Source organism: Ambystoma mexicanum, chromosome 6q (genome assembly GCF_040938575.1).
Source record: "Ambystoma mexicanum isolate Mex_15411 chromosome 6q, UKY_AmexF1_1, whole genome shotgun sequence".
NCBI classification, from domain to species: domain Eukaryota; kingdom Metazoa; phylum Chordata; class Amphibia; order Caudata; family Ambystomatidae; genus Ambystoma; species Ambystoma mexicanum.
Genome location: NC_090937.1, coordinates 246,237,201 through 246,309,289, shown reverse-complemented (window position 1 = coordinate 246,309,289; position 72,089 = coordinate 246,237,201).

The window sequence follows — 72,089 nt, the reverse complement described above, 5'->3', positions numbered from 1 at the left end:
TAAACAAATATTAAAAAATGTGGAAATCAAGGAAAAAGCCAAATATGGAAGACTGGCTGTTAGATGTCCTTACTTTGTCTGGCTATGAGAAAGTGATGTTGATGAAACAGAAGTGAGAGGAGCATTATCTTCGAACATGGGGTTCTTTTAATGAATTATATAGTTGATACTCATTAACCATATTATTTATTCTCTATATGACGTAATTGGGGGATTGTTGTTTTTTCTACGTAGTGTTTGGTGTTGTGTTTGTTGATGTTGTATTGTCTGTTGTAGTCGGTTTTTAGAATTTTATGGTGGGATAGAGATTTGTAGTAGTTTATTAAGGACTTGCTTTTATGTTTCTCAATATGATTATATTTGATTGTTTGATTCATTTATGCATCTTGTAATCTGAGTGCAAATCCCTGAATTTATGGATATGTTGATGTCACCTTTCTTTGTATGGCTTATTCTAAAATTATAAATAAAATGATCCCAAAAAAAAAGAAACTGTGAATAATCTCACCCGGTGGTATAGTTCAATTTAGAAGGTGAAGGTGTGAATAACATCATCCTATGGTATAATTAACTTTAGAAACTGAGAATAATATCATCCTGGCCTACAACCGAATCAGAAAGTGTCCCTAAATGTGGCATAGGTAAATTAGAAATTGCAATCCCCAATCCCTGTCATGAACAGGGTTCAACGGGTTACCCGCACTTGTTGCCGAAGGGTAGAAATTGTAAATAACATCATCCTTGGTATAACTGAACTCAAAAAGAGTGGATAATCAATCTCACCCTGTGGCATAGTTGAACTTAGAAGGTGTGAACAATCACACCGTGATATAGTTGAACTTGGAATGTGTCCCTAACTGTGGTATATTTGAACCTAGAAAGTGTGAATAATATCATCCTCTGGTATAGTTGAATGTGGAAAGTGTTAACAAAAGCATCCAACTATAGCTTAGCTCAAACTTAGCCACAGCATGAGACCACCCAGCCCACCATGGTCCACCGAAAGAGTCACACTCATGCCTGCCTCCCTTCCCCCTGCCCTACCTCCCTTCCCTCCACCCTACCTCCCTTGACCACCTTCTCAAACCATCCCGCCCTCCAGCACATCCTCATGCGACTCCCAATCCAACCCCCAAGACAGGAAAACCAACCCATCCCAAACAAGCCAAACCACCACCACATTTTCAGCCCACTCGCTGTCCACCATGCCCCCAACCCAACCGCTATCCAAACACCAAGCCAGAGGAGCATGAGGGCGAGCCAACCATCCTAAAACCCCTACTCCTCCCATGCCCTCAAAACGACCCACTATCATCATGCCAGCACCCCCAGCCCCTGCAACCAACAGCCCGCCTAGCCTCCCAGGCACACCCAGCCCCACCCCCTCCCCCTTCCTCTCATCAACTCCTCTAAACATCCTACCTCGACCCCACTCCTTCCCCTCTCTAAAAACTGCACGCCTCGCCCTGGCAAGAACAGTAGCCGCATCCCTTTCACCCTCCGACCCCCGTACCCTGTCTCACACTCCAACTGCAACAAAAACCCTGAAAAGAAAACATACCTGGTCTCCCTCAATCTCTCATTACTCCTCGCCACTCCTGTCTCGACCCACCTCCTCAATCTCCCATTCCCGATCACCACCACCCTCCCCGCCTTTCTCACCCAGCCTTAAACCCCTCTCCCTTAACTTCTCACCAAACACACCTAGAAGTCCTAACCCCCTAGACCCCACCTTCGAATCGCTTGACCCAATTCCAACCAAACTCACACACCCATCCAACCCCACCCCCCGATATCCCTCGGACCCACTCCCCCACCCCTCCCAACCTCCACCTCTGCAACCTCCACAGCATCCTCCTGTACTGAAATAAGATGCATCCTTTCTAATGCCCGATCTGTAGCCAGAAACAGACACAGCATCTTTGACCTACTCACCTCAGACAAACCAGACCTAGTCTTTATCACAGAAACTTGGTTCTCTGACGGTTTTGCCCCTATCGCCAATGAAGCCTTCGCCACAGACTACTCCCTCATCCCACTTAACTGACCCTCTAGAGGAGGAGGAGTAGCAATTGCCTTCAAGTCACACTTCTTCGCCTCAATCACCGACAACCAGCCAACCTTCCTGTTAGGAAAGATTTCATATTGTAGGTAATTTTCCTTCCATGTGGCAACCCCCAAACTTTACGCTGTTGTTTTACACCCTGATCTAGACTTTGCCAGAGAAGCACAGCCTTCCGCTGCACTCCTCTGGGCTTTCGCTCCATTCTTACGGGAAACTGACATGCCCTTAAGACAGTCAGTACCGGGAAACATTGTTTTCCGTAGTTCTTTTCTCATGTTGCAGCTTTCGCGCAACATGGTACAAGAGGGCACTGTAAGCTAAATTACTGCACTCTTGGGTCTCCAGTCATTCTACAGGCCCTAGAAACTCTCGAGGGATTTATAACGAACTGTGCAAGTATGTCACGGATGGGACTGGTGGCAGCGATCGTTTCTTTGTGTTTTGAACTCGCTTTTGCCCTGTTAACCGCGCTTTTCAGGTTTGGCCAAAATGGGTGGCCTGGCTTCCAAAATGGCCAGACCACGAGGTTCTTTGTCCTGTCTGCTGACCGTCTTACCCCTTCACCTTCCCCAGGTCGAGCCGACCCGGGGCCATCCTTATTTGGGCATGTACTTTCCTGCGAAACACAGATGCTTTCACGGGCTTCTACAGGCCCGTTGTGAGCCTCCAGGATGTGGGCTGGGATGTCTGGTCCCAATACACATCCTGGGTGCCAGAGAGTCTAGGGTGTCTTAAATGCATGGGACCACCGTGGTCCATGATAGGTCCACGTATGGTGTGAGTGTTTTGTGAGCAGATCTCCCATTGGGCCCTCTCCGTTTTGGCGCGAAGGGAACCCTGGATAAGAGGAGGCTGGAAACACCACTACCATGTCGATCTCCTGAGTTCTCACGAACAAAGGATACAGGAGCCAAGTATCCTGGAACCAAGAAGCTGAGTCGAGGAATCGCTGGTGACCCGCTGAAGGTTTGGCACCCTGCACTGCTGTCGTCCTGTGAGACCCCTCTGCCTCTGATCGTACGAGAAGGCCTGTACTGGCGCTTTGACCCTTTAGAATAGTGGGAACAACTATTCTCGGCACCTTCACCAACTCCAGTACGTAAGCCTTCGAAAGCGTCCCTGGGCCATCCAGCGGACTGACCAGCCTACACAGGAGCCTTGCTCTGTTACCGCCGTCTGGCTGCTGCTGAAATCCGAGCCCTCAACACTCTCACACGCTCCGTACACTTGGCGTTCCCAGGTCTGAAGTGAGAAGTGTACATTGGGCCTAGAATACAAGTGGCTGGCGAGTTGCCCTGCTGAGGTAATCATCTGTGCGTGTTCGCTGTGTCTGGGACACCCTCGACCCGGACTTCTGCTGCCACAGAATCTACGCGGTGCCGAGACGTCCCTCTGATCGCATCTGAACCTGCCAGCGAAGAAACTAACTCGGAGAAGCCTGGGTCTGCCTGCATCGGGGACCGGTGAATAGTCAATACCCTGAACCAGTCTCCCTCCTGCAGTAGCCTGTGGCTTTCCCCCGCTGTTGAAAAGCAGCACCCCTTTCTCCATACTCACGCCCTGCTTCTGCCCACAAGTGGAGGCTGCGCTTGAGTAGCAGAGGTCGGTTCGCCATCGTTTGTTCACCTCTCTGATCTGCCTGATTTCCCCGAAGAGACACTCCTTGGCCCGTTGGCACCCGCGTGTGCAGGTACTTTTGAGCACAAGGCTACACTCTTCGTAGGGCTCGGACTTCGTTCTAGTTAGGTGGTCTCTGATGTCGAACTGGGCCTAACGATTACTTGCGCTGCCTGTTTTCCTCCCCATCTAGGTGTTCTGCATATTACGTGCTCCGAACTCGTTAGACCCCTCGGTCTTGTATATATATTGTATTGGTTGTGATGTGTTGGTTTACTTGAGTTTTATCGGGATTCTTTACTATGGTCGATGTTACAAAGGCCTTGTAATAAATGTGTCTATATTTTTAATATAACACCTGCCTGGAGTAATTTGTAAGCGTCCTTGCTTTGTGTGCTCATTGCGGGCTTTCAGTCACCCTCACCCCTCTTGAGACCTAGTCTTGACCGCCGCCATTGCTACCCTGATTGGTCTGGCTTGTCCAGAGGTTACCCTGTTCCAAGAAACTAGGCTGGCCTTCTGAACCTCTGCCCCTCCAGGACAGAGTTCAGAAATCCATCTTAACAAATTGGTGTACAGCGGTGGGATACGACTGAAGGTATCCAGTGTTGCGCATGAGCGAAGGCATTTCAAGTTATTCCTACCAGGACGCGTAGTGAATTGTCGTAGTATAACTTTTAAAAGGCCATAGGCCTATCTAACAGTATGGAAACAAATACCTTGTTAACTTTAAATGCTTCTAAATCTGAAACATTGAAAAAGATGTGTGCTGAGAGAGGTGTCTCCTCTCAAGGCACCAAATTGGATATGATCCAAAGAATCATGGCGTGGCAAGAAGCTCAGCTTGACGCTATAGCTTCCGAGGACATTGCAGAAGGAGGTGGGGTTGCTCTCACTGGTAGAACTGACAGTTCTGCCGCTGCACTGGTCCACCGCGACCATGAGGACATGGAGGATGAAACGTCCAATGTTTCCTCTGCCAGTGTCGATGGGGAGGATATGCTTGAATTCAAGAAGCAAGAGCTGCTGTTTAGGCACAAGGAGCTTGAGTTCAATATGGCCAAACTCCAGGAAGAGCTTGAGTTCAATAGGGCCAAGCTAAAAATCGAACAGGCAGAAAAATAGAAAGACAGGGATCACCAGTTGGAACTGGCCAAGCTTCAAGTTGCAAATGGATCCAAAGGTCCTGGACATGGGTCTGGCGCCTCCTCTCATCCAAGGTTCCCAAAAGATCTGCCCAGTGTGTATGAGGAAAAGAATGACATTATGGACTGGCTGAATACATTTGAGTATGCATGTGAAGTTCAACAAGTTGACAATGCTGATAAAATTGCCTAGTTACTCAGCAGACTGCCCCATTCTGGCTGCAGTGCCATTATGGAAATGTCGAAGGCTGAGCGAGCAGATTTTGCAATGTTGAAGCAAACTCTCATTTTAAAGTTTGGAAAGAATCCTGCCCAATATTTAAAATGATTCTGAGAGCATAAGAAAAAAGAAGGTGGTACTTGGGTATCTTATGTAACCGAATCCTTAAAATACTTGACTGGCTGGGTCGAAGGTTATAAGGTTTCTACCTTTGAAGGTATGATAAGTCTTGTCATGCTGGAACATATTTTTGCATCTTCTTCCCCTGAGCTTAAGCAGCATTTGGCAAATTCAAAGGAGATAGATCCTAAGAAGCTTGCCATTGCAGCAGATTTATGGGTGTCACATCGAGTGTCCAATAAGGTCAAAACTCATCCTGTTAAGCAGGAGGAAGGGAAAAAGTCCAAAGATAAGGAGGGTGGAGAATCTGATAAATCTTCTTCTCAAAAGGGCCACGAAAAGAAAAATAAGGGTAAGACACAAGAGAACTCACAGGGTAGTGGAGGTCAGCCTCCGAAACAGAACTCTGGTAATAGTAAGCCTCCCTATGTAAACAGACCCAATGGATCTTGTTTTGCTTGTGGAGCAACTGACCATGTGAAGGGGGATCCCCGGTGTAAGGTTAAACCTTTGGGGGTCCACTCCGCTAATCTGGCCTTCTCCTCCTACGAGGAAGAAGAGATTACAGGAGCATCCTTCTCCTCAGACTCCTGCCCCAGTGGGATAGAAGCTGAGGTAGTTTTAGTTTCCCTGGGTTCCTGGGAGCCGAAAGTCGCAGAGGCTTATGCTAGGATTCCAGATAACACCAAGCACTACTTTAAAGACAGCATGCTGATCAATGGAGTCGATACTCCAGCTCTTAGGGATAGTGGGTGCAGTCAAACTGTAGTGGATTCTACCTTGGTAGACTCAGAGGAAGTTGCCAGAGCTACTGTGATGCCCACTAAATTGGCTGACGGCCCACCTCGCATGTTTCCAGTAATACCTGTAAATCTTACTCTCAATGGTACAACAGTCAGGATTCCAGTGAGCATTCAGAGGAACGTCCCAGGAAAGGTCTTGTTGGGCAACAATCTCAGAGCTTTAGGGCTTATGGGAGACACTGCCGACAGACCCTGCACACGGTCTCAAACCAGGGCAGCATTGGCCAAGACCAATGCACTGCCCCAGCCAAAGGGGAAACCCAAGGCTAAAGAAGTAAGCAAACCAAAATGAGGGAAAGAAAATATTCCCCCGAACTCACCTACCACTGCGGTGGAGGAAGTTGGTCAATCACCCGGACCTGACGAGGAGGCGGCGATACCTGAAGTATTTGACCCCAATGACCATCCTGAACTAAATGACTTGTTAGTAGAAGGTGGTCCGGACAGGGAAGAGTTCAGTAAAGGCTAACGTGAGTGCCCATCTCTGGAAGGCCTAAGGAGACAGGCCTGCTCCCAGCTTGAGGGTGAACCTCCTGGGAAGCATCGGATTTATTGGGAAGGTGGACTCCTGTATAGTGAGCCCACAGAGTCTACAGAAGGAGACCATAGGAGGTTGGTGGTTCCCCTTGCTGTAAGACCCTTGCTCCTGCAGTTGGCGCATGAAGTGCCCTTTGCTGGTCACCTTGGTATTAAGAGGACCAACCAAAGTTTATCCATGCACTTCTACTGGCCCAAGATGGGGGTGCAAGTAGAAAGTAACTGCAGGAGTTGTGCCTCCTGCCAGTTATCTGGTAAGAGTGGCTCAACAATCCAAGCTCCATTGGTACCACTCCCAGTTATGGGAATACCATTCGAAAGGGTAGGGATCGACATTGTTGGTCCCCTTGGCCCGCAGACATCCTCAGGCAATAGGTTTATCCTGGTGCTGGTCGACCATGCTACCAGATATCCTGAGGCCATCCCATTGAAAACTGTAACTGCCAAGTCAGTTGCAAAAGCGTTACTTGGCATCTTTACTAGGGTTGGCTTCTCTAAAGAAGTTGTGTCTGACAGAGGCAGCAACTTTATGTCAAAATATATGCAGGCTATGTGGAAGGAATGTGGGGTCACCTACAAGTTCTCTTCCGCATACCACCCCCAGACCAATGGTCTGGTGGAACAGTTCAAAAGAACTTTAAAGAGTATGATTGGGGCTCTGGAAGAACCTCAAAGAAGAAAATGGGATCTTCTTTTACCATGCTTACTGTTTTCCTACCGAGAGGTACCACAGGAGGGTGTTGGCTTCAGCCCCTTCGAACTTCTGTTTGGTCACCCTGTGCGGGGACCCTTAGCCATAGTCAAGGAGGGATGGGAGATGCCCACTCCCCCTATTACTACCAACGTAGTAGACTATGTGTTAGGGCTCAGAAAACGGATGGTACTCCTGATGGGTCTGGCTAGTGACAAGTTGAAGGCAGGACAAGCGCTGGCGAAACGTTGGTATGACCAGAAAGCTTCCCTCATCAACTTTACACCTGGTCAGCAAGTCCTGATCATGAATCCCATAAGGCCTAGAGCTTTACAGGACAAATGGTCAGGCCCTTACACAGTGGTGGAGCCCCTGGGTGAGGTCAACTATTTAGTGGACCTTGGAAGGCCTGGACAGGCTCCAAAAGTGTTCCACGTAAATAGGCTGAAGGCTTTCGTCCCAAGAGTCGAAATCGCAGCACTGCTACTGGCTTCAGATGTTGAGGAAGAGGAGTCTGAACCTCTCCCCGACCTATTCCAAAGCGGTCCTTCAGATAGCTCCTTTGAGGGTGTCCGAGTGGCCCCTCACCTGACTTCTGATCAGCAGGCTGAGGTGAAAAGTTTGCTTAGGCGATTTGCCCCCCTGTTTTCACAGTCCCCTGGTTTGACACCTTGGTGCAAACATAACATAGACACAGGAGACAGCGTTCCTACCAAAAGTAGAGGATACAGGATGTCAGACAAAATACGGTCTTACATTAAGACAGAGGTCAACAAAATGTTAGATCTTGGGGTGATTGAACCCTCTAGTAGTCCTTGGTCCAGCCCTGTGGTTTTGGTTCTAAAAGCAGGCACTTGTGAATAGAGGTTCTGCGTGGATTACAGGGCTCTGAATGCTGTCACCAAGACAGATGCACACCCCTTGCCTCGAACAGATGAGCTGGTGGACACCTAGGGTGCCTCCAAGTACCTCAGCACGTTTGACCTCACTGCAGGCTATTGGCAAATAGCCTTAGCAGAACATGCCAAGGAGAAGACAGCGTTCTCAACTCCAGGCGATCTTTACCAGTTCAGGGTAATGCCGTTTGGGTTGAAGAATGCACCTGCCACTTTTCAGAGGCTTGTGAATCATGTGTTAAACGGGTTGGATGAATTCTGTCTTGCATATCTGTATTATAAAGCAGTTTTCAGCGCCACCTGGGAAGACCATGTGAAACACCTCAGAATTATGCTACAGGCTCTTCAGAAAGCACACTTGACCATAAAGGCTAGTAAATGCCAGATTGGACAAGGCACCGTGGTTTACCTTGGACATGAAGTAGGTGGAGGGAAGATACAGCCACTACCCAGTAAAGTACAAGCAGTACAAGACTGGCCCACCCCCACTATACAGACCCAAGTGAGAGCCTTCTTAGGACTCACGGGGTATAACCGCAACTTCATGGCAGACTATGGTACCATAGCTGCCCCTCTGACTGCTCTCACCAATCCGAAGAAACTCAAGAAGGTAACTTGGACCGACGAGTGTGAGAAGGCTTTCAACGGCTTAAAAGACTCCTTGTGCCAGGCCCCTGTCCTCAGGGCCTCTGATTGTCAAAGACCTTTTATTGTGCAGACAGACGCCTCTGACACCGGGGATAGAAGCTGTACTATCACAAGTAGATGAGAAGGGTAAGGAACACCCTATTGGTTTCATTAGTCGCCAGCTTAAGGACAGAGAGCTCAGATGGTCCACAGTAGAGAAATAATGCTTCTCTGTTGTGTGGGCCCTACGGAAGCTGAGGCCCTACCTCTATGGGACCCACTTCACTGTGCAAACTGACCATAAGCCCTTAAAGTGGCTTATGAACATGAAGGGAAAGAATCCAAAGTTGCTTAGGTGGTCCATAAGTCTACAAGGCTTTGATTTCACTATTGAGCATAGGCCAGGTGCCCAACATAGCAATGCTGATGGGTTGTCCAGAATGTTTAACAGACCTGAACAAGAGACTCATCCAGGGGTGGATTAGTTCCCCCTGTCCTTAGTCTGGGAGGGGCGAGTGTTAGGAAAGATTTCATATTTTAGGTAATTTTCCTTCCATGTGGCAACCCCCAAACTTTTTGCTGTTGTTTTACACCCTGATCTAGACTTTGCCAGAGAAGCGCAGCCTTCCGCCGCACTCCTCTGGACTTTCGCTCCATTCTTACGGGGAAACTGACATGCCCTTAAAACAGTCAGTACCGGGAAACGTTATTTTCCGTAGTTCTTTTCTCAGGTTGCAGCTTTCGCGCAACATGGCACAAGAGGGCACTGTAAGCTAAATTACTGCACTCTTGGGTCTCTAGTCATTCTACAGGCCCTAGAAGCTCTTGATGGATTTATAACGAACTGTGCAAGTATGTCACGAATGGGACTGGTGGCAGCGATCGTTTCTTTGTGTTTTGAACTCGAGGAATCGCTGGTGACCCGCTGAAGGTTTGGCACCCTGCACTGCTGTCGTCCTGTGAGACTCCTCTGCCTCTGATCGTACGAGAAGGCCTGTACTGGCGCTTCGACCCTTTAGAATAGTGGGAACAACTATTCTCTGTACCTTCACCAACTCCTATACGTAAGCCTTCGGAGCCTTCCCTGGGCCATCCAGCGGACTGACCAGCCTACACAGGAACTTTGCTCTGTTACCGCCGTCTGGCTGCTGCTGAAATCCGAGCCCTCGACACTCTCACATGCTTCGTACACTTGGCGTTCCCAGGTCTGAAGTGAGAAGTGTACATTGGGCCTGGAATACAAGCGGCTGCCGAGTTGCCCTGATGAGGTAACCATCTATGCGTTTTCGATGCGTCTGGGACACCCTCGACCCGGACTTCTGCTGCCGCGGAATCTACACGGCACTGAGACGTCCCTCTGATCGCATCTGAACCTGCCAGTGAAGAAACTAACTTGGAGAAGCCTGGGTCTGCCTGCATCGGGGACCGGTGAGTAGTCAATACCCTGAACCGGTCTCCCTTCTGCAGAAGCCTGTGGCTTTCTCCCGCTGTTGAAAAGCAGCACCCCTTTCTCTGTACTCGCGCCCTGCTTCTGCCCACAAGTGGAGGCTGCACTTGAGTATCGGAGGTCGGTTCGCCATTGTTTGTTCACCTCTCTGAACTGCCTGATTTCCCCAAAGAGACACTCCTTGGCCCGTTGGCACCCGCGTGTGCAGGTACTTTTGAGCACAAGGCTCCACCCTTCGTAGGGCTTGGACTTCCTTCTAGTTAGGTGGTCTCTGATGTCGAACTTGGCCTAACGATTACTTGCACTGCCTGTTTTCCTCCCCATCTAGGTGGTCTGCATATTACGTGCTCCTAACTCGTTAGACTCCTTGGTCATGTATATATATTGTATTGGTTGTGATGTGTTGGTTTACTCGAGTTTTATCGTGATTCTTTACTATGGTCGATGTTACTAAGGCCTTGTAATAAATGTGTCTATATTTTTAATATAACACCTGCCTGGAGTAATTTGTAAGCGTCCTTGCTTTGTGTGCTCATTGCGGGCTTTCATTCACCCTCACCCCTCTTGAGACATAGTCTTGACCGCCGCCATTGCTACCCTGATTGGTCTGGCTTGTCCAGAGGTTACCCTGTTCCAAGAAACTAGGCTGGCCTTCTGAACCTCTGCCCCTCCAGGACAGAGTTCAGAAATCCATCTTAACTCCCTTCCTGCAAATCGCTTATTGTCAAACTATCCCTCCCCCCAACGTTCTCCCACAGCTTCCTAATCATCTACAGGCCTCCTGGCTACGACAGACAATTCTCAAACAACCTCTGCGATTCGATAGCCACCATCCAATTAAACCATCCCACCATCACTCTACTAGGAGATTTCAATATCTGGCTCGACATCCCGACCAACCCTATGACCCACTCTTTGGTCGACTGCCTAGGTGCGATTAACCTCTGTACCCACATAAACGGGCCAACTCACTGCAAAGGACACACTCTTGATGCCATCTTCAGCTCCCGTGACCAGATACATCTAAACCCCCCTATCATCTGGTCCGACCATTTAATTGTCCCTTTCAACATTCGCTCACCCGCCCCCCTCCACGTATCCAAACCAGAACCTCTGAATCTACGCAAATGCTGGAAGAAACTAAAAATCCTTCTGGACATAGCCCACGCGCTCTTTCAGTCTCCCCCCCACCCCCACACACAATGTACCCTTAACCCCCGACACCTTTGACGCATGGCTCAATACCTAATTAATGCCGCTCACGCCCACCTGCCAATCAGCCACTCGCCATGGCCCTTTTCCTAGATAGTTTACACCTGAACTCAAGACTGCAAAAAAACTATACAAATCCCTCGAATGCAAATGGCGGAAAGATAAAACCACACTGAGCAGATCCACCTTAGCCCGACACCACCGCCACTACAAAGCCAAAATCCGGAAAGCAAAAAAAGCCCATTACAACTCTCGAATCCTCAACAGTGGAAACCCCAGCAAAGAACTCCACAAAATCATCTCTGAATTCACCAAACCATCATGTACCACCACTCAAACAACCCCTTCTCAATCACTCTGCGACTCACTCTTTCTCCACTTCTACACCACTGCTTTCGAAAGAACAAAGTCCCTAATCAACAAACTGGCCCTCCTGCACCCACCACACAATCCACCCACCCCACCCGCCAATCCTCCACCTGCAACTGCAACCCAACCGACTTTCAACTCGTTCACACTGATATCAACTGACCAATTTATCAAACTTCTCTCCATCCGGAAACCATCCAGCTGCCCGCTAGACCCCTGCCCAGCCTCAACCCTCAAGGAAATATTTGCATCTACCTGCGCAGGAGAACACACGAGAACCATAATAAACGAGTCCCTCGCCTCGGGAATTTTTCCTGACGCGTTCAAAACTGCTCATGTCAAACCCCTCCTAAAAAAAATGGGACTCGACCCCAAAAACTATCACCCCATGTCAAACACCAGGTTCCTTGCTAAACTAATTGACTGAACCGCGTACTCCCAACTAAACACCTTTGTCGAAGCCAACAATCTCCTAAACCCCACTCGATCAGGTTTCAGACCTCGACATGGAACCAAAACCACCCTGACCTCAGTCTGGGATGACCTTAAAAACACAGCAGACTCTGCAGGATGTGCTGCACTAATCCTTCTTGACCTATCTGCCGCTCCTGACACAATCAACCACTCTATCCTCCTCGACCCCCTCCACTCCCTAGGAATCTGTGGAACTGCTCTCAAATGGATAGCATCCTTCCTTAACAATAGGAAACAGATAACCCTCCTCGTCTCCTTTACTGCCGCAGACCGACCAGTCAACACCGGAGTTCCGCAAGGAGCGTGCCTATCAGCCCTCCTGTTCAACCTCTACATGTCCACCCTCCCACGAATAATCAGCTTGCACAATATCCCGTGCTACGCCGACGACACCCAACTAATCCTAAAACTCCTTAACGCAAAACCCAGCTGCCAACCCGACCTCGCTGCCTGCCTCCTTGACATTGACTACTGGATGACCACAAACCATCTCCTTTTAAACCCCTCCAAAACCGAAATCATGGTGTGTGGCAACACCAAACTTCTTCCGCACACTCTACCCTGGCCACCTGCCATGGGCAATTCCCCGACAACCTCAACCTCAGTAAAAAACTTTGGATGCACGCTCGACTCTGACCTAACCCTCTTGCACCAAGTCAACAATGTCTCTAAATCCTGCCACTACCACCTCAAAATTCTTAAGCCCATTTTCAATAACCTCTTCTTTCCCAACAGACTCACTGCAGACCAATCAACTGTAATGTCAATACTAGACTATGCTAACTCCCTCTACCTCGGAATCCATGCGTACCATCTGACTAAACTACAAAGAGCATAAAATGCTGGAGCCAAACTGCTACTAGCTCTTGGCTCAAGGGATCACACCTCCCCAGCTCTCAAAACTCTGCACTGGCTCCCGGTTGGCCAAAGGGTGACCTTCAAAACCTTATGCATCTTGCACTGAGCAATGCATAAAACCGGACCTCAATATCTACAGGACAAACTTAGACCCTACCATCCACCACGTACTCTAAGATCAAGCTCTGCCCGCCTCCTAGTGATACCAAAAACCAACTCAGTTAGGCTAGGTGGATCATCATTCTCAGCTCTGGCCCCCACTCTATGGAACTCACTTCCACCCCACATCCGACTCACAGACGACATCATGTCTTTCCGCAAATCATTGTAAATGTGGCTCTTCCCCTAAAAATCGACTCTTAACACAAACAGTTTAATCAACAACAATAGACAGTAACCCAAGGTTGCCGAATCAAAAAAGCATCGAGACCCGATCGTGAAAAATGGAAAACTAAAACTGCCAGTGTAAATTAAAACGGATAAACTAAACAGAATGGAATGAAGTGGATGAAAGAAATGAAATGGATGAAACGAATAAAACAGATGCAATAGGTGAAAGAGATGCAGTGGATGAAATGGATGAAATGGATGTAGTGGATGACACGGATGAAGCAGATGAATCAAATGCAGTAGGTGTAACGGATGAAGCGGATGGAAGGGATGAAGCTGGATGGAAGGGGTGAAGTGGCTGGAATGGGTGAAGTGGCTGGAATGGGTGAAGTGGCTGGAACGGATGGAGGGGATGGAACAGATGGAGGGGATGGAACAGATGGACGGGGTGGAACGGATGGAATAGAAGAAACGGATAAAGTGGATGAAGCAGATGATGTGATGGAACAGATGAAGTGGATGGAACTGATGAAGTGGCTGGAACTGATGAAGTGAATGAAACCGATGAAGTGAATGAAAAGGGTGAAATAGATGAAACAGATGAAGTGGATGGAATAGATGAAGTGGAACGGATGAAGTGGATGGAACTGACGAAGTGGATGGAACGGACAAAGTGGATGGAGCGGACAAAGCGGGTGGAACGGAAGAAAGGGTGGAACGGATGAAGTGGGTGGAACGCATGAAGCAGGCGGAATGGATGAAGCAGACGGAACAGATGAAGTGGACGGAATGGGTGAAATGGACAGAATGGATGAAATGGACAGAAGGAATGAAGTGGACGGAAGGGATGAAGTGGATGGAAGGGATGAAATGGATGGAAGGGATAAAGTGGATGGAAGGGATGAAGTGGGTGGAAGGGATGAAGTGGATGGAAGGGATGAAGTGGATGGAAGGGATGGAAATGATGGAAGGGATGGAATGGATGAAAGGAGATGGAAGGCGAGATGGAAGGAGAGATGGAAGGAGAGATGGAAGGAGATGGAAGGAATGGATGAAGCTGATGGAACGAACAAGTCAAATGAATAGAACAAATGCAATGGATATAACGGATACAGTAGACAGTACAGTTGGAGTTGATGAAACAATTGAGGCAGAGGGAAAAGATGGAGTGGATAAATTTGATGGAGTAGATGGAACAGACGAAATGGGTGGAACAGGTAGATTGGACGAAACAGGTAGAGTGGACGAAACAGGTAGAGTGGCCGGAACAGGTGGAGTGGACGGAACAGATGGAGTGGACAGAACAGATGGAGTGGATGGAACAGAAGGAGTGGATGGAACCGAAGGAGTGGATGGAACTGAAAGAGAGGATGGAACTGAAGGAGAGGATGGAACAGAAGGAGTGGATGGAACAGAAGGAGCGGATGGAACAGATGAAATGGATGGAACGGGCGAAGTGAATGGAACGGACGAAGTGGATGGAACGGACAAAGTGGATGGAACAGACGAATTGGATGGAACGGACGAAGCGGGTGGAATGGATGAAGCGGGTGGAACGGACGAAGCGGGTGGAACGGATGAAACTGGTGGAACGGATGAAGTGGGTGGAACGCATGAAGCGGGTGGAACAGATGAAGCGGACGGAACGGATGAAATGGACAGAATGGATGAAATGGATGGAAGGGATGAAGTGGACTGAAGGGATGAAGTGGACGGAAGGGATGAAGTGGATGGAAGGGATGAGGTGGACGGAAGGGATGGAAGGAATGGAAGGGATGGAACGGATGAAAGGAGATGGAAGAAGATTGAAGGAGATGAAGGAGAGATGGAAGGAGAGATGGAACGAGATGGAAGGAATGGATGAAGTGGATGGAACGAACAAGTCAAATGAATTGAACGGATGCAATGTATATAACGGATACAGTAGACAGTACAGGTGGAGTTTATGAAACAATTGAGGTGGAGGGAAAAGATGGAGTCGATCGATTTGATGGAGTAGATGGACAGACGAAATGGGTGGAACAGGTAGATTGGACGAAACAGGTAGAGTGGATGTAACAAGTAGAGTGGCCGGAATAGGTGGAGTGGACGGAACAGATGGAGATAATAGAACAGATGGAGTGGATGGAACAGAAGGAGTGGATGGAACCGAAGGAGTGAATGGAAATGAAAGGGAGGATGGAACTGAAGGAGAGGATGGAACAGAAGGAGTGGATGGAACAGAAGGAGGGGATGGAATGGATGAAGTGGATGGAACGGACAAAGTGAACGGAACAGACAAAGTGGATGGAACGGACGTAGTGGATGGAACGGACGAAGCGGGTGAAACGGATGAAGCGAGTGGAACACATGAAGCAGGTGGAATGCATGAAGTGGACAGAATGGATGAAGCGGACGGAGCAGATGAAATGGACAGAATGGATGAAATGGACGGAAGGGATGAAGTGGACGGAAGGGATGAAGTGGCTGGAAGGGATGAAATGGACGGAAGGGATGGAGTGGATGGAAGGGATGAAGTGGGTGGAAGGGATGAAGTGGATGGAAGGGATGGAACAGAAGGAAGGAGATGGAAGGAGATGGAAGGAGATGGAAGTAAAGATGGAAGGTGAGATGGAAGAAGAGATGGAAGAAGATGGAAGGAATGGATGAAGTGGATGGAACAAACAAGTCAAATGAATAGAACGGATGCAATGGATATAACGGTTACAGAAGACAGTACAGTTGGAGTTGATGAAACAATTGAGGCGGAGGGAAAAGATGGAGTGGATCAATTTGATGGAGTAGATGGAACAGACGAAATGGGTAGAACAGGTAGATTGGACGAAACAAGTAGAGTGGACGAAACAGGTAGAGTGGCCGGAACAGGTGGAGTGGATGGAACAGATGGAGTGGACGGAACAGATGGAGGGAATGGAACAGATGGAGTCGATGGAACAGAAGGAGTGGATGGAACTGAAGGAGTGGATGGAACTGAAAGAGAGGTTGGAACTGAAGGAGAGGATGGAACAGAAGGAGTGGATGGAACAGAAGGAGTGGATGGAATGGATGAAGTGGATAGAATGGACAAAGTGAACGGAACGGACAAAGTGGATGGAACATACTAAGTGGATGGAACGTGCAAATTGGATGGAACGGACGAATTGGATGGAACGGACGAAGTGGATGGAACGGATGAAGCGGGTGGAACGCATGAAGCGGGTGGAACGGATGAAGCGGACGGAACGGATGAAGCGGACAGAACGGATGAAGCAGACGGAGCAGGTGAAATGGACAGAATGGATGAAATGGACGGAAGGGATGAAGTGGATGGAAGGGATGAAGTGGATGGAAGGGATGAGGTGGACGGAAGGGATGAAGTGGATGGAAAGGATGAAGTGGGTGGAATTTATGAAGTGGATGGAAGGGATGAAGTGGATGGAAGAGATGGAAGGGATGGAAGCAGATGGAAGGAGATGGAGAGATGGAAGGAGAGATGGAACGAGATGGAAGGAATGGATGAAGTGGATGGAACGAACAAGTCAAATGAATAGAACGGAACACATGGAGTGGATGGAACAGATGGAGTAGATGGAACAGAAGGAGTGGATGGAACTGAAAGAGAGGATGCAACTGAAGGAGAGGATGGAACAGAAGGAGTGGATGGAACAGAAGGAGTGTATGGAATAAAAGGGATGGATGGAAAAAAAGGAATGGATGGAACAGAACGAGCTGAACAAAAAGTTCGAATGGATAGAACGGATGTAGCAGATGGAACGAATGGAGCAAATTGGAGTGGGTGGAACAGATGTAGTAGATTGAGTAGATGGGTCAGGTGAAGTAGATAGATGGAACAGATGGAATGGATGGAACGGATGGAGTGGATGGAACGGATGAAGCGGGTGTAACGGGTGAAGCGGGTGGAACGCATGAAGCGGGTGGAACGGATGAAGCGGATGGAATGGATGAAGCGGACGGAACGGATGAAGCAGACGGAGCGGATGAAATGGACAGAATGGATGAAATGGACGGAAGGGATGAAGTGGACGGAAGTGATGAAGTGGACGGAAGGGATGAAGTGGATGGAAGGGATGAGGTGGACGGAAGGGATGAAGTGGACAGAAGGGATGAAGTGGATGGAAGGGATGAAGTGGGTGGAAGTAATGAAGTGGATGGAAGGGATGAAGTGGATGGAAGGGATGGAAGCAGATGGAAGGAGATGGAAGGAGATGGAAGGAGAGATGGAAGGAGAGATGGAAGGAGATGGAAGGAATGGATGAAGTGGATAGAACAAACAAGTCAAATGAATAGAATGGATGCAATGGATATCACAGATACAGTAGACAGTACAGTTGGAGTTGATGAAACAATTGAGGTGGAGGGAAAAGATGGAGTGGATCGATCTAATGGAGTAGATGGAACATACGGAATGGGTGGACCAGTTAGATTGTACGAAACAGGTAGAGTGGACAAAACAGGTAAAGTGGACGGAACAGGTGGAGTGGACGGAACAGATGGAGTGGATGGAACAGATGGAGTGTATGGAACAAATGGGATGGATGGAAAAGAAGGAATGGATGGAACAGAACGAGCTGAACAAAAAGTTGGAATGGATAGAACGGATGGAGCAGATGGAACGAATGGAGCAAATTGGAGTAGATTGAGTAGATGGATCAGGTGAAGTAGATAGAACAGATGGAGTGGATGGAACAGATGGAGTGGATGGAACAGATGGAGTGGATGGAAAGGATGGAGTGGATGGAAAGGATAGAGTGGATGAAACAGATCGAGTGAGTGGAACGGAGGGAATGGGTGGAACGGATGGAGTAGATGGAACAGTTGGAGTGGATGGAACGGATGGAGCGGATGCAGCGGACGGAGCGAATGGAGCCGATGGAGCTGATGAATTGGATGGATCGGATGGAGTGGATGGAGTGGATAGAGTAGGTAGAACCGATGCAGTACATGGAAAAGATGGACTACACGGAACGGACAGAAGAGATGGAGTGGATGGAACGGACGGAGTGGATGGAACCGCCTATTGAAAACCACCATAACACACTACCAAGCTTACTCTCTCCTATACACCACCACTCAACTAGAACACAGCGATACTATGACACATTCGGTACAGCTGTTCTCATACTAGCACCCGCCGCTTACTCCTCAACCTCCTAATTAAACACAGCTAGCTGAGCACACACCGCTAGCCTAAGCGTCTCCTCAGGCCTAATGCAGCCAGAAATCAATCTGGGTGTCAACCCTCCAGAATGAACACATATTCCTGACCTCCCAAACACCCCACCTACCTCTAAGAAGCAGATATCATGCAAGTGCCTCACCAGCTGCACACAAATCTGGTGCACCCACGCCCCTTATGACTCTCTCTTTCTCAACTGACTTGAACTACGGTTCCCGAGGGTGTTCAACCTACCAGCGCTTTGAGATCATACCAATGATACATAAGGCGCTATATAAATGCAAAGTAACATAACATAACGGTACATTGTCTGGTTACTAAGTCTGTTTTCTCCCAGAGCGAGCTGTCTGTGTAGCAGTGTTTGTGAAGGGAAGGGGCCGGGAATTACAGTCTGGTAGGATGGGTCAAAGGGATTATAGGGGGCTACTGTGTCTCGCCGCAAGGTTTCCCACTCCCCAAGGTTCCCTCACCCAGGTGATCCTCCAGCGCTGGTCCACCTCAGGAACTGGATCCAAAAGCGATGGCCGTGTCCTGGCCACCTGGATGACAGATCCCCAGAGACACCTTCTGGTTTCTCACAATATGCAGATAGAAGCAATTACAGTAAATGAGACAAACTGGCAGGCTATAGGAGAATGTTGTCATCAAAGTATAAAAAGTGTTTCATTTATGCCAAAACAAAGCATCTGTTTATCCATATTGAGACCTGTGGGAACTTTATTATAGAGTCTAATGATCCGGCGGCTCTCAGACTGTCTCAATTGAAGTTCCATATTATCACTTCTAATATGAGAATCACTTTGTTAAATGAAAAATAGCATGAATCCTGCCACTAGTGCCATGTATGTATGCATGTAGGTTAGGTAATGTATTTAGTGAAAACATAGCTAGAAAGCAGCGGGGCACTGTTCAATAAAGGGAGGTGACCATTGTGTGGATGGGTGGGATTCATCTTGTCACTTTATGCTCCCTTTCAAAGTAGCTACATGCTAGGTAGAATTCTTGTGTTTTGCCTCTCGCATGTTCTAAAAGTCACGTTTTCCAAATCCTGACTGTTGACCCCATATATTGTATATGGCAAAGGCAGCCTATTACTTACATAGGCCACATAATAGTAATAGCATTCATTTTTTCCAAGGTAGGGCGTCTGAACGATTTTTTTTTATGTGTGGAGCAAAATCCCAAACTCCACAATGACCACCGGTAAAAAAAAAAAAAAAACGCTGGTGGCATGGAGATACAAGTTGTAACAGAGGATGTTTCTCCCGACATATGTGAATGGTAACTGAAACATAACTGCTGTCATGTAGAGGACATTGATCGACAAACATTCCAGACTAGGGAATGGGTAACAAAGATTTTTTATTAATAAATGTATAAAGGTTTGCCAAAAACAAACAAGTAGGGTTTTTACTAAACTAAAAGGTATCAGGATGTGTATTCTCCATGGTGGGGGAGTGCTCTGGGAAAACCAAATAAAAAGAAAATCCCCCTGGGGAGTTCCCCCTGGGAAGTAAAGTATTCAAACATGTGTTCTGCCAGAGTTCAGTGAATCTGGGGGCGGATGTCTCCTAGCACATTTTTTTTATTTTGTATTTTACATTAATACCACGCACATGACAGACCAAACCGTATAGTGGCGCAGTTGGAACAACATATTCATGTAAAGCAGAACCAAGCCCAAAAGGAGAGGCAAACAAAAACTCAGGTGTAGAAAAAGGTATACAGTCTTTCCATTGAAAAAAAATCCATAGACTCCTTTTCCATCGAAATTGGATTGAAATACCTTTCCATCGAAATGAATACTCATTGAATTTTTTTCATTTAATTTCAATGGAAAAGCATTATAATAAATAAGCAATAAATAAAACAAGGGTTTTGGGGTGTTTGGGTGGGGACCCCGTAATTAAAAAATAAACACGACACAAGTTAGAGGGAGCTGTCCAGTGCTGGAATACATTATAACTGTATTGGAGCATTTTCATCACTGGACAGCTCCCTCTGACTTGTGTAGTATTAGTGACTGTGGACTTTTATTTTATAGGTCTGACCCCCCCATTAAGAAATAAAATAAAAGTGTCAAGTACACTCACTGACACTACACAAGTTAGAGGGAGCTGTCCAGTGCTGGATTAGATTGCTACTTTTTGTACTCGATTTCAGTAGTGGACAGTTCCCTGAAACGTTATGTTTCAGTGACTTTCCATGTAACACATGTAAAGGGTTTATATAACGAAACCCTATTCGATTAAAGGGTTTTGATGCATAAACACTTTACACTTTATGTATGGCAATTCGATGAAACATCTTTCAATAAAAAAGATTAAATGGAACAAATCATTGATAGAACATTTTTGATAGAAAGGCATATAACCGTAGAAAAACCCTATCTAAACAGAAATGTCTTCAGTACCCTATGGAACTGATATAGTGATTTGAGGGTCTTGATTGGACCAAAGACAGCAAATCTTCTGTCTCCCCTTGTTGTATACACTGAGTGAGGGATAAACAGAAGATGACAAGATCGCAGATCTCTTATAGGTTGGTATGGTTGGATCATTTCCCTCAGATATTCTGGAACAAGACCATTCACAGATTTAAAAATAAGGCAAGCTACCTTAAATCTGATGCAATCTTCTACTGCTAGCCAGTGTGAAGCATGGCGGAATTGTGAAACATGGGGGCGGTTCTACCTAACTTAAAGATCATCCTAATTGCTGCATGTTGTGCTTTTTGGAGTCTTTGAATGTGTATGGATGAATACCAAGCAACTGGCTGTTGCAGTAATCCAAGTGTGCATTAGTCAAAGCACCCACCACCGAAGCATGATCCTCCTCGGAATGTAATGGAGTACTTGGCATAGGAGTCTCAAAACGTAGTGCATCGCCTGAACCTTTGCTCCAACCTGACCTTCGCTACCAAGGTCATCCTGCCAGACACAGCCAAAGTTCTTAACCCTAGAGACGAATTTTTGATTCGTTCCTAGGAGGGTCAGAATAGGCAGTCTCTTAGCAGCAGTTAAAAGGTGTCTTGGTCCAAACATTGCAAGTTCAGTTTTGGCCTGTGTTTAGTTGAAGCTGATTATTGGACATCCAACCACCCACTTCATCCAGACACTGCCCCAATCTACTGAATACTTCATCAAAATTAACAATCCTGATGAAGATCTGAGTGTCGTCAGCGTAGGATTGTAAATTCATCCCATGTCGTCTCAAGATCTCCAACAGAGTACTCTTGTACAAATTAAACAATAAAGGTGAGAGGGATGATCCCTGGGGACTCCACAGTTCAACCTGATGGAATCCGAAAGGAACTCACCCAATCTCACCTGCTGATGACAATCTATCAAGAATGATCTGAACCAACCAATAGCATAATCAGAAACCGTTGCTACCACTTGTTATCGATCTAAAAGAATGTGATGATTCACTGTATCAAAGGCCACGGAGAGGTCCAGCATCACCAAAAGGGAGAGCTCGCCTCGGTCCGCGGCCCCCAGTAAATCATCCTGTACGGATAGAAGGGCAGTCTCGGTTCCAAATCTAAAACCCAATTGGAACAAGTCCAATAACGATTCGCACACTACAAATTCCTGCAGCTGGCCAGTGATCACCTTTTCAAGGAATTTTGTGGGCCAAGGGAGACCTGCAATTGGTCGATAATTCTGAAGTATCACTGAATCCAGAGTAGGTATTTTCAATAGGGGTGTAACTATAGAGTGTTTTAAATTATGAGGTACTACCCCATGCATCAAAGATGTATTAATAAAACTAGTCAGGAGTCATGTCCGATGATAAATGTTTTGCTGCATAGAGTCATTGGTAGGTTTAAGAGCCTGCAACAATCGTTGTACATCATTTTCTGTTACTTTATGAAAGTCAAAAATGGGCAGTGGACTCTGCTTCTGTGGATCAGTTGAATTCACTGAGGAGTGATTAGTTAACGATCCAGATGAAATTCTGACTAAGGCCTGAGTTTTAGTAGCAATATTGGCCTTAATATGTTCGATTTTGTTTATAAAAAAAAGAGTTCAAGAGATTAGCCTGCACAGAGGAGGATTCAACTGATGTAACTTTACAACTGGGTTTGAAAAATTTAGAAACAATGGAGAACAATTCCCTAGGTAGATTACTAGCGGCCTTTAACTTTTTGGCAAGAAAATCTTTCTTAGCTTGAAAAATGGCCAGTTTATAATCAATAAGCAAACTCTTGGCCCTGTTTGTAGTCTCCAGTGTTTGTTTCTCTTGCCATTTTCGGCCGGTCCGGTTTACTAGCTTACGCAGAGAGATAAGACTCTGTGTGAACCATGGTTTAGAAACCGTCGTCTTTTTAGATTTTAGAGGGGCCATCTTGGCGCAATTACCATCCACGGTTAAGACTCCTGCTGCTAGAAATTCTTCACTAGAGAGCAATGGGTTAATAGAGGCAAGGGCCTCTTTGATTTCCTCACTGATAATTCTATCCAGATCCTTAATTTTCCGAGAATGGACAACTGGTCTATCCTTAAGATTAGCCTTATCCCCTTTAGGCAGAGTCAAAGAAAGAAACTGCACAAAGTGGTCAGATCAATGAATTGGCATGGTTTCCTTCAGGAAGGTATAGGTACCGCTAGCTATAATTACATCAAGGCAGTGCCCTTTTATATGAGAAGATTGTATCCCTATGGGGTTTAGACCATGAGTATACAAGAGTTGCCATAACTCTTTAGAGTCTGGTTTCACAGGATCATCTAGCCAGATATTCCAATCACCCATTAGCATGAAGAGCAAGTGGCAGTCAGGAACTCCAATATGGCAGATGTGGCTCCTGAGGCTGTGGTGCAGCTGATACTAGAGACCAAGAGGCCCAAAAAAAGTGATTCCCATGTTCCCTATATCAAACCAGGACATCTGAGTTCTGGCAACACATAGAGAATCCGGAAGACAGGGTCGGGGTTTGTCAAGCAGAAGGAAGTCCACTCATGTGGAGGGACGAGCCAATCCCAAGTCCCACACCAGGGTTGTAAGCTATTATCAGAGGTAGAGTCCAGCAGCCAATACCCATCCTGCTTACCTCACCTGAGTCCCATTACACCAGAGTGAAGCAGGAAGGAGGGGTCAAAGGCTTATACAAACCAAAAGGTTCCGCCAGTAGCTGGTGGAGTCAAAAAGAACAGCTCATTTAGAGCTTGTCGGAGTGGGGAAGAGAAGAAGCTGGAAAGGCTTAGTAGGCTGAGAAGAGAAAGATCAAGGAGGTTGGAGGGGATTGTCCCAGAGGTGAAGGAGGAGAGTGTCCAGAGTATTGGAGGGAAGATGTTCCCCAAAGAGTTGAAGGGGGTGCACAACGGGGTGCAGAAGGGGAGGGAGCTAGAAAGGAACTGGAGAGGCCAACTTACTCTAAGAAAGGCACACAAAAGGGAGATGATACAGAGAATGATGGAAAGAATGGGACATACTGAGATGGTTTAAGAGTGCTACACAAAGGGTTCAAGAAGGAGAGCAAAACAGAAGGGGACTGGACAATCCAAATTGCTCTAAAGAAGATGCCCAAAGATGTGAAGAAGGAATCAAGGAGAAAAGACAGCAGGTGTGAGAAAATAGTGATGAGAAGTGAATTGGGAAAGAACATGAGATAGATGAAAGGGAAAAAAGTGGATAGAAGACGTTTTGAAGAGGTGGAGGAGTGGAGAAACCTCAGGAATGTGGTAAAGGTGATGACAGACAGAAGTGAGAAGGAAACATTAGGTGACCTCAGTGAGGAAGTATAAAGAACTGAAGAGATGAAGATGAAAACCAGTAAAGGAGTGGTGGATGAGATAGTAGAGAGTGAGAGGGGTAGAGTGAAGACTGGCAGGTCATTTTGCTGGAAAACTACACGTCCCCTAAATACACTTTATTTTATCTTAGGTTTTTCCTGCTGCCACTCACACCTCCACTTCCACTTACAGAATCCACCACCAGTTTCAAATAGGGTGCTAGCCCTAGGACTGAGAATCAAGGAGTAGAGCTATGAGAATTGTGAGAAACAAGATGCGAGAACCCCTAAACCTGTGCCTGAAACCCAAAAACGGAGGGAAATGGGATTTGTGAACCCCTTAAAAACTGGGACTGTGAGTTTCCAAGCTATTAGGTGGATTTGGCTGAGGCCATCAGTGTATTCCAATACTCAATTGCTACTGTAAATCAGTTTCAGCCTATTGTGTGATAGCTTACCAATTTAAAATATTGAAATGCTTCATAGGACGCTATTTTATTAATTAAACAACTGTTTTAATTAGTACAGATTAGATTTGATTTTCGCAGCTTGCTTGTGCCTGCAGCATCAATTTGAGTTTTTATTTCTATTATAGTGTTTGGGGTTTGCGTACCTTATTGCATCTTGCACTTTAGTTGTGGAGATTCGACTAGATCTCCTACAACTCCAGAGATCCTCCTGTGATGCGCACAGACTTGACGGAAGCGGGGCACGCCACAGTCTTTTACTGGCCCGTGTCAGCGCAGCCGAGCTGTTGAGGCCATCAGTGTATTCCGATATTCAATTGCTACTGTAAAGCAGTTTCACCCTATTTTGTGACAGCTTACCAATTTAAAATATTGAATTGCTTCGTAGGCTGCTATTTTATTAATTACACTTCTGTTTTAATTAGTACAGATTAGATTTGATTTTGGCAGCTTGCTCGTGCTTGCAGCATCAGTTAGTGTTTTTATTTCTGTTATAGTGTTTGAGGTTTGCTTACCTGATTGCACATTGCACTTTAGTTGTGGAGATTCAACTCAATCTCCTACAACTCCCGAGATCCTCCTGTGACACGCACCCGCTTGGTGGAAGCGGGGCGAGCAACAGGCTTTAACTGGCCCGCGTCCGTGCGGCCGAGCTGTTGAGGCCATCAGTGTTTTCCGATACTCAGTTGCTACTGTAAATCATTTTCAGTCTATTTGGTGACAGCTTACCAATTTAAAATATTGATTTACTTAGTAGGATGCTATTTTATTTATTACACTACTGTTTTAATTAGTACAGATTAGATTGGATTCTAGCAGCTTGCTCGTGCTTGCAGCATCAATTAGTGTTTTTATTTCTGTTATAGTGTTTGAGGTTTGCTTACCTGATTGCATGTTGCACTTTAGTTGTGGAGATTCGACGTGATGTCCTACAACTCCCGAGATCCTCCTGTGATGCGCACCTATTTGACGGAAGCGGGGCACGCCACAGTCTTTTACTGGCCCGTGTCAGCGCAGCCGAGCTGTTGAGGCCATCAGTGTATTCCGATATTCAATTGCTACTGTAAAGCAGTTTCACCCTATTTTGTGACAGCTTACCAATTTAAAATATTGAATTGCTTCGTAGGCTGCTATTTTATTAATTACACTTCTGTTTTAATTAGTACAGATTAGATTTGATTTTGGCAGCTTGCTCGTGCTTGCAGCATCAGTTAGTGTTTTTATTTCTGTTATAGTGTTTGAGGTTTGCTTACCTGATTGCACATTGCACTTTAGTTGTGGAGATTCAACTCAATCTCCTACAACTCCCGAGATCCTCCTGTGACACGCACCCGCTTGGTGGAAGCGGGGCGAGCAACAGGCTTTAACTGGCCCGCGTCCGTGCGGCTGAGCTGTTGAGGCCATCAGTGTTTTCCGATACTCAGTTGCTACTGTAAATCATTTTCAGTCTATTTGGTGACAGCTTACCAATTTAAAATATTGATTTACTTAGTAGGATGCTATTTTATTTATTACACTACTGTTTTAATTAGTACAGATTAGATTGGATTCTAGCAGCTTGCTCGTGCTTGCAGCATCAATTAGTGTTTTTATTTCTGTTATAGTGTTTGAGGTTTGCTTACCTGATTGCATGTTGCACTTTAGTTGTGGAGATTCGACGTGATGTCCTACAACTCCCGAGATCCTCCTGTGATGCGCACCTATTTGACGGAAGCGGGGCACGCTACAGACTTTAACTGGACTGCGTCAGCGCAGCCGAGCTATTGAGGCCATTGGTGTATTCCGATACTCAATTTCTACTGTAAAGCAGTTTCAGCCTATTTTGTGACAGCTTACCAATTTAAAATAATGAATTGCTTCGTAGGATGCTATTTTATTAATTACACTAATGTTTTAATTAGTACAGATTAGATTGGATTTTAGCAGCTTGCTTGTGCTTGCAGCATCAGTTAGTGTTTTTATTTCTGTTAGTGTTTGAGGTTTTCTTACCTGATTGCACGCTGCACTTTAGTTGTGGAGATTCGACTCGATCTCCTCCAACTCCCGAGGTCCTCCTGTGATGCGCATCTGTTTGACGGAAGCGGGCACGTCACAGGCTATAAATGGCCCGCGTCAGCGCAAAGCGCTGACGCAAAGCCTGTTTTGGCCTGTTTCTGCCTGGGTTGCCAGTCGGCTGGAGATGCTGTCAGTTTCCCTATTTGTGGTTTATAAGATTCCCCATTGGAATTAACTACATTGGTGATAAGGTACGCGAGAGCGATATTGATGGGGGGATTACATATGATGCCATCTCACTGAAGGAGTAAGAGAATTCCCATGGTAAAACATTTTTAAGAACATAAAATAAAATCAAGGACCTAGATATTATTAGGGCTACAATAGAAATTCAAGCTTTTAGATAGCACTTATCAACGCAAGGTCAGCGGGGGCTCATGCTATAGAAATAGCAGAGCTCATTGAAAAGCATGACCTAGACCTACTGTTAATTACTGAGACCTGGTTCACAGAGGCCTCCCAGAACTCTTTTCATGAGTTGGTCCTAGAGGACTATCTGATAAAATATATTAACAGGGTAGGCAAAAGAGGTGGGGCCATTGAAGTTATCCATACATATGCTCTGCATATCTCACATTTCATGCCCTTGACTGGGGTGATGATGCCCAAGTTGGGCAGTTAACATTTAATTTGTCTTCTAGAGCCTTAAACCCATATCATTTTGGGTTATAGACCACCTGGCCCATGTAGACATATTTTGGAGAACCTTGACTCCTTTCTAACTAGTGGCAGGCGTAAACACAAGGAACTAATGTTAATGGGTGAGTGGAATATCTGGCTACTTGAGTTATGGCAACTCTTGGATACTCATGGTCTACACCCCCTAGGGATACAATCTTCTCATATAAAAGGGCACTGCCTGGATGTAATTATAGGTAGGGGTATCTATGCTGTCACAGGTTTCCCCCCTTCTCACCTGTCTATGTTGCCTGGTGTCCTCTTTAGGTGGAGTCTTCTTTCGTATGGTTCGGGACTTAAATAAGCCCGCTCGGCCGTCCTCGGCTTCCAGATTACGTTCAGCTTCGATGTCCAGGATCACGGGAAACTCCAGGATTATTCTAGAAGGAGTTGGGGGGCAAGCGGAAGCGATGCAGGGATTCTGGGCAGTTAGGGAAGAGGGAAGAAGTCAGAAGAAGGGAATCCAGGAGCCAGAGGATAGCTAGTAGCACTAGAGAAGGTTCAGAGCACACATCCGATCACAGCTAGTAGCAGCATTGAGACGCGCAGGGCCGCGGGGTTGTGGCTTCTTTATAGAGGACGCTGCGTAGAACGTGAAGCCTGGCGGGCAGCGTTCTGATCTTGCCGCCATGTTGGTAGTATTATGGAGTGTAAGGCCCGACGTGTAAGGGACCAGGAGGCCCAGAAAGGGCGAGTTCGATGGTTCATGACATATGCCTTCCTGAAGGAAGCCATGCCAATTCATTGATCTGACCATTTTGTGCAGTTTCTTTCTGGCATAGGGACTGACTCTGGCACACCCTAACATAGATCAAGTCTCACTCTTTCTTTGGACAGACTCAGGAGCGGTTTTAGCAACCATGCAAGGGAAACCGAGCATACATGTGCTGCCAGCACCATGGGACTGCTTTTTCTAGATGCCCCTAAAGGGGCCAGAGTATCTACAATTACAGTGTGACAAGCCTCTGGCTGCCACGAATGGCATGGTGGGAGAGGCCCTGAGTTTCTCCCAATGCCACAACTGGAATCAACACCCCGTTGCTTGTGGAAGGAACTGGCCACCTTGGCAGCCCCACCATCCACACACACGTTGGTGCAGGACACTTTGTCATACTGGTCATTAAGTGTAGGAAGCCTTCTAAAGGTAAATGTGGGATTGACTGAACATCTTATATTCCCATCCTGATTAAATGCCACATTTCACAATTCCTATAGCTGGAAAACATGGGAATTAATCGATTTGCTCACACATGGCATATAAGGACCTCTAACATGAGCTGATTTATTGTGATAGTACTGATAGCATTTGGTCCAGAATTGAGCTTTTTTTATGGCCACTACCTTACAATTTTCAAGGACATGCTACGGTTGCAACTGATTCTCAAATATTCTCACATGAGGATTCCCCCCATTGTTGATTTAGTGTGCTCACTGCCAGTGTGCAAAATAGAATTCACTGAGTTGGGCTTTCTAATCATTCTAGGCCTGAGGGTGTCTTGATGTTTTTCAATACATGCATCTAAATACATAATCTGAGTCAACAAATGTGCCATTGTAAACTGAATATTGCAATGAATGTCATTCAAGGCATTGTCATGGAAGGCCAAGTGGGATACACAAACAACTTGACTCAGAAGTAGTTTTCGGTCTTTTCTTTATTTACACAAAGCACAGAAAATCCAAAGTTCCAAATTGAAGAAAGCGAATAACAAAAGAAAGAAAAGCAAGACTCTCACCTCCTGCCCCAGGATGTTCTCTGCTCCTCACCCAACTAAATAGTTACAGGATTTTACAGGTCCCATACCCATAGGTAGCTATGAAAAGAGTTTCCACCAAGCCTAAGTCTGTTTCACCTTCTTCAGATGCCTCTCTAATGCACTGATGTGTTGCCTTAACCAACTTCAGGTAGTAGTCAAGCTTCACAAGGTCTGCGAGTTGAAGCCAATAGCCCTCTCTATGCTTCTGTTATCCTGGTGTCTTGATATGTGATTGCTCTGGCCCATCTGCCTGAGACGTGTGCCTCTACCACCTCTTGCACCTGCCTTGGACTAACCTAGCCTTCTTGTTCCTTCCTGTCCTGGCTACTGCCTCTTCCAATTGTTACCGCCGCCTCCTGATTTCTTTCCACCTTCTCTCAGTGGCCTCACCTCACCCAGAACCCAGAGCCTGTTCTTCTTGTAACTGCCCCCTCCTTCTCCACACCACCTACTGCCTCCATCAACTTCACTGCATGTTTTACCTTCTCGTTCCTATTCGCTGATGTCCCTGCATTCTCTTGCTACATTTTGTGCTTTACATCCTCCATCCTCATCTCTGATATCCAAACCCTCTTCCACTCTACTCCAGACTTTACCGCTTTCCTTCTTCCTTCTTCCTTTTGATGTTATACAACCATTTCACTTCAGTCCAAATTTGTCATCCTCCCCTCTTTACTCTGATGTTACTCCCTCTTATTACTCCAGTTCGGGTTTGACCTCCTGCCCCCTTTTCTATGCTGCTACTCCCTCCTTCCACTCCAGTGTTCCTCCTCCAAAGCCTTCTTGGCTAATCCTGACAACACTTCCTACAACTTCTCACTTCCTTCGCCTCCTCCTACTCCTTTTCAAACTCTCATTTCCACTAGGGTCCAGGCCTCCATCCTCCTTACGATGTGCTCCAAAGTCCTAGAGCCACCAGCCACAACTTCCTCAATGACCTACACTACTGGGCTAGGCTAAGTGGTTTAGATAAGGCTTTCCCTACTATCATGGGTTGGAACCTCTTCAAAGACCCTGCAGCTCTGAAGGGGTAGTGTGTGAGGCCTTTGTTTGGCTGAGGCTTTTGACTTTCCATGGGTCAGAGTGAGACTATGGGCATCATTATAAGGGTGGCACTCCCGTAATGAAGGGGGCCGGTACGGGACCAGTCCCCTTCATTAGCGGGAGCGCCGATTACGGGCATCCCATATCGCGGGACCCGGATCGCATGCCTGGTAAAACCAGGCGTGCTTTCCGGGTCCCGCGAGGGGAAGAGGGAGGCAATAATGGGCCAGATGTAATCTGCCCGTTATAACCTCCCTCCCCATTCCCATTGAGCCCAATAGGGGCTCATTGGGAATGGGGATGGGTTCCTGTAAGGAGAAATTACCGGGTCCTCCTATGTCGGAGTAACCCGGTAAGTCCCCATTGCAGGAACCCGGTAATGGAACCCGGAATGGAGGCAGCCATGGAGCCAATAGCTCCATGGCTACCATGGAGCTAATAGCTCCATGGCTACCTCCATTCTCGTAATGAGGCCCTATGAGTGCAGACCCAATTCTATATAGTCTGAGAGGCCACCTTGAAAGTCTGTTGTATCTGCAATCAGATAGGGAGAATTGGCTGTCCATGGAGTCTTCTTGTAAAAAAGCTTTGATAAGGTAAGATTGTTCTGGAAGGAGTTATAGGAGTTTGTGCTTTTTATTCTGCATCTGGCATATGCTGTACATTGGAGAAAATGTTTGACGGTTCAGAGTATTTTTCAGCAAGGGCGTGAACCCCACGACCTGGTCCGGGGACCTGAACAGGCTGGTGAACTTTATAGTGTTCATAGAAATTGCACTCATGGTGCTCAGCAATCGGGGTGGGCTGACTGGTCTCCTCTCCTTGCCGTTTAGGGGCAGGCAGGGGTTGCATTGTTCTGAGGGATTAGTTATCAACTTCCACTATCATTCCACTAACATTCAGAAAAAGGTACTTCTCTCCACCCCCACTTTTCTTCACATAGGGCACACTGATGTAGCGTGGGACCCTGCAGCACACGTGGTGCGGTGGGCCCTACCAGTACATGTCCTGTGAGGGGGGGTTCCCTCAGTGAAAAGAATAATTCTAAAAAGAAACTCACAAATTCTTTTTTTTTAAAGCATAATGAAATCTTTTCTTTTTGATGTCACTCTGCCTTCATAAAGACATTAAAATAATTTCTTAAGGAAGGCAGAGTGACTTCAAAATGAGTACCATTAAGTTGGGTAACAATGAACAGCTGTTATTAGTGCCAAGATGCCCCTTTGGAGGTGAACATGCACTTTACAAATATGCTGGTTATGTTGTGGGTGGCTGTATGGTGAAAGAGTGCACACTTAAATGTATGGGTGGCTGCCTGGGTGTGCCTGTATGGTTAAAGGGTACACACTTAAATGTACAGGTGGCTGGGTGTGCCAGTATGTGTATGGTGAATGGTGTGTGTGCTCGTGTTCAGGGGTGCAACAAAACCTACGTTTCGGGGGGGCTAACTTCAAGGGCGGTGGGAGAGGGGCACATTTATTTGTGTGGGGGCATCTAACTTCTTTACGCATTCTAATGAGACTATTAAAGTGCAGCTTCAAAGTTACAAGCAGTTAACTCTCCCCTTTAAGTCTGAAAGCACCCGCTTATGGACTGCTGTGAGAATGAGCCATCTCCTGTCCCCTCTATACTCTTCGAATCACTCCCCTGGTATGCAAGTACTAAACCCACATCACAATTTCAATTGCCTAAAGAAATTAAGCATTTGAATGCAGGTACTAACAGGGTAGTGCTTTACTTTAGTAATTGTCGGGCCTTTGTTAACAGCAAAGCCCAGGTGCCTTTTAACATCTATGTCCTGTTCTGTCCGGCAAAGGCTCTGTAGGTCGAATCAACATAAACCCAAAATGTCAGGGAGCAGGAGGCTGAAGCCCACTCAGATCAATGGTGTTGTACCACTGATTTTGCTTAATGCCTTGATTACTTATGGGTAGTCTTCATTAGTCCTAGCCCTATTCTTCCTAGACTCAATACTTGTGTATGAGGCCCTTTGCCTCATACAAAAGTACTGGGATGAGGTAGGGGGCATGAAGGAAATATCTGGTTTGGTTAACAGTAATCTTCATTATTCCTAGCCCCACTCTTCCTTATACCAGTACGTAACTATGAGGCAAGGTGCCACGTACGTAAGCACTGGGACAAGAAGAGGGACATGGAGGACATTCTGGGCGCAGGAGATAATTTTGGGGGTAGAAGGAAGGGAAAATGTGGGAGGTGCAGTGGGTTGGGGATTGTGCAGTAAATCCTAATGGTAATCCATGTCCATGCTAAGCAGGAATGATATGTAGTGCTGCCAGTCTAGTCATTTCTTAGTTTGGCTTGACTTGACTGAGCATCTCTGATAACGCAGTCCTGGTAAGTGTAATTACCTGACTAGACTGGCATTTGAGTGCTGCCAGTCTAGCCATTTCTTAATGTAGCATTGTATATTTTTCTGGGCATCCTTGATAAAATAACCATGATAAGTGTTATTGCTTCAATTGCTTCAACTGCCATTTGGTGCATCAAGTCTAGGTATGTCTAAATGTGGCCAGGCATGCTTTACTGTAATATGTTATTATGTGTCCAGACTGGTCTACATGGTGCAGCCAGTTGAACATATTTGCGTTGTGGCATGGCATTTTTAATAGCAAAGCACTACATTAATTAAGGCATTAATGTTCCTGTACACTGTTGGTGACATCCACGTATTGAATTTGGGGATTGGCGTTACCCTACAAAACAATTTCAAACACTCTGGCTTTTTAGTCAATTTTTCTCAGAAAGTGTGTTGTACAATGCATTAAAACACATATTTATATCTTTATTCTAGTGCAGTGTGTGGCGTACCCCTGAAGCAGCATGTCTGTGCATATTGCGCAAGCATGGTAATCTAGGCCGGCCCAGAGCATGGCACGACCCGTGATTGCTTTTTGAGCTGGGGGGCAGGGGAGCCCCCCTCAGCCTGGCTTGCAGGGCGACCCCCAAATAGTGTGCTATGTTACTGACAGGGCACAGCGTTTCCAATGTCAATTAACAATGAATCACCGGCTCAAGGTTTCAGTCTCGTGAGGGGGTGGGGCGGGACAAATGTATGTTTACTGCGCATTTGGCAGTAAATGAAAATGAAGAATCCCATTATACCATACAAGGGGAGCAGGAGTTGCAGCGGTGTCCCTCGCAGTCACAAGGCAGGGATTGGGGCAATACACATAGATGTGCACTCTATGTGATTACTGTATGGCTCTATTTACGCATTCACAATTTTCATTTGCAGTATTTTGGGTCACGCAGTGATCATATAGATCCATGACAAACACTCTTATGAGACACACGCTTTCAACACATTCCTACAACGTCCGACATGGCACCCTCCTATTTTCAACCCTCCTACAATGCACCCTTCTATGATACACCCTCTTTTTTAACACACTCCTACCAAACACACTCTCACGACACGCAGTCTCACGACACCCTCTCACATTATACAAGGACTACTTCACACTCCTATGACACACATTCCTATGACACAAACTCCTATGACACACACTTCTGCAACACAAACATCTATGCCACACATACACATATACTTCCCCCCTTTGCACTTCACCCATTCACTGTGCTTGCGCCATCTGAATGGCACAAGGCCTAGTAAGATTGTTATTTTTTGTTCTCCATCTATTTCCCCCTCCTTGTCTTGTCATGCCTAGAAACACTCGTGTACAGGCGCGTTATGTATGCCATATCATATCATGCCAGTGATGTTATGCGAATACAACACACACTCCGAGCAATGTTCAGCTCCTATACAAAATGTACTTGTACATTTAGAATATGTACATTATACCCTCTCAGAATCAATGTACAGCTTCTATACATAATGTAAATGTACATGTAGAATATATACATTATACAGGCTCACAATTAATATACAGTTTCTATACAAAATGTACATTTATATGTAGAATAAGCACATTACACTCTCTCAGAATCAATGTACAGCTTATATGCAAAATGTATGTGTACATGTAGACTGTGCACATATTGCATGCTCAGAATCACTATACAGCTTTCACACAAAATGTACATGCACATGTACAATATGAACATTACAAACATGTATGATAATATATGGAAGAAAAAGGCACATCAAAGTCAGGAGATGTAAATTGCATACAAGTAAGAACTGTAAAACTCACATGTGCCTCTTGTATATATTGAAAAATCACATAAAAGTTAGAGTGCACTTTAATGTGAGCTTTCATATGTATAGAAGGCCTACAATGCAGAATGTACATTGTATATACAAACTCTGCAAATACATATGGGAGATGTATATTTTATTTATGTACACTAATAAAAGTCTGAAACTCACATGAAAGTCAGGACTGTCCATTTTCTGGAGGTATAAACTGTGTACATTTACAAACTGCAAACCCCAAACAAAACTCTGCCACCTATTGACCTATAAAAAATCGACGATCGGAATGCACTATTAAATTATGGCAGCTATCACCCACGTGCCCTACGCGACAATTTGCCATTCGGGCAATTCTTGCCATATAGGCGCACGTGCAGGAGAGTCTCAGATTACCAACACCAATCGGGAGAATTAAAACGGCAATTCCTGACAAGAGGATACCCCCGCAAAATTGTAAAAGATACTCAGAAGCGTGCGAGAAACATACCACGTGCGACAACTTTGCAACAGCATGAAAAGAAGACCGAGGGGGATACCATCACAGCAGTTTTAAGTTATTCTCCCATATTTAACATCTTGAAGAGGGAGATTAAAAAGCTCTGGCCAATTCTAAATACTGGCACTATGGAATTAGCAGCTCCAGCTTTTGCCATCAAACGGAGAACAAACATCCGGGATAAACTCGTACACACACTGGTTGAGCCAAAGGAGAATGAAAACCATAATACTCTCTGGGATACCAGTAGTCCGGCTGGACACATGCCATGTGGAGCATGCGTGATGTGTAAGCAGACCACTAGGAGTAAATCCATTGATATAGGGTGGAAGACACCGTGGATACAAAAACATCTGACAAATTGCAACACGAAGGGGGTTATATATCTCATTACCTGTCCGTGTAATTTGAAATATATTGGGATGACAGCACGCCCAGTAAAAACAAGATTTATTGAACATAAATCCTGTTTGAGGACACAAAAATTGACAGCACCACTAGTCTGCCACTTTGTATCACAGCATCATACGGGGGATGATTTCAAATGGACAATACTTGGAAAGGTACATTTAACCCAGAGAGGTGGGAATTTCCTTGACATCCTCCCTAAGAAAGAACAGCAATGGATCTTCCGTGAAAACACAGTTAAACATGACTTAAACGAAGAGATACAATGGAACTCCCTGGCACCATTAAAATAACTTCATAATAACTCTATAATAGGGCTGACCCTGCTAAAAGGTGCCCAGTCCACTCACCTATTGAAATCAATGAGAGATTGAAGTCATCGCCCAACTCTATAGAATGAGACTATATACTAGAGGTGAGTCCCATAAAGCATGCAGTTAATTGGTAGGGGTGATGTGATTCTCTCTGGCTGACCCATACTAGTATACACTGCCATTAAGGAGAAATATGGCTATGCTTGTATGCCTCGGTTTCGCAAGAGTGGAATGGAAGTTACGAGTCACTAATCGATTAATCCCCCAGCAGGTACAACATTATGACCGGACTATCTGTAGGGAGTTGTATAACCCATACAAATATGGCGGCCGTCTTTTTGGATGAAGAACCCGTCCCAAGATGGCCGCAATATCACCCAATGCAGTCTCCATTCCAACATGGCCGCCAAAAGAAAGCCACAGACAGGATATGTAAACACGCGAAGTTTGCGTGTACCAGAAGAAGTTTATTGCCGTGAGGAGACCGCGGCTCTCGCTGAAGACATCGAGTGAATCGCTACAAATGGATCAAGTAAGTGGATAGATAAAACACCCTACGAGCGCTGACTCATAACTTAGAATGCATGCGGTATACTCTCTCTGAGGCACGATGCGAGCACACAGCGTTTACTGTCACTAGAAGCACGGGGTGATTACATTTCATGCCGGGAACAGGCGTAATACGGATAATGGAAAAATCACATGGATGATGAATAGAAAATAGTGTACAGACTTGTACAACACTTACAATAATCAACTGGGCTGTAGAAAAAACTGAGTCCCCTTTGTTTGTAGGACCGTCCCAGATATAACATCAACATTTCGCTTCACTACTGACTCAACCAGCTTTGGAGTGAGATATCAAAACTTCAGTCAGGTAATTAAGACATAATGCCAGCATTGTGACATATAACAAATACGCTCAACAATGAATGCAGTGCACAATAAATGGGGAGTTAAATAGGTGATCACATTGCGTTTCAGATCAGGCATCGACACAGGTGCATTGACCTGGCTAACAAGAACTGGCCAAAATCCTCGACTTAGGTGTGCTACAGAAGTGCACGCACAACGAGAAATTCAGGTATGACCATCTATACCTGGAACTTCCAAAATAATGTAATAATGTCGTATACCTATTGAGGGTGGGAGATAGGAGGGGGCACCTTGCCTGTCAAATAATGTCTTGCAAGGGACATTCATCAATTGTATACGTTTTTAAAAAAATAACAATTGTACAATATGGAATTTGTAAAAAAAATGGTCAGACACTCTATTTTAAACATGGGAGGAGTCATTTTGACTTTGTCTCTGTTTGCCCCACATAATTTGCCGTAATTACGCTTCTGAGGGGTGCACAGATTGGGTCTATTAAAAGAAGTGATGGGTCCTGAAGAAGATGATATACGAAAGAAGATCATTGAAACCGGTCAACCAGACTTTTAGATGCCGCTTCATTAAGAGCGGCACACAGTGCACTTGAGCTATTTTGATAATCGAATTTATGATGTGGACATTCTGAATTGTTTTTTATGTGAAAATTACGTTCTCTCACAAACACCAAACCTTGCGTATACTCCAGATAGAGAGACAATGTGTGGGGGTATGACAATGTGTTGAGAGAGTTATTTATATTCTTAAATGTTTTGTATCACACTTGGTACAATTTGACATACTTCGCGGAGGGCAAATAAATGGTCCAAAGCTGTGACGTCCAGTCCCACGTTAAATGTCTGTTGTACCACAGTGTGCAGATAGGGGATGTGTATTCCTCAGCTGCAATTTTAAAATCACTTTGTGCCAACATTTGAATATCGATAAAAAATATTGTGACAATGGTTGTTTGTAAATATTTTCACCATATGTAAAGAATAGGGTGATTTCTCTTCTTCTATCCTTTGTAGGTAGTCGGTGCTGCAGAGCTGTCTAGGGCTAGCAGCACCACGAAGGGACAGGATATATACTTTTTTTCTAACTTTGGAGAGTGTAAGGACTGTGCATTGACAGCATAATAATTAACTAGCTCGGGCGAAGCTGTTCTCCGATTTCTGTTTTATGTGTTTTATACCTATTGAAACCTCATATCAAAGTCAAAGCTGACTTCAGTGAAAGTTTTCATATGTAAAGGAGGCTATAGGACATGCACAATTTATAACTGTATACCAAACACTCATACACCTTAAAGCACAGTCTTATGACACACAGTCTTGCAACACACACTCTTATAACACACGCTCCTATGACACACATTACTACAACACAAACACTTACAATGCACACTCCTACAACACACACGATGCACAATCTTACCACATATGCTTTATGACAGACAAGCTTACAACATGCATACAACAAATACTCTTATACATGCTGTACCAAAGCATGCTCTATTCCTGCCCCCCCACACACACACACTTATGCTACATGTTCCTACAACACAGGCTATTATGACAAATGCTCATAATCAATGTACAGCGCCTATACAAATGTACAGGTAAATATAGAAGCTGTAGATTTCATACATGTACACTATACATATGAAAACTACTGCATACATGTAGTAAATGTGAAGCACATGGCTCATATGCCGAACGCTCATATGCTAGTACACTCATATGGCAAACACTTATGCAAAATTCACTTGTACTACATACACTCATATGCTAAATAGCATACTCCCCACACAAAAAGCACTGGAATTATAGATTAAAATACTTTTTTAGTCAACAGTTAAGATTAATCTAATGAAAAGGAAAGTGTACAATGATTGGGAATACCAATGTTAAGATAACTCTAACAAAAGCAAAGTGTACACAACATGTGAATAAAAGCAGCAAACATGAACACTTCCCACATGTGCTGCATTTCATAGGTTTTGTTGTCATAACTCAGATCATTTTAACTGTGTATTAACTAATGTTAGTAATATATACATGTGCATGTTAAAGCACTTTCTCTGAGTAAACATTTAAGTGTAAAAAACCTTCCCCTACCTTTTCTAAATGAAATGTCCCTATCACTGTGACTTGTCTGTAGACAATTTATGCTGAGGGGAACCTCATATTTTTTCACTTCCTTTCTGGGCAGGTCTTCAGATTGGCAAGTCTAATACTTTGTGCAGGAGTCCTATGCCAGCTGTCACTGGAGCACCATCCCTGTGAAGCCACCACCATACCCACATGGAGGAAGTATAAGAGGGGGAAAGGAAACAGGAACCAGTTTAGAACATCTGGCGAAGGAACAGGAGGAACAAAAGGTTCTGGGAAAAGTAGGTTGACCCACCGGATGTAAGGAATCATGGGTGTGTTGGTTCCTCTGGAAACATGCCAAAAGCTGGACCTGCCCAAGTGAGTACACCTTTGGTAAGACCTACATGCACACCCATACCCACCCATTTTTGTTAATGTTAAACAAAATTGAAAAAAGCACATCTATTCCAAGCAAAAACCCTGATGAAAAGGGCATTTGTGTTTGTTGTTGCATCAATGTTATATGAATGACACACAAACTGCTAAAAATTGCATTTTTCTAATCCGCAAAACGATTACAGATTGTACAGTAGTATAAAGATTGAGTTACATGTGTTGCTAAGGCCTACATGTGTTAGATGTCATTATCAGTGAGTATTGTACCAAACAATGTATTCCCATTTTTGCATGTCAATTTGGAACAGCCGACCCCAGTTAAACCTGAGATGGGCCTATCCCCGGCTGAGCTCTGGAGAGCTAAGACGTACAGAGGTCGGCAATCTGGAAACGGGCACACCTATAATAAGTAATCTATTAGGTGGCCTGCACAGGCACAGCTGCGGATACTTAAAATAAAGGGACTTATTTTAAAATACAACACACATAAGCCCATTGCATTTTAATTTCTAAACTTGCAAAGTGCTACACAGGTTATGAGAGAGTACCAGTCAGGGTTTAGAGGTGTAGCTGTTCAGTAAAAGGCTGCTTCAAAAGAACAGATGTCAAAATAAAGCCTTAACACTTAACCTAAGCAGAACAATAAGGCATCATCCATTATGTACCTGCTTCATGAAAAATTCCCATTATGTGACTTCCTTCTCAGCTCTAAATTTCAGTTAATTTCAAAGCTCTAAGAAAAACATGTAATGCACAGCCATGAAAAGGAAGTATATTTGTACATTTAAACACACCAAATAATAAAAACACATGGTTGGCTCTAACATTTGAACCCTGCACTTAATTCAAAAACCAGGAATAGATTTGGATTCATCAAAAGGTTCCCCATCACATGCCTATAAACATTATTTTTCATATGCATGAATTATTAATAAATGTACACTTGTTAATAACCCTGTTGTGGTTGTAGCTCCAGGAACACAAAATATGCCTTTTAAATTAATATCTTTTGTGCAACTAAACATATATAAGTCTCAACAATGGCACATGCCCATTCAGAAAATTATAAGAGAAATTTGTATTTCAGTTTAATTGAATCATAACTCCAGAGGGGAGGTCTGAAACACATATCCCTGTGTCATGGCAAAATATGCCATTCATAGCAAAGGAGATGATTGTTGGGACTGTCATTGTGTGAAGGGAAGCTATAACAAGCCCCTTCCAATCAGAAATTGCCACATCAAATGATGCTGCATGGGTGGAGTTTTTTTGAGTATTTAAGGTCACACATAGGAAATTGGGTGAGTTCTTGGGGGCGCTGCAGAGAATGAAAGCCTTGGAGCTCCACCTGGATATAGCCTGGAACTCCTGATGCCCCCAGCTGTCATGAGCTCTTAAAAAGACAAACCAAAAATGAGTGCAATAACCCCAGTGCTTTTAAAAACATGCCCCAAGAATGTATTAAACACTAGATAGCAATTTCAAAGTATTTTGGTAGAATTCTGGTTACAAGCTATGTCACTAAATGAGTATTAGGCCTGTAAGGAAAACCATGTGGAAGTATATGTACCATAGAATGCCATATAATCTATAATTGCTCAGCGTATATCATTTTCTGACAGTAGTCAAATATTAATTAATTCCCAAAGTTTTCGCAGGAGAGGTTTTTATCAGGGTTTGTGAGCATAGTGCACAAAATGGCTTACAGATTTCCAGGGACCTCCTCATGGCAATGAACAGTGAAAATGGTATGTGTGTGAACCGCTGCATTTTGGTACACTCAGAGCCTGTGGCCTAATAAATCTAGCCCACTCAATTCACACCTATTCTAAATGTTAGTAACACATGTATTACACTACACAGAATGTCCTGCAGGAATTCTTTAGCTCATAAGCTTTCCTAAACCTCATGACCTGTGAAAACTGTAGTTTACAGGTAATAAAAATCCTAACATGTTTTCTGCCCCTCAAAATGTGATAGGAAGGAAGTTATTTTCTCCTATTCTTTCTTTAAAAACATTCAATTTAACTAACCAACAGAATTGTTTCCAAAAAACATCATGCAGAAATAGATGAATTCTGCATTAAATGGACTCCTAATGCCAATCAAAATGAAGTGCTGATTCATTTCCTGTTTCAATTGTATACTCTTATGTTTGTGAAATCATTTAAATGAATTAAGATAGTGTCCTCTCCAAAATGCCCGCTTCTATTGTAAGCCGAAGCCTGTAGTAGACAATGGGCCTCATTATGAGTTTGGAGGCAGCCATGGTGCTATTAGCACCATGGCTGCCTCCAAACCGGGCTCCATTACCGGGTTCCTGCAATGGGGACTTACCGGGTAATTCCAACATAGGAGGACCCAGTAATTCCTCCTTGCAGGAACCATTCCCCATTCCCATTTGAGCCCCCATAGGGCTCAATGGGAATGGGGAGGTAGGTAATAACGGGCACATCACAAGTGGCCCATTATTACCTCCCTCTTCCCCTCGCGGGACCCGGAAAAGACGTATGGTTTTACCAGACGTCTGCTCCAGGTCCCGCAAAGGGAACCTCGTAATCGGCGCTCCCGTAATGAAGGGTGCCGGTCCCGCACCGGCATCCTTCATTACGGGAGCGCCACCCTTGTAATGAGGCCTGATGTATCCAAACTTACCCAACCCCGTATTCTTGTATCTTTATCCAAACTAGAAACCAATGATGCCCAACATTAAGAAGTGAAGCCAGCCCTAGAATGAGAAAATTATATGTGAATTAAATGTTTTTCTCTCATTCCAACACTTGTTGATGGTTTCAGAGAAAATTAACTGATTTGTGTCATTGAAAACTCTATTCAAAATAATTGAATAGTTGTGTGTTTTCTATTGATACACTCATGGAAAATAATTTGTTCATTTTGGAGAATACTATCTATTTTGTCAAGAATAGTTATTCAGATTCACTTTTATATGAATGGATGATTTTGTTCATTTTGAATTTTAGCATTAACAAGGCAATGTCCAGCAAGTTGTGTTTCCTTTCAAGGTGCTCGTATTTATGTGGAATTTCAAAGGTGATTTCCCCAGCACTTTTGTGGAGGCGCAGATTATTAATTGGTCATCCTACTTAATTTTGTTTGCATTTCTTCAGCACATTGGGCAGCCTCAGTGTGAGAAAACCACATTTCCGCAGCCCCAACGTACAACAAAGTACAACCACAAGCTTTAATATAGAGCTCGCCTAACATTTGCCATAAGGCTGAAATAGTTCTTCACTTTTTCACGATTTCCCCAACACTGACCACATTAAATTTTGGTGCAATATTTTTAAAAAACACAAAATATTCACAGTAACAACACCCTTTTTCCCGTCCTATATTTTGGGTTGGATTATTGTGGTGGGGGATGTTAGATCAAGGAACATTTCTTGATATACAAAATATCTTATATTTAAAATTGAGGTACATTCTAGAGATTAAAGTCATTACACACTGATGAGGATGAAGATCGACTAGCCTTCTAACAAAACTACCACTGACACTGTACATACATTACATTCCAAACACACATTGACAACACTACAAACTATGACCACTGCCAGAAAAATTTGGCATGAAGCCTTTTCTGCGACCTAGCTTTAAGCCAACTTTAAAACAGGACTGGCAATACTTAAATCACTGCCCAACCGCGCCAAGTAAAAGTTGGTATAAGGCTTAGCCTCCCTTACAAAAATGTCCCTTTACCACCCTATAATATCAGTGAGCAGAATATGCTTCATGGATGAAGCAGTAAGAATTTGCTTGTTTTGTACTATTTTGCGACCCACCATAAATACCTCCAAAACTTGATCACAGTATTTTAATTGTCAGACTATTATAATGCTCTCTTTTCCCTATTTTGACTGATGTGTACGTTCACAAGGACCTCTCCCATAGTGTCCAAATGGTATGTCAAGGTTCTTGGTGGAAACATGCAGTGGCCACGATCACCCACGGTTGCTCGCACCCTTTCAACTCACAGATATTCAATTAAATCTCATTGTCAAAATTCAATCAGACACATAAGCAGCCATATGAACAACCACTTGATCAAAACTTCTCATGTCAGCTCAACACTTCAGAGGCATTTTTCGGCTCTGCAAGAGCACTTCTACTGTGAATCATATAAACATATAAGAAGACATCCTGAAATGGTAATTCATCTAAAACCTCTTGTGTTGCCATTCTTTAAATATATTTTATATAGTAGCATTCACTTTAAATTATTTAACAATACATTGAAGTATATTTTCTTTCTAAATACAGTATGTACTTTAAAATGTTCTAAAATGTTCATGAGCTTTGAAAGGGAAAGTTAGATAAAAAATACATTTGAATGTTTTCATACATCTAGTCCATACTTACATGGACATTTTAATTCGATTTATATATGTACAGCGTTAACTGATATAATATGTTACTGCATGTAACAATTACATTCTTTTACCCTCAGTGTTAACTTGACTAAATAAAGAAGAATACAGACATTGGACTACAAATGACACCTCTGTGTTATCTGGAATAAAGAGATCAAGGAAAGGAAAGCATTAGATGACAAAAGCAGACTAGAAAGAAATGAAAGCAGGAGATGTGGCTGGATATTCAAATGGACAAAAGGAAACTTGGGTGTGAAGGTACAAAATTGAAATCTTCGGAACTAGCAAATATGTATCCCTGTTCTCCAAATTATATTCCACTTATAATTATGTTTTCTTTTTTTGCAGATTTACTGGCTTACATACAATACAACCAGGCACTAAACATAAGCAAACCCACAAAAGTGCCACAACGATTTTCTTTTTGTAGCCCAAAAATGTCTGTGACATTTTTATTTTTCTCAGATTCAGTAAAAGAGGCTAATCTCGTTATATCATTTTAGCAACATCTACCAGTTCATCATAACCACCGGGCACACTGCCTCACTTTCTTCCCCTCTTATGATAAGCACTCTGCCCATGATATAACAGGAATATCCATGAAAATCACCATGAAAACCACATCCTTATTTGGCTCATTTGTAAACATATTCCTCCACCCAGTACTGACTACTGTTCAACCCCCTCCTTCCCCCTATGACAATGTTTTATGCTAAAAAGTACTGAAAATGTATGTTTCTGCCGCTATGTTAACTGGGGAGTCCGCCGTTTACTTGCGATGTCTGTGAACCAAACATGATGTCAATTTCAAAATTGTTGGCATTCTTCACATCCGGTAATTGAACAGTCAGCACCTTTCTATGATGTCTGTGAATGGTACAGAGCTCCCGGATTGGTCTAGAGGCATCCGTGGAGGCCAAATCAGGAAGAGAGTCTGAGGTGAGATAGCACACTTTTCTTTTGACATAGTTTTTGACCATTTAAAAAACAAATCTGCTGGCCTGATGAATGCCAAAATTGCAAAAACAAACCTTTGGGATCTGGCCACTGCTACTCGTGCAGGTCTACTGAAAATTAATCGATCAGTTTAGTCTATAGTAATGACAGAATTTGTTTTTCAATTTAAATTAATCCGGATTTGAAAATGTTTGGAATTATCTCTATAGCTTGCACAACTTCAGAGATGTGTTTATATGTGTTTTAAAGGATTTGTACAAATTTGTTGAATGGTGCCAATGTTATAAGCCACCCAAACATTGCTCTTCTTATCACCAAACCTGTAAATATATTTCTAAATACTTAGTAGCCTCAGAGAAGGGTGGATTTGTCTGTACCCAGTGTTACACCAAGATTACAGAAGAAGCATAAACCATAGAATAGGCTGTTAAATTGTTCATTGTAGTCAGCCTTGGCAATAAATACAATTATTTAATTTACTCTGGCAGGTAGTCTTCTAAAGCCAAGGCAAACAGGCTAATCAGAGAAGGATAGAGCGGATGTCGGTTCTGTATGTCATGACAGTCCAGCACCCTTTTGTGTGACATGTTCTAGTGACATGAATGTGTCTTTGGCTCTGGGACACGCAGGCTCTAATGTCTACTGCAATGTCTTTTAGTTGTAAGGGGGGCACTAGGGTACTAAGCACTGAGGTCAATCCTAGTTAAATGAACTGGAATGAAAGTATATAAAGCCCAAGTGTGTACACTCTAATGTACAAGAAACCATATCATTACAATGTGGGGAATTGAAAGGATTCAATTCACATCACACTTGGTATAATTAGAAATCAAGTCAGAACATTTTATGATTAAGAATCAATATAGAAATGAATAATGTGAAAATATAATAGACAACAGTTAATAAATGTTTTGGTGCTTACTATAAAAACTCTAGGTAATATCCTCCAATGAGTAGCCTAGGAGGACATAATTGAAAACACCATATTCATAAACAGACAATCTTAAAACAATTAATTCAATCACAATCTCAATACAATACTATGCATAACAATGTTAGTGATGGATACCAAAAAATGAATCAATCATTACATTTCTTCTTAAATGATTGCCCTCGTATTATTAATCAAGGTCACTTAATTCCCAACATGTTTTTTTCCTTTAAACTCATTTTTAATTAGTTAAGGACATTCTTCAGGGGAATGTTCTGATATCAGATGTTCTGTATGTATGGCAAAAGGGGGCTGTCAATCACTCCCTTATCTCTCTGTGGTTTCCTCTATATAGAGAAACAATGAACATTTTTAATTAGATGTTCATTGTAATTAAATTAATCTCTCATTAATTCATTACTTCAAAGGTAATTAGTTTAAATCTAATGTTAAGTCTTCTCTCTTGCTAAGACTTACCTAACTTGAATTAGGTAGTGAAGAATATCAATTCCTTCGTTTTCTCTCTTCCCAAATGATATAAAAACAACGTGATGGGAGGTCATTAACTTTAAATACTTTTTTGTGGGCATTTAGATCTCCAATCTACAATTCGGATTATCTATGGACTTAGTGTGATTCACTTGAATGACTTGTAGATGAAGTCTCTGAAGAACAAGAGAATCTTGAGGAGAGTTGTGTTATCATCCCTCTTGAGTAGCATAGTGAAGTTTAACGGCTCCCGGTAATCAAAGAATGAAAACTATTGGTAACTAGCCCATTGGTTGGCAAATCTAATAATAGTACAAGTATGCTGTCTGTTGTCCAAGTGGAGTGTAAATGTTTTCATTTATAATCGCAGTAGAACAGTAACTTACTTCAATGATTCGCCTCTGGCGATCTGTATACAATAGTCCTGTAAGTCTAGATATGGCTTTAGGTAATCTCATCCGTTATCGGGTCACCGTTTATTTTGTCAGTGTATTATCGGCATCTTGGAGACAATGGATGTAGTTGACTTCTGTGGGAATAAGCTCGCAAAAGGGTAATATATAGGCGCTGTTACACAACGTCGCTTGTTGATGTTACTGCCTAGTGTTGTACCAGCTGTTAAGTGCATACTGCTTACCACTGTTATTATTCTCCCTTCACTCATTCGTTTGTTGCTACGTGGGGCTGTAGCTAGGAATAGTATCACTCGGCATCTCTAGCAATGTGTTATAAATAGTCCCACTTCTGTCTCTATTGAGTGTAGGAGGCTGCAAAATCTGGTGGCCATTTTGTAAAATGGCACTAATACTGGTTTACTGTGTCAAAAAGTGTTAAAAAACAAAGCATACGGGTTAGTGTGTAATAACTTGTTACATGCCTATACTAGGATTATGATTCATTTCAATACTTACCATAAGTTAATTTGATACAGCTAAGCTGAAGAAGTTCAACCATTCAACAAAGTATAAGTGGTTTACATACTGATACTGTTCCAATCCTTCTGCAATGTCTGCTGTCATTCATAGCTTGGATGCATTTAAAAAAGAGATATTAAAGAAAAGGAGTCCAAAATAGCTTTTGCCCATACTCCCTAGGCCCAGAATTATTACAAATGGGCAGGTTAGAGAGAGTGAGAGAGGAAAAACATGTAGGAACTACTAGGTTTATTACAAGAGGGTGGGTTTTGAACTGTGGCCTCTCTGGAATGAAAATCCTGGACCAGGCTGACAGGAAGTTCTTAAAGCCTGCAAGATGTTTTAAGGGGATGGTTATAGACGTGTGTGGGGCTGGATTCTTCATGGACTGCGGCTGGGCTCTTCTGGGAGTTCATTTGCGTAATTCAGGCTGGTCTACCCTTTTCAAGCATGGCTGAAGGTACATTTTCCTGTCAAAATATGGCGACAGGGGTTCATTAGGTTTGATAGGGCTGTAGAGCCTGCTTATAAGTACATATTTGCAGGTCTACTTTGGGGTTCATTGGGACAAAATGACTACTGCTCTGCAGTAGTACAGGGATGAGTAATGGATACAACTCCTACTCACCCACACACCACTACTAAACCAAAAGTGATCCCATTCCTAAATGTGAACCAGGTACAGCCCAACTGGTATACCTAATTCATCTCTTTAAGATAGTGTGGCCAAGTGCAGGCTATAGTCTTCAGGAGGGTTGGAGACAGCATTGAAAAAGACCAAACAATAATAATACTGTGGCACCACAATAAAAGGATGTCCAACCCAGGGTCTATAAAAACAGGATACTTTAATGAAACCAAAAATATAAACACACTAATTAAAAACACTATAACACACCCATAGAAGTGAAAACCCAATTACTAAAGATGACTATAAAAAAAGGTAGAATGTGCCTTGCATGTTTTGTGTTGTCAATCTAAGACTATGCACTTTAGGCACCAACCCTGGGTTGAGCCTGGGAGTGGCGGTTACCAGAGCCAATGGTGCAATGTGGTTCGGCAGCAGCAATGGCTTGTGTGAGATAACAGGTGGAATCAGGTTGCCAGTGCTCAAATACACAGTGGCCTCGGGGGTGGAGTAGCAAAGACATCCCTTTGTCAACTGGCTCAACACAGCATCATGGTAACGCAGCGGCAATGACTTGGGTATAGAAGGGGCTGGTAAACAGGCAGGCACTGCTGATTTTGGGACACTAGAAGACTCAATTGGTTTTGGATGCAGAGACAGCAGATATTTGGCATTGAATAGGTCTAGACCAGGGGTGCACACATTATTTAGTGGGAGGGCTGAATGTACCAAACAAGTATCATACAGTTGGCTGGACTGACATCGATGTTGATGGGTGGGTCATGGGGGTGTTGCTGCATCAATTTGAGCTAAATAAAAAATCAATAAAGCATGTGTTTTCAGGTGTCCATTTTTATTTATTGCTCTGTTTTTTAACTGTACCCTTCCTTCTCCCTCAGCACATGGTGTGTTGGGGTCTTCTTTGTGAATACATCTTCTATTGTTACACTATTATTGGTTACGTATTTTAATATTGGACACACTCCTGTAGAGGAGCAGCCAAATGCCTCTGCAGGAAGTCCCACTCCCTTCCTACCTATATTCTGGAAGCCAGAAATCACGCCATGCTTGACAACAGTTATTGTGCCTATTCCGCGGAGTGTCTTTGAGAAAAGGTATCCACTAAGAAAATCCTGTCTGATGTATCCCCGTAGACATGACAATCTCTTGGAAGAAGTCCCCGAAGGAATATAAAGATGAAAGAACGAGAAGTTGGTGATGTCAGCAGAGATGGGCATGATGCACTGAGAAAAGTGGCTGAAGAAGAGGCTGTATAGACCTTATGGAATCTGATGATGAAGTAAAGAATCAAGTAAACTTTCATATGCGAAGTGAAGATCGCACGTGTGAAGAGCACTGCAGAAAATGCAAGCCGTTAAACAACTGTACAGATGCAGCAACGCAAGTAGACTAAGTAATCATAGAAGCTAGCTATACATAGTGAATAGACTGCAGGCAGTGCTGCCATTAGCTAGAATCCAGACTTCCATGTCACAACTTTAGTAAGATTAAGCCCATGGAGAAGAAGGCTGAAAAAACTGTGTTGCAGCAAGAAAGCAGTTGGAATCGAGGAAGGACTGAGAAAGGCTGTCTGGCCTGGTGTCAATTGCTGAAGCAGCCAAGAACTGGTTATCTATCCTTGAAGAACAGTGAACATGAGAGGCTGAGTCATCCTTATTAAGGTGCAAAGAAAGAACACCATAAGTGTCACATTTATTCATTTAATACAGTTAAATGTTAAAAAATGTACAGAATTGCGGTCTCCTGCCATGTGGGCTATCAATGGAAATACAAGGTGGGTATGCAGCTCTAGACTTACGATAAGCATGTGCTCACACACCATATATTCCCAGGAGCAAGGATACTTTTCAAGGCCAAGTGCAAAGGCAATCTGCATGGCAGAAGGCATGGGCGATGACAGATGTTGGGCTAATTTGGTGGGGAGACGCAGTCAAAGTCCACCCACTGACACCTGCGTACTAGCTTACATGCTGCTAGTGAGCTGAATGTTCCAGAAGGGCACAAGCGTGCCAACCAATTATAGAAGGCCATATAACAAAGATCCTTATAGTTTGATAGCCAATGATAAGCTGCGTGTCAAACAACTGTTGAAGATGACTTGCAATAGGGGTGGGCATAAATTGTCCACCTGACTGTAGAGACTCAATCACAACCAGATTCCTTATAGAAAGTATACTTAGATGTTCCCTGTAAGCCAACCACAACCCCTCATAAGTTTTTCTTATTTGCCACATAGTATGATGTCACATATGATGAGTTTTTACTATAAAAATGTCATTTTTTATTAAATGCTTCGAGTGAGATTATTCTGTGTGACGTCCGTTGATGTCCTTTGTAACTCCCTGTTTTAGACAATTGATAATAAAACAGTTAAATGACTTTGCCTTCTTCCTGAGTTGGCTTGTTTGGTGTAAGAGTTATTCTGCATCCCATCTACTGCATGAGATGCTACTTTTTTAAGAGCCACAAGCTCACTTGGTAGCAGTGGTAGGATGATTAGACCCATCGATTAAGTAACTCAAGTATTTTGGACGATCAGAAATCCTCTGCCATCTAGTCGAAGAATGCGAGGTTTCCTGTGGAGAGTGGCTGAATAGAAATCTTGTAAGACAAATCAAGATGGTGGGCAGGGTCCCTCGTTGATGAAATCCCTACCTGGTTTCCACAGACGCTTTGTGGATGAAAGAAAAAAGTGGTCAGTTGGAGGAGAAGACGATACTGAGGGCCTCGAGTCAAATGAGTGAATGTTGAGTAGACTAAGGGGAATGACAAACTAAGGGAACAGGGCTGTGGTATTTTTAAAATGAACAGGAGTAATGGGAAATATTTTGTAAAGACAGAGATATAGCGTCTGAGAATCATGACCCAAGGGGGTCCAGAAGAGGTTGTCTCACACCCCAGCAGGGGTCCCTAGGCTATGTGTAAACAGGTTTACATAAGGAGACAAGCTAAACTCTCTGATCAGAGTATTGATTAGGAGCAAAGAGAAAAAAGGGTGATCACTGTGGTTTAAATGTGAAAAGTCGACTAGTCTGTTTGTGCATTTGTGCTGAAGAGTGATATGAACAGTTTGATAGAATTGTCATAAAGTTAAGAAGTTATAGTACCTATCTAGGGAAGTGGTTAGTACCAATCCAGTGGTAGACTTAGAATATTGAAAAAATAGAGGTTTGAGCGGCGATTGTTGGAGGGCACTCATATTTGTTATTTTAAAATTGGTGAAGGTCATTTATAAAGTCTGGTAAGTATTGACAGTCGATTGAGACTCGTCACAAAGGGAGACACTACTCTGGTGCATTTATGTAAGACACTGCCAAAGCACATGCCCAAGTTCAAACAGTATAGTGCGGAATGGGTGAAAGGCAGAGCAGATAAGATGTTCATGCCGTGGTTGCAGGGGGGATCATTGTCAAAAGCAGTACTGCAACACATGACCACATACTTGCACGCTGCGTACAAAGGGTAGAAATTGGAAAAAGACTAGCTATTTTAGAGCTTTGGAAGATGTACCAAGAAGAGAGGGAATATCCGCCACCTGAAGATTGGATGCTTAACCAGCGTCAGGAGGAAGGTGTTGAGCCCTCAGCTCCCCTTACCTTGCCTGAAGTAAAAGGCGCTAGTACGGAAGAAGTAGGGTTGTATCCTTTAAAGGAACTGAAAGCAGCGATGGGGTATAGTAATCTGATATACAAACTGCCTGCTTATAGCAGTGATGATAATCCAGAGGAGAGTAAGAGAAAAGAGGAGATCTTTAAGGTCATACAAAACAAGGAAGAGAAAAGTGAGCAATCAACAGAAATAGAATGAAAGATTTAGAGATGCAAAGGAGAGAAGGATAAAGCTGACGAGGTAACACTTGTGCAGAACAAATGGATGGGAGGACAGATATTACTCAAGCTAGATGGGAAAGGCATCGAGGAAGTAAGACAAAGAGAAAATCAAGACGAACAGGATAGAAAAGACAGGCAACGAGAAAAAGGTTGAAGGAAGATGAACATAAGACAAAGAGCATGGCGCAATGAGATAAAATGTTTCAGGATGAGCAAGAGTAAAAACAAGAACGGGAAACGGAGCAAGGAAAGTATAACAACAGGCAACGAGCAATAGAAGATAGGGGCAGGCGACAAAGGAAGAGAGGAGAGGAGGAAGCATATAAATTAAGGGTCAAAAGAATACAGAGATTAAGAAAAGAGGAGGAAAGAAGAGCATAAGCAAGGAGAGAACAACAAAGGCAAGAAGAGGAGAGAATTAGAAGGGAGGTGAGAAAGAAAAGAGAATTAGATGAAGAGTTAAAATGTAAAAGGAGACAGCGGGAGCTTGATATTAATCTCACTCAAAAGGAGTTAAATGTGCCGAGTCCAGCAATACGGTGGGACAGAATAGAAGAGTTTCAGACGATGGGAGCCGATTGGGGGTTAGGATTCATGCAGTTTCCCTTATTGGAAAAAGGGGGCGCAAGATCGCAGTATATTCCGTGGCCACAGATGGATAAGGACAATTTAAGATGTAAACTCGCGTGTTTGACATCGGGTGCAGGAAAACGGATTTATGAATTGGAAAGAATGACATGAGGAAATACATTGGCCATAGGGGACATTAAGGTCTCTAAGCAGCCATCCTTGGGGAAAGAGCTGATCACATATACATGAGAGCAGGCTATACAAGTGTGACAGCTCAGAAAACTGCGCATGATGGGGCACTGTTTAATAATTGCAGAGCAGATGTTTGGAGGGCTCTCAGGGTACAGTATCCCGACACCTCAGACATCAGTGCAATTATGATGCGTAAGATTAAGTAAGAAAAAGACTCTATGCTTACTTCAGGTCATTCAAGAGCACTGGACTCTTGAAACGCGGGAGCTGTGGGAAAAAACGGTGGCATTATTTTACCACATTTTATGTCAGTTGTTGCCTGACCAAGTACAGATGCAAATGAAGAAGCAAGTGGGGATGGAAGCAAAGCCATGGGCTAAAATACAGCTGACGATAGTGCATCACTGTCAGCTATTGCAAGAGAAAAACAAGAAGCAAGATGAGGTGAGGAAAACTGAAGAAGCTAAATGAGTCCAGAAGAAATAGTCAAACAATGCCATGGAAGGGGTAATATTGACAAGTGGAGAAGGGCTAGGAATACAGCAGACAGTGGGTACGTCGCAGGTGAATAATCAGCATCAGATGGAGCAAGGAGGAAATGGGTTCATGCCATGAGGCAGAGGCATGGGCTATAGAGGACGGGGTGGATTCCTAAGCAATAAAGGTGGGTTTCATAACACACAGAATGAGAATCAAAATCTACAAGAAGGATTTAACCAAGGGGGACTAGTCAGATGGGCTCCTCCTGTATGTTGGACTTGTGGGATGACAGGACACATTGCAAGTGTATGTGGGAGCCAATGGAATGTACAGAATGGCCAATTCTCAAGACAGGGGACAGCTTATCCTCCACCATATAGCACACAAAATAGGGAAGGGTTTGCCCAATCTCAGACAGTGTATCAGACACAAGCACTGCAAATGCAACAGACACAGCAGTCACAGAAAGAGCGCATGAATCCACCACAAGGACAGTTGCAACACGCCCCCATGCAGACACAACAGTATGCAAATAAAGGAAATGTACTAACCCCCAGATTAGGAGGTGCCACTGTAGTAGGAGTGAATCATTTTACAGGTACAAGGGTATGCATATACCCACATTAGGACAGCTCACAGGACGACTTGATGTGTTCAGTACTATCAGTGACACCAGATCCCCAAGAAGAACCAAGGGTTGATGTGACAATAGAAGGCACATCTTTTTCTGTTTTAGTAGACACAGGGGCTACACATTCATGTATACGATTGAGAAAATATCCAATGTCGGGAATTGCCATGAATGTTCAAGGGTTTTCTGGAGCTACAAGTCGAGTTCCTTTTACTGACAAATTGCCAGTCTCTATAGGAGAGTGTGGCATGTCTGTTGCATTGTTGTATTCAAGACAGACAACGGTTAACATTTTGGGAATAGATTTGATGACAAAACGTAACATGACGATTTCTTTTACTGATGAAGGGATAGTGTGTTCCACTCCTGGAATACACTACATGAATGTAAGCAAATGTATACTGGTGTTCACAGGGCAAGTGGCTATGCAAGGTGTACCAGTGGAGCTAGAGGTGTTTCATGACATGGCTACCTGGCTTAGTGTGAAGAACTATGAGGATACCTAACAATACTTGTTCAGACTGCAGATAGCTATGGACGAAGAGGGGGGACAGACTATCCGTCTAGAATTAGATGTAACCATAGTACAAATGGAAGTGGCAATGCTTGAAGGAACGGATGATGAGGGTAGACCATGCAGAACAGTAATAGCTCTCGAGGAAGGGTGCAGGTTGACTGACATGACTGATGATGATATGTTTAGAGATGATCCAACAGACGATGAAGTAGTGTTCTTTTTTCATGCATTTTATTGTTAGAAAATAGCACTTTGCACTTGAGGTGGAACTGTGTGATCATCTTCTCCTGATTAATTCTTCTTATTGCAGTTTTTTGCACAGTATGAAAGGATTTGAATGATCATGAATGAGGTTGCTTTGGATGAGTCAGAGTGGTAGATCACAGTACGTTGTGTGTTTTTGGTACGATTAAAATGTATTGTCACATCAGTGATATAGTTATGCATTGTTTTTAAATAATATGAAATGTTATGTATTTTGTCTTTGTATTGTCTTATGCATCTTATAAAATAAAATAAACAATAATTGTGATATTTAATTGAATTGGAACTTTATGTAAAGAGATTGCTTTCGTATAGTAAATCATTTAAACGCCATGAGAGTCTTTATATACCCTGGTATTTACATGTTGTGATGTCTTTATGAGCATTACATACTTGCTAAAAAATAGAGAAGAGGCAAATCCACAGCGAATGGCGATAATGCAGTAGCGTCCAGCATTTTTTGCTTAAGACTTGGAGAAGGTGCCTAGTGTCCAATGGATTACAGGTCCTTATGATGTAGGACTATTGAAGGGAATAGGGGAAGTCAAAATAAAGCTGAAGCCAGGGGTGATTTTACCTCGAGCAAAATTGTACCCACTGTCTCGAGAGACCGATCGGGTATGTTCAAGACTATCTCAGCACTGATAAAACAAGGTATTCTGGTGCCGTCAGAATCATCGTGCAATAACACGGTGTAGCCTGTGAAAAAAATCAAAGGAAGGGTTGTGGAGATTTATACAAGATATGAGACCAGTTAACCAGATTGAAGAGACAGAGTTTCCTTTAGTTCCTAACCCGGCGATGATACTATGTAGTATCCCAGTGGAAGCACGATAATTCACGGTGATCGATTTGAAAAATGCATTTTTCTCAATCACGTTGCACAAGGACTCACAACACTTGACTTCATTTATGTTCCACCAGACTCATCTGAAACACATTAAACTGCCTCAAGGGTACTGTGAGTCTCCATCAATCTTTAACAGGTCCTACAGATGGACTTAGGCAATATTGATTTGAAAAGTGCTGTGATAGAGTACGTAGATGACATTTTACTTTGTAGCACTACAGAAGATGAGTGCAGGCGGGGCTTGATTAAGTTGATGACTATTCTAGCAGACAAGGGATACAAGGTAGACAAAGAGAAGCTACAGTATTGTCAACAAGAAGTGTTATACATAGGGCAGGTGATTTTACATGAGGGGAAAAAAAGGTGACACCTGAAAGGGCTAAGACGATTATGAAAACCGCAAAACCGCACACAGTGAAACAGAAGCAACAATTATTTGGGCTATGCAATTATGTTAGAGCCTGGGCGTTTGAATGCAGTTCTTACACAATACCCCTTTTGCAGGCTTTAAAAAAAACACAGGTGAATGGTGTTACAATAGAATAGACTGAGGAAATGTAGGAAGGATTTGAGGAGTTCAAGAAAGTAATTTGCACAGCTCCTGTTTTGGGAATTCCCAATTATGCTGAGGAGTTTTTCTTATTCTTGCACACAAATGGGACAGTCATGACAGCAGTGCTTACACAGGGACTCTACATTAGGGTGCAAACCTCTAGCCTATTATAGTGGGATTTTGGATCCAGTTATGAAAGGACACTTTCCTTGTGAACAGTCATTGGCAGCCGCCACGTTCGCAATTGAGAAGGCTATTATAAGTATTGTAATGGGCTGTTCTATGACGCTTTTTGTGGAACATGCTTTGTTTGCCATTTTAGAGAAACGCAAGGGTACGTTGACATCCCAGAGAGCTTCTGCTTACAAAGAAATGATTTCAAATCCAATGATAAAAATTGTCAGATGTAAAATAGTGAATCCTGACACATTTGTAGCTGAGCCAGTGGCAGAGAGTGATCATTTGAATGACTGTGCAAATTATGTTGAATTGTATGATGATATACTGCCCGTAAAAGAGAATGCATTGTCAGGAGGGGAAATTCTCATTATTGACGGTTCTTTGAGAATTGATCAGACAAGTGAAGAGAGACATTCTAGCACAGCTATAGTAAGGCATGAAGTGAATGGAGAATTCGAGGTTGTAGTGAGCATAAGGCTACCATCTCCCTTTTCAGCACAAGCAGCAGAATTATTAGCGCTCATTGTCATGCTTGAGACTCATGAAGGGCAGGAAGTGACAGTGTACAGTAACTCTGCCTATGTGTCATGATGCCTACCTCTAAGGAGCCAGGCCGGGCCCAGCAACCCCAGAGGCAGACATCATTTTCCCCAGGGAAGTCTCAGCGGGCCCAAGTCGGGGCCCTTTGGACTCAGTCCTGGCGCCTCAGGCGCCAGGCTCATAGCGGATCCCAGTCCTGGCGCCTTAGGAGCCAGGCTCATAGAAGAGGATGTGTGTTTAAGTGCTTGGGTGCACACTTACCTGATGCAGACCTTGCTGCTTCATCCAGGCCCTCTTGAGGCCTGAATGGGACTACTTTTCCTGTAGGACTACTTCACCACCCGGGTGTGGTCAGGGAAGGATACATACCTGATTGGTGGAAGGATACATACCAGGAACTTCTTCCAAGGCTATTTAAACTCCACCCGAACAGCCACACGTATTTCGCGTTGTTCTGCACCTAGCAGCTGGACGCTCACCGTGTCAGCTCCTGCATCCTGACTTCAGCCACGCCTGCCAGCACCCTGGAACACCTGCAAGGGGAGAAAGGAAGAGAATAGGAGAAGAAAAGCCCTTACCTGCTAAATCTGCATCCCAGAGTCATTTCTCCAACGGCCCTGAAAAGGAAGACATCATTTTAAAGGCATTTCGTTTCGATCGCTGCAGCGCTGCATTTTACTCACCTTTGCAAGGCGCTTCCATCTTCAGCAGCGATCTTCCGGATTCAGCTACGCCCCGGCACCTAGAGGAACAAAGACAAGAACCAAGGTGAGAGGGAGAAAAGGAATAAGGAAAGCTCAGTTTCCTTTTAAGTCTTACCTGTTGGATTATTCCCACTGCATTTCGGGACCTGCCGCTTCCTGGCATCTCCGGACCCCGGCCCCTATGGGGAAAAAAGACAAAGACATTGAATGAGCGAATGCAAAGACATTACCTGAGCGCTCATCCAGAACTGTTTCACTTCGGGTCGGCGCCATATCTCCGGCACTCCGAACCCCGCCCCCTAAGGGGAAAAAGACATTAGCATTAGCGCTTGCTGCAATTAGACAACAAACATTATTATTAAGCTTGAACTTTTGAACAGAACTTTTACAGTGCCTTACCTGAACAGTCAAGCTTACCTGAACTCCCATCAATCCTCAATCCAGTGAAGTAACTGGGTTTCAACGCGCCCCTGCATCAGAAGCAGGATGGAGAGCTCATCCTTCCAAACCCTAAGGTGAGGCTTCACAGGGAATCGTGGAGGAGGTATCGTGGAGGGTTCGAAGGGTGTGGGAGGCTTGAGCATTGTTCCACAGTTGGTAATACTCCCTTTTCATGCACAGGAGGGTATCCAACGAGCCAGGGAAGCCAGAATAGAGGGGCCCTTCCTGTCCATCTTCAGAGTTCTGCGCCTTCGACGTCGCGCCTCCGTGGGAACCAGGTGAGCGTTACAGAACGCGAAGCCTTACCACTATTTCCTACCTGGGCGCTATGGAGACTTCCGAGACAGATCAGCTGGCCCATCTTTTAGGGGAATTACGGGCAGAAGTGCACTCAGCCCGCCAGGAGACTAATGCTCTCAGAAGGGAACTAATCCTATCCAAGGAAAGAACTGATGATCTGGCCAAAGGGTTATTGCAGGGCCAGGCAGAGCACACTCCTTTACCTGTTTCCGGAAATATTTCTACAACAATGGGTTCGAATAACCCGGTACAAATCAATCTACCTGGACACATGCCTTTGGCCCGGCCGGAACGTTTTGCGGGGGATCCCAAGAAATATGCCATTTTTATGAACCAATGCCGTTTACACTTTTTATGCAGGCCCGGGGCCTTCCCCAACGACCAGACCAAAGTAGCCTTTGTACTATCTTACCTCAGTGGCTGTGCTGCTGATTGGTCTATTCCATTGGTAAATCAGGATGATCCCATTCTCCGGGATTTCCAGGGCTTCCAGGCCAGCATGGAAAGATTGTTCGCTCGACACTCACAGGGACAGGCCCTTGACAACGAACTGCAATCCTTACGACAAGGTAATCAGGATCTTTTGTCCTATATCGCCACCTTTAATAGACTAGTTGTGGAAACCGGATGGCCTGAAAATAAAAGGATCACATTGTTTCATCGAGGCCTGCACGGAGAGCTTAAAGATGTTATAGCTCAGATAGTAGATCCACCCCAGGCCTGCGCAGACTACATAGACTTAGTGGTTCAACTTGATCACAGACTTCAAAATAGAAAAGCAGATCGGCTCAAGTATGAAACCAGAGTACCTATCAAGACCCACGTTAACTCCAAGAGTACTGACGTTTCCGAACCTATGCAAATTGGCAGTGTTAAAGGACCATTAACGCAGAAGGAACGAGAGAGAAGGCGACAAATGCAACTTTGTCTGTATTGCGGAACTTCCGGTCACTTTCTTCAAAGTTGTCCAGTTAAACCACCCAAGAAGGTGGTTGGAGCCACTGATAACGAGTTATTGACACCTGGTTCGGGAAACGACCTAGCCCGACAAGCGTAGGGGTCCGCTTGCCGAGCTTGAAAACAAACTCTTTGACCTCGCATTTTGTCATGCCAATGGTGCTTGTGAACCCAAAACAGCCTCAGCAGTTGCATGCTATAAAAGCATACATAGACAGTGGAGCTATTGGAAATTACATAGACCGTGAATTGGCTTCCAGGATTAAGCTTCCTCTTCGCCCAAAAGTAACCCAAGATGCAATTACTACTGTTGATGGAACCGAAATAGCCTCAGGGCCTGTAACGCATTCCACAGTTGAAATCACTCTGGTGGGTCAGGACGGACATCGGGAAGCAATTGTGTTTGATGTGATCAAGGACCCACAATTTCAAGTAATTCTTGGAATCCCTTGGTTAGAAACACATAATTCGAGAATAGACTGGCGAGCAAAGAAGATAACTTTTCCTGATTGTGAACCAACCTGTTACCCAAGGAAAACAGCTATGGGTCTAGCCTCTGTAACTTCCACCCCTGTACAGCTACCATCTGAATACCAAGAATTCCAAGACGTTTTTCAGAAAGAGCAGGCTAATACCTTACCTCCCCATCGATCTTACGATTGCCAAATCGACTTGGTACCCAATGCACAACTACCTTGTAGTAGGATTTATGCTCTTACTGAACCTGAGAACCTGCATTTGCGCCAGTATTTGGATCAATACCTGGCCAATGGCTTCATTCGCCCATCAAAGTCACCAGTCTCTTCCGCTTTGTTCTTCGTACCTAAAAAGGAAGGAGACCTTAGGGCCTGTATTGACTACCGCGCCCTAAATCAGATAACGATTAAGAATCGTTACCCTTTGCCCCTGATACCTGAGCTTATCGACCAAGTAAAAGATGCTCGTGTGTACACCAAGCTAGATCTCCGAGGAGCTTACCACCTGGTACGTATAAAAGAGGGCGACGAGTGGAAGACTGCATTCCACACCAAATTTGGGCTCTTCGAATATCAAGTAATGCCCTTCGGTTTGTGCAACGCACCTGCCGCCTTTCAGTACTTCATGAATGATGTTCTTCGGGAACTTATCGATGTTTGTGTCATCGTTTATATTGACGACATCCTGGTGTATTCCTCCTCAGAATCTGATCACAGAAACCATGTTAGGGCAGTTCTTGAGAAATTGCGCCAGCACAAATTATTTGCCAAGCTCAAAAAATGCGTTTTTCATACCACAGAAGTGGAGTTTCTCGGATTCATCCTGACACCTCGAGGAATCCGAATGGACTCGTGGAAAGTGGACGCCATTCTCAAATGGCCATCTCCTAGCTCTGTGAAGGGAGTGCAAAGCATGCTTGGCTTTGCCAATTTCTATCGAAGGTTCATCCCGGAATTTTCTCGAACTGCTCAACCCATCACAGCTCTCCTAAAGAAAAATAAACGCTTTGAATGGACTCTTGAGGCTGAACAAGCCTTTCAGGACCTGAAAACCAAATTCACCTCTGCACCTGTATTGAAGCACCCGCGCCCAGATCTCCCTTACATCGTGGAAACCGATGCATCCAGTTCGGCCATGGGAGCTGTCCTGTCGCAAAGAGACCCAGAAACTAACCAACTACACCCTGTAGCCTTTTGGTCCAGAAAATTCTCTCCACCTGAACTCAATTACGCAATTACCGACAAAGAACTACTGGCTATTAAATCAGCTTTCAAGGCTTGGCGTCACTATCTTCTCGGTGCAAGACACACCATCACCGTAATTACGGACCACAGAAATTTGCAGTATTTAAAGACGGCCAAAGCTCAATCTTCGCGACAACTCCGATGGGCTTTATTCTTTGCGGAATTTGATTTTGTAATTACCTATCGCCCTGGCTGCAAGAATGGTAAGGCAGATGCCTTATCCCGGATAGGCATGGAAGAACCCAATTCGAGTTTAGAACCTGTGCCAATCATACCGGAACAAAGAATTCTGGGCTTGACTTCATTGCAAACCATTGTGGACATCCAAGCTCAATTAAAACAGCTTTTTGACTCTTCTGTCTTACTGGAATGGAGTCAAAAGGGTCCTCACTACACCGTTAAGGATGATTTACCCTACTTCCAAGAGCGGTTATTTCTGCCAAGTAAAGAATTGCAGGAACTTGTCATTACCCGTCATCATGAATCATTATTGGAAGGACACCCCGGTATCGCGAAAACAGAAGAAAAGATCAAACGCCACTTCTGGTGGCCTTCTTGGAGAAAAGACATAAAGTCATTTGTGTTGTCTTGCGGAATCTGTGCCCAAAATAAGAGTCAAAAGAAAAGGCCAGCCGGCCTACTTCAACCTTTGGACATTCCACCAGCACCTTGGCACACCTTGTCAATGGACTTTATAACTGACCTGCCTCCTTGTGGTGGTTACAACACGATTCTCTTAATAGTGGATCTATTCTCCAAAATGGCCCATTTTATCCCTTTAAAAGGATTGCCGTCAGCTTCCACCTTGGCCAAGGAATTTATGGAAAATATAGTGCGGTTACATGGTTTCCCTTCCATATTAGTCTCTGACCGTGGAAGTCAATTTATCTCCCACTTTTGGAAGAAATGTTGCCAACTAGCACAAATAGACGTGCGGTTATCCACCAGCCACCACCCCCAGACCAACGGACAAACCGAGAGAACCAATCAGACTCTCGAGCAATATCTGCGGTGCATGTTACACCAATCCGAGTTAAATTGGAAAGACATCCTTTGGATTGCAGAATATGCATACAACAATTCAGTGCATTCTGGAACCGGACAGACTCCTTTTTATACCCTGTATGGTCACCATCCTCGGACCTCTGACCTAGATCCACCTCTGACCCTGGAGATGCCTGCAGTAAATCACCTACATTCCACAATAACCCAAGCCTTCAAAGAAGCTACAACCCACTTACAGCAAGCCAAGAAAAAGTATAAAGAAAACGCTGATTTGCACCGAAGTAAAACTCCTCCTTACCAAGTAGGAGATCAGGTATGGCTAGCAACTAAACATCTACCCCTCAAGGGTCAGCGAACTTTTAATCCCAGATTCATTGGGCCTTACCCCATCAAAGCTATTTTCAACCCAGTGGCCTTTAAACTCGATTTACCATCCAATATGCGGATTCATCCCGTTTTTCACGCATCTCTTCTAAAACCAGTACAACCTGGAACCAGACTGTCTGAGCCCCCATGCCCTGTCCAAATTGATGGAGAATTAGAATTCGAAGTGAAAGACATTTTAGATTCCAAGATAGTTAAGTCGAAACTCTTCTATCTTGTTGATTGGAAAGGATATGGACCTCAGGAAAGATCTTGGGAACCCAGTAACTATGTTCACGCACCACGATTAATTCAAAGATTCCATCAAAGATTCCCGCACAAACCAAAACCCCCTGAGGAAAAGACCTTGCGAGGGGCCTTAAGGGGGGTACTGTCATGATGCCTACCTCTAAGGAGCCAGGCCGGGCCCAGCAACCCCAGAGGCAGACATAATTTTCCCCAGGGAAGTCTCAGCGGGCCCATGTCGGGGCCCTTTGGACTCAGTCCTGGCGCCTCAGGCGCCAGGCTCATAGCGGTCCCCAGTCCTGGCGCCTTAGGCGCCAGGCTCATAGAAGAGGATATGTGTTTAAGTGCTTGGGTGCACACTTACCTGATGCAGACCTTGCTGCTTCATCCAGGCCCTCTTGAGGCCTGAATGGGACTACTTTACCTGTAGGACTACTTCACCACCCGGGTGTGGTCGGGGAAGGATACATACCTGATTGGTGGAAGGATACATACCAGGAACTTCTTCCAAGGCTATTTAAACCCCACCCGAACAGCCACACGTGCTTCGCATCCTGACTTCAGCCACGCCTGCCAGCACCCTGGAACACCTGCAAGGGGAGAAAGGAAGAGAATAGGAGAAGAAAAGACCTTACCTGCTAAATCTGCATCCCGGAGTCATTTCTCCAACGACCCTGAAAAGGAAGACATCATTTTAAAGGCATTTCGTTTCGATCGCTGCAGCGCTGCATTTTACTCACCTTTGCAAGGCGCTTCCATCTTCAGCAGCGATCTTCCGGATTCAGCTACGCCCCGGCGCCTAGAGGAAAAAAGACAAGAACCAAGGTGAGAGGGAGAAAAGGAATAAGGAAAGCTCAGTTTCCTTTTAAGTCTTACCTGTTGGATTATTCCCACTGCATTTCGGGTCCTGCCGCTTCCTGGCATCTCCGGACCCCGGCCCCTATGGGGAAAAAAGACAAAGACATTGAATGAGCGAATGCAAAGACATTACCTGAGCGCTCATCCAGAACTGTTTCACTTCGGGTCGGCGCCATATCTCCGGCACTCCGAACCCCGCCCCCTAAGGGGAAAAAGACATTAGCATTAGCGCTTGCTGCAATTAGACAACGAACATTATTATTAATCTTGAACTTTTGAACAGAACTTTTACAGCGCCTTACCTGAACAGTCAAGCTTACCTGAACTCCCATCAATCCTCAATCCAGTGAAGTAACTGGGTTTCAACGCGCCCCTGCATCAGAAGCAGGATGGAGAGCTCATCCTTCCAAACCCTAAGGTGAGGCTTCACGGGGAATCGTGGAGGAGGTATCGTGGAGGGTTCGAAGGGTGTGGGAGGCTTGAGCATTGTTCCACAGTTGGTAATACTCCCTTTTCACGCACAGGAGGGTATCCAACGAGCCAGGGAAGCCAGAATAGAGGGGCCCTTCCTGTCCATCTTCAGAGTTCTGCGCCTTCGACGTCGCGCCTCCGTGGGAACCAGGTGAGCGTTACACTATGTGACGTCAACCATACACGCAAGGGTAGCATGTTGAAAAGGAGGGGCTACCTTCCAGCAGACAGCACTCCAGTGTAGCATGCATCCTTATTGAATAGGCTTATTAAGGCACTACAGCTCACAGTAGCCATAGTGATAGTTAAATGTACAGCGAATAACTAAGCAAACAGACTTTATCTCCTGCGGGAACAAAGCTGCATATGTAGAAGCCAAAAGGGTTGCATGCTCTTCAGATATATTTTGTTTTGATTTGACACTCCAAGTATAAGAAAGGGAGTAACCATGACTATGATAATGCGAGAAGGGTTTAATCATTTACCAAAGACCCAATTAACAGAGATTCAAGGAAGTGCACTGCAGGAAGAGCAGTAATTATGGAAACAAAGGGGAATTATGGCGACAGTATAGCACTGGAAAGCCAGTGATGCCAGTAGCATTATTAAAGATTGTGCTAGAACAGCTGCATCACCCCACGCGTGTGACAAGGGAGAGTCTTGCTGCAACAATTGCAGAAAACTAGTTAGTTTCAAATCTGTTAGAGCACGTTGCATTCTATGTAGTAAACTGCATTGTGTTTCAGACGTTTACAGCTGGGCATACACTAAGAACGATTAGAGGAGTAATTCCTTGACTGAATGGTCCTTTTCAGCATTTATATATTAATTATGTTGATATGCTGCAGGTGTTTAATGGATACAGATATCTGATAGTAGTGGTGTGTCCCTTCTCCAGGTGGATCGAAGCAGGTCTGTGCACACACCCTGATGCCACTTGTGCAGAAAGGTTTTTAGTACAAGAAGTCTTTCCAAGATGCCGTGTGTGTGAAGTGCTGGGATCCGATAATGTGCCACATTTTGTCAATGAAGTGTTTGAACAGATAGGACAATTGTTAAGCATTAAACACAAGTTTTCATCTGGTTATCACCTGCAAGTGAACAGAATATGTGAGACACTCAACGGCCTCCTTAAAAAAAAGATTGCCAAGTTGAAGCTAACATTAAAAGAGTGATGGCCCTTTGCTTTTTATGCCCTATGGAATCAGACTGGGTCAGACCCCCACCTCACACCCCACGAACTAGTAACTGGGAGGTGAATGAGAATGCCTCTTACACCTCATTGAGGAGTAGAGGTGATGCCCAGAGCACTGCAGAATTGCTAGGTGATGAGCTGCACAATTATTTGACATGTATGACCTTTAGCATCTCTCTCATTTCAGATAAACTAAAGCATCAGGGGGTTCGGTCTCAGAACACAGATGAAGACCATATAGCAACCGGATCTTCTGAATTAATATCAGCACCTAGACTATTTGTTGGCGATACTGTGCTAATCAGAAACTTCACTAGGAAGTGGCACAAGCTGAGATCTAATGGCCCCTTTTGTGTTGCAAATGTCACTCCCTCAGCAGTAAAAGTTCAAGAAAGTCGATCTTGCATACATTTAAACAGCATTAAGTTATACACCGGCGAGACCGCACCACCCCAGCTATCGATTCAGAAGCAAGACAAGAAGAAGAATTTCAGCGTGTGCAGACTTGATCGATGATGAAGAAGAAGAATGATAAAGCGACCAGCTGATAAATGCAAATTCTGCATGTGGACTGTGACTCATTTGAACACTCCTTATAGATATTATAGCAGGCGTGCAACTTGTGCTGAGAGTCACAGGAATCTTTTAAAAAATAAACTTTAGAAAAGTTATTGATGTGTCACCAAAATGCCTGAGTTGGATGTTGAATTTGAAAACTGGAAACAAAAGCAGTACCCAGACTAATTTCTCACTGAGTACCTATTTGGTTAGCTCTATGGTTTTAACAGACGGGGATGTTCACAGACTTATACCTGCTGTCTTTGTATTTATCCTTCAAGCTTATCCTGCTCTTGTCAGAAGAGACATTGATATTCATACTTTTTTACAGGATCCTAAGAATGACCCTGCAATCAGAAGGTTGCCAGCAATAATAGAAGAAATATTGCAGTTACCAGATCTATTGCAGTTGCCAGAGTAAAAGTGTTTTTCCTTCACAATTGAAATAAAATTAGGAATGTTGAAGCTGGTACAATTTTGGGGAATGAGCAAGCCCAACCAATTCCAGAATGCCACAACTGGTGGGGGTTAAAAAGTCGGTTTGTGACATACTTATGTGCAACTCTACTTTGTGTCTTTCTGTTTCTCCTTTTTAGCCTTCCTCATTATATTGATGCGCCTATTGAAATAGAGACTACTATGATTTCCTCTACCATAGGAACTACTCTTGGTTTGTTTACTTCCACTGAGGTAGATGTTCTTATGATCCTCCCCACAAAGAGAACTCTTTTTGATATGCTTCACAAATATTACATAAACCGTGCATTGTTGAGGTACAGGAGAAATGCAGAGGAAGATAATGGTGGGACACGTATATAGATAGTACGGCACACCTGGATAATAACATGTGGTACCAGCACATGAAAAAGGTGGGAGAAAGCACATCTAAGGAGATTTGCTACGCCTGCGTTCTCATAGCCTATGCCTTGAATACCGCATGAACTTTCAACTCTAGAGAAATTCCATAACACAATGCCAGATGTCTCGTTCAGAGGACAGTTTCATAGATGTTGGGCCACTCTGCAATGGGGAGCGAAATGGTGGTTTCCATTTCAGGATGATTATATCAAGTCTACACAGATGGAAAATGAACCTGCATGGAAAAGCAAAATGCTTACGTATCCGGCGCCAGGACAAGAAGAGGTAGTCAATAAAGCAATGGAGAGACTGAACTGTCCTGATAGAACAGAAATATCGTGGATGACTGGATGCAAGGAATGATCTCAGCTGCTAGTCTATGGATGAGTGAAATCCAAGAAGGGATGGGGAGAAGGGCTGATGTCCTGTACAGCTCACTTACTGAAGGTTGAATATATACAAGAAGTACCGAAAGTGGACGGTGAATGTTTGAAATCATGGGCCAAGTATGCCAAACTACTAACGTGGGTCAAAGATGAATCAGGTTCAATGTTTGTGATCCCATGGCAATTGCAACGTTATGCTTTAAAAGAGAAGGAAAGAATCATGTGTGAAATAACATAGGTTGCAAAACTACAGTTGGTGTTACAAGAAGGGGAGCAGGGACAGTTGTCCTGATGGATCAATATTGGGCTTGTGGGTCCAGCGCCTACATGAAGCTGCCCAAGGACTGGGGAGGGGCGTGTTCCTTAGTGCTTATCCATGTTCCAGCATTAGTGATTCCTCAGAGGGACCTGAACATTGATGAATTTCCAAAAGAGGATGCCCATTTGAGAAGGAGAAGGGAGCTCAAATTTCTCAACCGAACAAAGAGGGAGAACTATTTCTCAGCGAAATCAATAGAAGCTTTTGATGCTATTCCATATGAGCACAGGTTGTTTAGCCAGACTGCTGCAGTATTCAAGGCCATCTTTATGCCAGGGATCCAGACGATGGTGAATGCTAAATGGTTAGAAATAACCAAATGGGAGCTCCTGCAGACGATCAACACTACCATAAACAATTCAATGCTATCAAAGAAGAAGTGAGCTTTATAGGCTTGATGACCCTGCAGAATAGGTATGTCCTTGACATGATCACGGCAATGGATGGAGGTGTTTGCGCCAAAATCGTGCCATCATGTTGCACTTTCACACCTTCGCACGATGGCGAGAATGGGATCTTGACAGAGGCCATATCGTTGCTGACGAAACTGCACAATCAGTTGTAAAATGAGACAGAGGCCATTACAGATACGGTTGGTTTGCGTGTTTCTTTTCATGGGTTCCACAATGGATGGCGAACATCTTCACGTTTCTTGGAGCAGTATTAGTGATGATAATGCTTGGATTCTGTTTGATCAAGATAACAATCACACAATAGAAGAAGACAGCGAAAAAGGCAGTAGGAAAGAAGATCATGATTGATGTCGAATCAGGGTTTGGACCCAAGGAGCTGATAGATGAAGATATCAGAAAATATATAGAGCCCAGCATCTTAGCATCTGATGGAACAAAGTTCCTTGAGAGGTATGTGGGACGATGGGTCTGTTGTAATCCTAATGGACTGTGCAGCTGCATGACTTGAAGTGAGATGCTAAATTCATCACTGCATGTTTCTCTAGTACTCTAGTATTCTCTGAGTGAACATCACCATTTCACTTTACAGGGACTGAGAAAGGACAACCTACGTATACAGACCATTGGACATAGTTTGTGAGCTCATCTAGACCACAAGTAAGTTCCATATTATTCAACAAAATATAGTGCTTAACTTCAGCCCTTTTGAGTTTTACTTTGAGTGACATATGCCAATACACCTGCACTCATGTTACTACTTTACTCTGGTAGGAATTTTAACGGAGAATAGCTTTCAATCAGCGCTCCATACTGGCTTCATGACAACCACAGATATCTTTCGTTCAATTCTAGCGCATCTTCAATAATAAGATTACAAGGTTAGTAAGAAACTCCAACCTAGTTGCCAAGCATAGATATGTCAACTTTGAGTTAATTAGTTGCCTTTTACAAGAAATGTTTGTAAATTAAGCAGAATGTCTTTTTACTTTTAGATATCCATTTAAGTCACGCGTATTGTCAGCACAACTTCAACAGAACCCCATTGGGGTCAGGACCATCCTTGAAAGAATTTTGCTAAAATTGGACTTAAATGTATTCTCTGTGACCATGTCGCCTAGTCGCTTATTTTACTTTAATGATGCATTGTGTGAGTACAATATAACTTGTATGAATCAATCAAACAATTTGTGAATACATGCTGTTATATTAGGCAACATATGTATAACATTTATGTGTTTTTATGACTCAATACATTTCATCTTATATTCTTTTTTGATGAACTTTGAGATTATTAATTAAATTCAATATACTAGTTACTATTTGTTACAAACTGTTTTCTGATCATTTGTTTTGTATGATGAAATTATAAATTGTTCTTTGAGTATCATTTCAAAGGTTTGTTCAGGGAGGTTGCCATTTTCCCCTCTATTATGTGCACTGCCATTTGTCTGATGGTTTTCAGACGACACACTTTTTTCTGGTGTGCAGATGAACATGTAAAATCGGCAGCATCCGTGAAAGTAGTAAAGAGTTGGACCCCGAAGAAGCACTTCTTCAAGAGAAGAAATCAAAATGTGTAGATTAATGAAGGTGTGGTCGATGAATCAACCAGAGGGGGGAGTGCAGAGGAGCAGCCGAATGCCTCTGCAGGAAGTCCCACCCACCTCCTACTTATATGCTGGAAGTCAGAAATCATTCCATGCATGACATCAGTGGTTGTGCCTATTCCACAGGGAGTCTTTGAGAAAAGGTATCCACTAATAAAACCCTATCTGATGTATCCCCGTAGAGATGACAATCTCTTGGAAGAAGTCGCCGAAGAAATATAAAGATGAAAGAAAGAGAAGTTTGTGATGTGACAAGAGATGAGCATGATGCACTGAGAAAAGTGGCTGAAGACGAGGATGTATAGACCTTATGGAATCTGATGATGAAGCAAAGAATCGAGTAAACTTTCATATGTGAAGTGAAGATCGCATGTGTGAAGAGCACTGCAGAATATGCAAGCCATTTAATAACTGTGCAGATGCAGGAACGCAAGTAGAATAAGTAATCATAGAAGCTAGCTGTACATAGTGAATAGACTGCAGGCAGTGCCGCCATTATATAGAATCTGGACTTCGGAGTCACAACTTTAGTAAGCTTAAGCCCATGGAGAAGATGGCTGAAAAACTGTGTTGCAGCTGAAAGCAGCTGGAATCGAGGAAGGACTGAGAAAGACTGTCTGGTCTGGTGTCAAAGTCTGAAGCAGCTATGAACTGGCTATCTATTCTTGAAGAACGGTGAACATGAGAGGCTGAGTCATCCTTATTAAGGTGCAAAGAAAGAACACCATAAGTGGCAAGTTTATTCATTTAATACAATTAAATATTAGAAAATGAGCAGAATTGCGGTTGCCTGTCATGTGGGCTATGGATGGAAATAGAAGGTGGATATGCAGCTCTAGACTTAAGATAAGTGTGTGCTCACACTCCCATATATTTCCAGGAGCAAGGATACTTTGCAAGGCCAAGTTCAAAGGCAATCTGGATGGCAGCGGGCATTTGCGATGAGAGATGTTGGGAGGCTAATTGAGTGGGGAGATGCGGTCAAAGTCCACCCACTGACACCTGGGGTACTAGCTTACGTGTTGCTAGTTAGCCGAATGTTCCAGAAGGGCACAAGAGTGCCAACCAATTATAGAAGGGCATATAATGAAGAGCCCTATAGTTTGATAGCCAATCATGAGCTGTGTGTCAAATAACTGTGGAAGATGACTTGCGCTAGGGGTGGGCATAAGTTATCCATCTGACAGTAGAGACCCAATCACAACCCGAACCCTTATAGAAAGTATACTTAGATGTTCCCTTTACGCTGTGCAACATCCGTTGATGTCTGTTGTAGCTCCATGTTTTAGACAATTGATAATATAACAGTTAAACGCCTCTGCCTTCTTCCTGAGTTGGCTTATTTGGTGTAAGAGTTACTCTGCATCCCATCTACTGCACGCAATGCTACTTATTTAAGGGCCATACACTCACTCCTATACAGCAGAATGTTAGGATAAAGAGCTTGGTTCATCCTTGGAATTCTTGGGCTTCACCTCTCTTGAAGAGGATTTTGGGCCAGAGCCCACTCTAAAACAGGTTCCAGATGAATCCTTCTTCTTTAAGGGTCCAAATATGAATCAACTATAGGGATGGTGACTCCCTTGCTATATAGGAAAAAGGCACAGCAGATTGTTTCCCTTATCACCCACTGCAAGGGGTCCTTTCCAGGCTTCTGTGTTCAGAATATTTTGCCTGGTGATTGCATAACCAAATAGTACTCTCTCTGCAGGAAATATTGTGGTGGACAGGAGGTTTGGGAGCCCTGTGGTTATGGTTGAATCTTTCTGCAACTGGAAAGTCGTCTTCTGGGCTGCTCTACTCTGCTCTAATATTGGCCCTCATCCTGCCCTGGAAACATGCTGTGTCTTCCTAGAAGGTGGGAAACCTTTCCAATGGAACCCAAAGGTGTTGTAACTTGGTTTGCTTTCCCTTCTTTTGCTATGTGAGTTTTGAATGTATGAATGCCAGGATCCTGAGAGCTGAGAGAATGTGGAGTGTGTTGGGTTCCAGGTGTGTCAGAGAGAGCCTATCTGAGAGAGAGGCTGCTGTGGATGTCTCCTGCTCTCCTGCCCACACAGGAACTGTTTTCTTCTGTCTCACTCAGAATTGCCTGGCCTCTTTGGCCGTAAGCAGCCACGCCAACCTCCAATCACGTGTCTGTCCACCCCTGCGAACTTTGTAGTCCTTCAGCCCCCTCGCAGCAACCATTCTCGGCTGAAAACATGTGTCTTGTTTTGGGTTAAACTCAGTCCCAGACAGTGAACGCAAAGGAGCACCTGACCGGTAAGGGCAAGACTAGCTAATCTGATAATACCATGACATCAATTGATTTTTGCCAGAATAATTGTGGAGTCCCAAACACCACCATTTCAAAACCAGACAAGGCCTATATTTAGATTTGAAATTGCTACCAGGATATGGGAGCACACAATACATATACATTAATTCAGGCTCGTGATTGCCAATGGTTAAAGGATGATCCTGATGGATGGACTCTAGGTTCGAGCAGTTTCTGGCAGGAATGCATAAGTCACTTTGTGACTGCCATGTTGCCAAACCATAAGGCAGCTGCTAAGAGCTGTCAGTAGACATGCTCAACAAAGTCACATGTGGGCACTATGCTTTTCAAGCATGGAGCATTATAAAGAGCGGGTCTGATTATCAGTCCTCGTTCAGATACAGAGGTGTAAGGTTAGGGTATGCCACCCTCACAGATGGCCTTCTTAAGTGTATTCATTTTTTATTTGCATGTCGTGCGGAGTGCTGAGTGTCTCCTTCCAGGTGCTTCCATGAGCTTGTTGAGCAACACAGCATGACATTAATGTGAAATGGCACAACAGAAAATGATACGATATTTAAAAACAAGCATATACTTTAAACGTACAAAGGCATTCCTCTTGGATTTGCCAATGCATGTTTAAATTACTACCACACATTAAGCAGTGTGTTTACATCTTAAATCATTTTCCCTTGATGGATGTAATACAAATAAAGGACATTTTCTGTTTTACTTAGCAAGTTTGGAACAGAAGTCCTGCAGCTGAATTTTCCTATTTCCTTTGTTTCCCTGAGACAGCCTGGCCTCCGCCCATTGTTCTCGGAGAATCTACTCTCTGGCACGAGACGTGACTTCCTGATGGCATCAATTTGAATGTTCCTGCCAGGCGTGCACAGCTTTCTGGCAACATGGACTCTTGTAGCATTTTTGTCAGCTAAATAGTTCCATTTAGGAAAAAAGCGTTTTTTCTAAAATAACAACTTTGTTCTATCCATGTGAAATTCTTCTTGCAAGCAAATAAGTGAATAATACCTTGCAAATACACTTCAGATAATACCAATATTATTTTCAGTTAACTTGATCTACTTAATGAAATGGCTTCTTGTTTCCCTGCCAGATGATCTAATTATCCAACTACAGGCAGCTTGTTTAAAAGACCGAAATGCACACAATTTGTCAAGTCTCCCTGCCCTGTACGCCACAAAACATTCTCAACAATATCCGAAGAATAAGTGTTCACACGAGACCCTTTATATATCTATAATGTCGCATGTTTTAGGTGTAAGGAACTCTAACATGCAGAATGCAATGGCAGAGATAGTTTTATCAGAACCAAAGAGAAAATGCACATGGTATAATGAGGGCCGCATTCTTTTAACTAAGTGGGGCTGCAAGGAAGTGAAGG